Raw genomic sequence first — 72,089 nt, 5'->3', positions numbered from 1 at the left:
CATTTAAGCTGAACTCACCTCAAAGGAATAATTTGTACCAGTCTCTTAATATATACATAGGGCTAGACAATTTATTTTCTGCTTGAAGACTCAGACATGATGGAAAAGCAGGTATTCATTTTCCTGAGGTTCTAAGCTATTTAATTAATATGGTATACTGTACCCAGGTGGTCCTGGAAAGTGAGAAACTGAGGAAGACTTTTTTTGCTGAATGGGAGATACAAATATTTTTTTTATTATTATTCTCGTATTTTAGTCCCCATATTTCATTCAGCCATACTGCACTTTTCTCCACACTAAACATTCATTCATCTGGCAAAGATAGCAATAGTGAACTGCCATTAATACTAGTTCTTGGTTTAACCATTAGAGTAGGATTGAACAAGGGTCTGTCAGAATTCTTATCTCTGGAGAGAAATTATGTTGCTTCTATAGAATGATTGGTCTTTACTAAACTAGAATCAGCATTCACTTCTGAGCCCATGTGCATGAGTTATAGGGCACCATGCCAGCAGGCTGGCTTTCAATATGTCTACTACCTATAGCAGCGCTACTCAAGTTTGGAAGCCTCAAGGGCCACAATGATACCCACAGCACATGCCAAGGGTTGCAGCTTAAGTATGGTTGCATATACAGGCAGTCCCCAGGTTACGTACAAGATAGGGACTGTAGGTTTGTTCTTAAGTTGAATCTGTATGTAAGTCGGAACTGGCATCCAGATTCAGCCGCTGCTGAAAGTGACCAGTGGCTGACTACAGGAAGCCCGAGACAGAGTTGCTCTGCCCCGGGCTTCCTGGAATCAGCCGCTGATCAGTTTCAACAGGCTGAATCTGGACGCCAGTTCTTACATACAGATTCAACTTAAAAACCCCAGGCGTCCCCAAGTCAGCTGCTGCTGAAACTGATCAGCGGCTGATTCCAGGAAGCCCAGGGCAGAGCAACTCTGCCTCGGGCTTCCTGTAGTCAGCGCTGGTCAGTTTCAGCAGCGGCTGACTTGGGGACGCCGGGGCAGAGCAGCTTGGGTGCTCTGCCCCAGGCGTCCTGATTCAGCCACTGCTGAAACTGACCAGCAGTGGCTGAATCAGGACGCCTGGGGCAGAGCAGCTGGGGTGCTGCCGGGTTGGTCCAGTAGCGCCCAGAGCGGCACTACAGGACCAACCGGCAGCGCCCCAGCTGCTGTACCACAGGCGTCCGGAGCAAAGCCGCGGAGCACGGGGGCAGCGGGAAAGCCGCGGAGCACGGGGGCCGCGGCTGTCCTGCTGCCCGCATGCTCCGCGGCTTTGCTCCTCGTCTCCCTGGTCTGCTGGTCTCCAGCAGACCAGCAGACCAGGGAGACGGGGAGCAAAGCGGAGCAAAGCTGCAGAGCACTCCGGCAGCTGGACAGCCACGGCGCGTCTGGGCTTTCCGCTGCCCGCGTGCTCCCCGGCTTTGCTCCCCGTCTCCCTGGTCTGGGGAGATGTGGAGCAAAGCCACGGAGCACACGGGCAGCGAACAGCCCAGACGCGCCGCAGCTGTCCCGCTGCCGGTGTCCTCAGAGGCTTTGCTTCCCGTCTCCCTGGTCTGCTTGTCTTCTGCAGACCAGGGATACGGGCAGCAAACCCCATTCGTAACTGCCTGTACATGCAAATATATATGGAAATATATGCAAATGGTTTCTATAACACTAACGGGCATGAATACAAAGATTAAGCCTTAAGCTGTGGCGTCGGACCCAAACGTAGCCAGTGTGATCCAGTCAGCAGCTCTCAGGCTCTGCCCACAAGGCTAAACAGCCAGCCCTGGAGCTCCTGGCACCTCCTCCCTGGGGGCTAGAAACACCAACATCCTGTATGTACCCTTCTGTTCCAGCCCTCCCATTCGCTTGCGTCTTTCAATACTTACTGAGAGAGGCCTCGCCACTGAGGAGTGTGTTCAAAGACACCACCCGCGAGCCATGCGTTGAGCCCCATGTAAATGCAAACTAAACCGTGGGCCACAAACAAACAGGCCACGGGCCACGTGTTGAGTAGCCCTGACTTATAGGGCACTCCTGATTTTTTTTAAAGTGTACTTTTAGGCAGAAAGCTAGATGCATTTTTATTTGTTTCTTACTATTGTCACTGAAAGAGAAATGCTTCCTTTATCTAGAGCTATAAAATCTTGTTTCAAGAAACTTGACAAGCACAGAGTTATTGACCATGCTATTAGAATTCTAGCAGCAGAGTCATCCTGATGTCAGTCAGCACAAAAAGCATCCTTCGTCCATCAGGCGGCCTTCTGTAAAGGTTACAAGAGCCTGAGAACATAATGTAAATGTCTGCAAAGACAGAGAAGCTGAAAAATTGCCGCCCTAGTGTAGAAACAATGTCAGGAGAAATATGCTATGAGGATTATATCAACCATTGATAGATGACTTATGGACTTAGGATGCAGTGAATTCTACAGCTCAGTTCACAGGCAATGGAAGCAAATTGACACCGATAAGTTCATATGAGGTTCATATTAAAGAAATATTCAGATTGCAATGTAGGTTATGGGATCCATTTTCAGTCCTATTGAACACAAGGGATTTTGCCCTTTATTTTGCTTGCTGGAGCCAGAAAGGGCCAATACTTATATGACAGCCTAGCAATAGCACTTGGTCTTTTATAAATTTTTCTGACAAATATTGCAAGCAACTGCTTTTGCCAGTAGTTAACCTATTGACATTGAGTGAAATACAATACCAAGTAGACTTTACCCAGGAAAAGTACTTCCTCAGTGCAGCTTGTCCAGACAGATGGATGATTGCTACTAAAAATGACTGCCGGCTGGTAATGAACTCATCTCCTCACACTAAAAAGGAAGCCATGAAAGGATTTGGATAAATAAGGTGCTGAAAAGATGTGTTTAACACAGCAGCAAACCCAGCCCACTTTCATAAATCTCCCATTTAGAGCTGAGAAAATCATTGATTTTTCAATTTGGGGACCAAATGAAAAAAGAAATCTGGTTAGATTCCAACTGAAGCCAATTTTATGAATTTTGTTGTTGTTGTTGTATCAAAAAACTTGAACAAAAATTCATTTTGTATTGACTGAAACATTTCAAGTTGATTCAAAATGATTTTTGTGTTTGTTTTGAGTCATCTGAAACATTTCTTCTGCTGTGAGCTTTTTTAAGGGATTTTTGGTTTGATCTTTTGGTTGTCCATTATGATTTTGCTATTATAGAAAATTTTCATTTATTTTAAACTGGCTAAATTTGAATTTGAAGCATCACTGTAAATTAAAAAATCAAATATGTTTTGAAATAGTTAAAATGAAAAGTTTGAAAGCACTGAAAAATGCATTTTTTCACAAAAAATCTATTTTTTTTGCCTAGCTCTTCTCTCAATGACCTACCTAGTTATCTTTGCAATGAGACTGCTTCAGTGACCTTTATGCTTCCTACATCTTTCTGTCTGTGTTCTTATATATACCATATCACTGTAGTATCTCAACAACTCCCAAAAGCAAAGTAAAAGACAATAGCAATAGCTCTTCCTTTCCTGCTGGCAATGGGCACGTTAGACTATTATTATCAATTATTATTATTTATATTATACTATTATGTGTATGAAATCCTTCTGATTTCACATTCCCAGGGGGTGAGTCAGTGCCTCAAATCTGATCACCGTTCATCTTTTGAAGCAGTTTCTGACTTTCTCCCTCCCCTTCTCTCCATGACACTGCTACCTTCCTTCAGCAAGCCCAGTCATTCCCCCTCCCCCCCCACACACACTGCGGGTGCAGTGTGGTCAAGATTGTGTAACCTTGAGTAGGCTAGACTTCACTGCCCTTCTCCAGTGCCTTAAAAAAAACCCAACTCTCATTTAGGAATGTAAGCAAGTAGTTGAGTAGTCGACAACCCAATAAGCATATGCTACTCGACTGGTCATCTCCCTCCCCTCACTCCCCCTACTTGCTACCTCAATCAAAGAAAGCAAGAGGGGGAGCAGGAGCTGGTGTTGGGGGGAGCTGGCTTAAAAGCTGGGGGGGGGGGCAGGCAGAGGTACAGCAGGGGACTGGGCACGAGCCAGGAATCAGCTGCACCTCTGCCTTTTAAATGTAGTAAGAGCCTGGCAGACCCCCGCTGTGGCTCTGCAGTTGGAAATTCCATTGACTACTCGATTCGCTGATTAAATGAAATATAACATCCCTACACCCATAGAAACCTTGCTGGAGACCCACAGTTCAGTCTCTAAGGATTTTCATCAAAGATTGCACAGTGTCAGCCTCCCCATATTCAAGTCCTAAAAGGGAATAAAGAAATGAATTTAGTTAAATAACTTCATAAAATATTGTGAAAAAACAAAAAACAATCTAATTTTTGCAATGTAACACAGCTATTTTATAATCTACAGACATTATTTTCACAGTTACAACAAACATAAAGAGAAACCAAAAGTACAATTTGAACAGTTAAGTCCACACAAAACTCAGTGAATAGAAACTGGGAGATCCCCAAAAGCTTAGATTTAGTTCAGCTAAGGGTGCATCTACACAGCACCCTAAACTCAAAATAAGATAGATAATTTGATTATTTTTAAATTTGGCATGTCTACACAGCCAGGATGCCGAAATAGTTCACCTGTTCTTTAAAGAAAAATTTTGAAATAATGGGTGGCTTGTGCAGATGCGGGGTAGCTATTTCGGGATACCGGAGGGGTGAACTCTCTTAGGGTATGTCTACACTACCCCGCTAGTTCGAACTAGTGGGGTAATGTAGGCATACCGCACTTGCAAATGAAGCCCGGGATTTGAATTTCCCGGGCTTCATTTGCATAAACCGGGCGCCGCCATTTTTAAATCTCGGCTAGTTCGAGGAGTACAGCTAGTTCGGATTAGGAAGCCTAATCCGAACTAGCTACTCCGTGCCGCGTGTAGCCGCGCGGCATGGGGTTCGAACTAGCCGGGATTTAAAAATGGCGGTGCCCGGCTTATGCAAATGAAGCCCGGGAAATTCAAATCCCGGGCTTCATTTGCAAGTGCGGTATGCCTACATTACCCCGCTAGTTCGAACTAGCGGGGTAGTGTAGACATACCCTTACTTCTGCCAGGAGTGCACGACATGAGAGGAACCGCCAGCAATTTTGAACGGCTGGTGGTAGCCTCTGGTGCTGCGCATCCCAGCTGGGTGGGAGCGTGAGACTTTGCCTGCTCCCCTGCCCTCAGGACAATCAAGGCAGGGCTGGGAGAGCATGTGAAGTCTCCTACCCCCACCAGAGGCATGCGGCACCAGAGGGAACCGCAAGTCATTTTGAACAGTCTCCTGCCCATAGCCAGCTGGGGCATGCCTCTAGCAAGGGGAGGACTTTTCATGCATTCCCCTGCCCAAGCCTGGGGGCCAGAGCATCAGATGAAGTCTCATGCCCATGCCCAGTCGGGCTCATGGCTCCAGAGGGAACCGCCCAACTGGGATGTGCGATGCACAGAGGGAACCACCAGATGTATTAAACAGCTGGCGTTTCCCTCTGATGCCATGCTCTTGGCTGGGCAGGGCTCGGAGACTTCACATGCTCCTCTGCCCCCAGGCTTCACATGACAAAAAAGACAAAAGATGGCTAGAAGTGATTCCCTGTTTACAATTATATTTTGAGATCTACCAGTTATCTAGTTTTTAATCCAGAGTTTGAAGTTTGGCACTTTGCACTGGCACTAAAAGTTCATTACTGAGGATGATAAATTTGTGATGCAGGATGCTCTTTATAAATGCAGTCAGAGTGAAATACATCCGTTAGATTCTGAACAGAGGCATCAGGTATAGCCATATTTGGCAGTCCACAGGCTGATCTGAGAGAAGTAATTTAAGTAAAAACTGAGCAAGAGCTGACTAGAAAGAACTATTTGTTCTTTTGTTTTAATCAGAACTCCAGGTGTAAACCCATATGTACTGGATATGGGCATGAGACTTCGTCTGCTGCTCTGGGCCCCAGGCTTGGGGCAGAGGAACGCATGAAGAGTCTTCCCCTTGCCAGAGGCATCCGACACCAGAGGGAACCACCAGCTGTTTAAAATGACTGGTAGTTCCCTCTAGGCATTGCGTGCTCCAGGAAACTACAGACTAGTTAGTTTAACTTCTGTGCCAGGAAAGATAATGGAGCAAGTAATTAAGGAAATCATCTGTAAACACTTAGAAGGTGGCAAGGTGATAGGGAACAGGCAGCATGGATTTGTAAAGAACAAATCATGTCAAACCAATCTGATAGCTTTCTTTGATACGATAACGAGTCTTGTGGATAAAGAAGAAGCAGTGGATGTGGTATACCTAGACTTTAGTAAGGCATTGGATATGGTCTCGCGTGATATTCTTATCAGTAAACTAGGCAAATACAACTTAGATGGGGCTACTATAAGGTGGGTGCATAACTGGCTGGATAACCGTACTCAGAGAGTAGTTATTAATGGTTCACAATCCTGCTGGAAAGATATAACAAGTGGGGTTCCACAGGGGTCTGTTTTGGGACTGGCTCTCTTCAATATCTTCATCAATGATTTAGATATTGGCATAGAAAGTACGCTTCTTAACTTTACAGATGATACCAAGCTGGGAGGATTTGCAACTAATCTAGAGGATAGGGTCATCATTCAAAATGATCTGGACAAATTGGAGAAATGGTCTGAGGTAAACAGGATGAAGTTTAATAAAGACAAATGCAGAGTGCTCCACTGAGGAAGGAACAATCAATTTCACACATACAGAGTGGGAAGCGACTGTCTAGAAAGGAGTACGGCAGAAAGGGATATAGGGGTTATAGTGGACCACAAGCTGAATATGAGTCAGCAGTGTGATGCTGTTGCAAAAAAAGCAAACATGATTCTGGGATGCATTAACAGGTGAATTGTGAGCAAGACATAAGAAGTCATTCTTCCTCTCTACTCTGCGCTGGTTAGGCCTCAGTTGCAGTATTGTGTCCAGTTCTAGGCACAGCATTTCAAGAAAGTTGTGGAGAAATTGGAGAGAGTCCAGAGAAGAGCAACAAGAATGATTAAAGGTCTAGAGAACATGACCTATGAAGGAAGGCTGCAAGAATTGGGTTTGTTTAGTTTAGAAAAGAGAAGACTGAGGGGGACACGATAGCACTTTTCAGGTATCTAAAAGGGTGTTATAAAGAGGAGGGAGAAAACGTGTTCATCTTGACCTCTGAGGATAGAACAAGAAGCAATGGGCTTAAACTGCAGCAAGGGAGGTTTAGGTTGGACATTAGGAAAAAGTTCTTAACTGTTAGGGTAGTCAAACACTGGAATAAATTTCCCAGGGAAGCTGTTGAATCTCCATCTGTGGAGATATTTAAGAGTAGGTTAGATAAATGTCTATCAGGGATGATCTAGTCAGTAATTGGTCCTGCCATGAAGGCAGGGGACTGGACTCGATGACCTCTCGAGGTCCCTTCCAGTCCTAGTATTCCATGATTCTATGATTCTAATACTATAAATAATGAGATCATCAATAAATAACTAAGAAGTGGTGTAGATACTGGTGTTTGCAGGGAAATTTTATTAACCATGATTAGCTTAGGAACAAAGCTGAGCATCTTGAAAATGTGGGTATTTAGCAGCATGTTATACAGATGTGAGACATGGGTGATAACGAAAGATTTGAAGAGAAGGATATTGGCATTCGAGAGGAGTTGTTATAGAAAGATCCTGAGAATAGGATGGACGCAGAAGGTCACCAACAAGGAATTATATAGGAAGAGAATCTAGTGCAGAAGGTTATACAACGGAAGTTACAGCTATCCGGGCATATCCACAGAATGAATAATGAGCGAAAAGTTAAGACCCTGATATTCAGCATAATGGATGGTCTGAATAGGAGAGGCAGACCCCACAGACAATGGGGTAGATGATATAGTAGATTGGTGCAGAGCTAGTCTACAGAAACTAAGCCAGTCTGCACTGGGCAGGGAAAGATGGAAGGAAATAGTGAGGGAGGCATCGCACATCAACTGACGTTGAGCCCATGGTTGTTGATGATGATGATGACCTTTATGTTGTAAATATATGAGTGATAGGCAAAAAGAATCACATTATTTATTCCAAACAATAGCAATGCTGCCCAAATTAAAAGTAATCACCTTTATTAATATGATGGGACATGATCCCACAATCGCTACTCAGGAAAACGTTAGAGCACTTGATCTTCCCATCACATTCACAGATGATTCACATGGACATGGTTTCTAGGTATGTTTCATTTGCATCCTTCCCAGAACAAAAAAATATTAAATTAAAATATCTTCTAAAAAAGAAAATTAAAAATTAAAATAAAGCACAAAATGCATGCCAACATGAATAAAAATATACTTCCAGTGCACGCAAGAGGGAAAGCCACCTGATACCAGCAATTGCATGCTTATAATTTCATATACATCATTGGAATCATGTATGGAAGTCCTGATAATATTAGACCCTCTGAAGTTTTCCTGAATAGTGATTATGGCATCATGTATCAAATCCAAGATGAGGGTTGCCCAGAAGGGGTAAGAGAGAGAGAGAGGGTAAGCGTAATCATGCTACTCCTACCTGCATCTGCCATGTTTAACAACTGTCCCCTCACTTAGCCAGTATATGATAGACTCAGAGGGTATGTCTAGACTACATGCCTGTCGGCAGACGCATGTAAAATAGGCTACCCGACATAGTCAATGAAGCAGGGATTTAAATTCCCCCGCTTCATTAAAATAAAAATGGCCGCCACACTGTGCCAGATCAGCTGATTGTCGGCACAACGCAGCAGTCAACACGCGGATCGGTCAACAGGGGAAGCCTTTGTTGACTGCTCCCTGTGCCTCGTGAAACAAATTTTACAGAAATGGTCGACAAAGGCTTTCCCTGTTGACCGATCCACGTCTTGACTGCCGCGCTGTGCCAACAATCAGTTGATCCGGCACAGTGCGGCAGCCATTTTTATTTTAATCAAGCTGGGGATATTTAAATCCCCGCTTCATTGACTATGTAGGGTAGACTATTTTACATGCTTCTGCTGACAGAGGCACGTAGTCTAGACATATCCAGAGAATTCAATCTATTTATTGTAACAAAAAAGAAAATTAAGAGGTGACAATCAAAATCTGTAAGTATCTACACGGGAAACAAATATTTTATAATAGGCCCTTCAGTATGGCAGAGAAAAGTATACTATGATCCAACAGCTGGAAATTGAAGTTAGACAAATTCAGACTGGATATAAAGCATACTTTTTTTACACTGAGGGTAATTAACAATAGGAACAAATTATCAAGGCTGTATTATCCATTTAAAAAATTCTGACAATTTTTAAATGAAGACTGGAATTTTTTTGCACATATAGGCAGGTCTAAATGAGGTCTCCCCTGACATCTAGTGGTGCACTAGGGAAAAGACATCAAGAACAGGCTGGATTTGCATAGATGCACCTATTATACCTAGATAGTAACCAGAGAGAATCACTTTGCCAAAGTGATTGATTCGGGCTGGTTTGGGGCTGCAATTCAATGTAGTATTAAATGCAGGGATAATGAAATGCTCACATTCTTATTGTATGAGAAAAGGGCTGAAGAACTGTGCTTAGCATGCCCTGATTGAGAGGACCATCCTAAATTTAACTTCAAGAAGTCTTAGACTTGCTGTGGGGATAGCATTGCAATAAAAGATGATCAAGAGACAGTAGCATAGAAATTCTTTGTTACCCAGTGAAATCACTAACATCAAGGCTAAGTGGAGGAATTTCAGAATGTGGTGTTTCGGAAGTGGCAGTGAGTGGCAACTGGTATCAGTGATCACAATGGCAGTAAATAGTGAGCAGTGTCAGAGATAACCTCAGCAATGGTGTGGGATGAGAAAAGGTAAGCCAGGCAGGTACTTGGTGGAAGTTATGGAGTGGGAAAGGGAAGGGACTGAGGGAGAGTTATGCACTCCCCATCTAGAGGGGAAGTTGGCACCTCTGACAACCATGTCTGGGGTGCAGTGGATGAAAGGGGAGAGGTGTATTAAAGGGACATTCATTCATCAGACTTTCTCACAGCAAGGTGGGAAACCGAGACAAGGGATGTTGTCCAGGGTACTTTGGGGTACATGTTTGCTTTTGGTTTAAAGATCTGGAATCATGGTTGTGGTATTTTCCCAACTCAATACTGGACTCCCTTTCACTTTTAATACAAAAGGAGCACAGACTCTGTGCTTGGAGTAGGGAAGTATTGGTTCTCAGAGACATGTAGGGGTTGTGTTTAGTTTTCCCAGATGACTGGGTAGGAGCTCATTGTATCAATAAAAGAACCCCCTAGATATTGAACCAAAATGTTGTGGCCGCTGATTCCACCTGGCACAAGTATTACATACAAGATTTGTGTTAGGAACTATTTTGGGGGCGCTCTGTGGTCTGTGTGGACTATATGATCACAATGGTCACTTCTGGCCTTGCAATTTATACATCAGTTGAAACTGTAGGGTAAATTTTATGTAATCAGAACTTCAACACTCTCTTGTGAATTTGGACAGGACATTGAGGCCAATACCAGAGACAATGCAAAAACTGCTATGGGAATTTATTAGGCAACTAATGACCACTCTCTAATGGGCCCAAGTTTCCATCATTCATGAACTCTGAGCAGAAAGAAATAAAATACTAAAAGCGGACAAGCATGCAAATGCTGTGAATGAGGAGAGGCACTAGACTGAGTACAGTACTAGCCTCAGGTGATATGTGCTCTGCTGCCCTCTGCTGTTACTTATATTCAGTTACTTATGCTGCCTCGCAAATCAAAACTGATGGCCTTTGTGGAATCAGTCCAACGTTAATGTTATATTTGTTTCCATTCATAGATTCATATTAGATTATTGATGTAACAGTATGTTCCATTGTATGAGGATTTCTTTCGAATTATTACATTTCAAATTATTACATTATTGAATTATTACATTTAAAAGTGTGAGTCGTTCATAACACAGTTTGGATCCTTTAGGATAAAATGCACTGGGTGGAATCCTGTTCCTATTTAAGCCTCTGGGATTTTTGCCACTGATTCAGTGAGGACAGGATTTCATCTTCTATGTGTGTGCAAGATAGTATTTATCTTAGAAAATATGACAAAAAGGCAAATTGTATGATTGCATGTCTGATAGTGTGTAAGGCTAAATTGGTATCAGCAGCATGTGATCCACCTGATGTTACATATTTCACACATACTAAGTGCCTCTGGCCTTTAAGTCTCCCAAAGCATTTTTCAACCAATACTTACTCATGTGCATTACCTTTGGGAAGAAAATACCATACAACATTTAGTAATTATTTTCCAGGTAAAATCCCACTCTCCTACTTTGCATTCAGTCAGGACAGAGACTAGCTAACATCTCCAGAGTTGCAAAAATTGCAAAATATTTTGTTTTCAATAAGTAATAAATCTTCCTAATTTCCTGATAAATAAAATATTTCAGAAGAGAAATCACAACGAGTTACCCATGTGTGCAGTAGTCGGCCTGTTTAACTCTATGATCTTATTTGCCTTAGTCTCATCCTCTTTCCCATCTTGCTTCCTTTTTTTCCCCCATCACTTTCATTTGCTGCATCTTGTCCCAGATTAGAATGCCACCTTCTGGGGCTAAGGATTATTGCTTCCCATGTGTTCTTACAATACCTAACAAGATTGGGCCCCAAGTCTGTCTGTCTGTATTCATCTCTTGTTATATGCTTAGACGATACCCTCTTTGGCTATGTCTAGACTTTCGAAAGAGAGCGTCTAGACTGCACGCGGAACTTTCGAAAGAGCAAGCCGCTTTTTCGAAAGAAAGCACCCAGTGAGTCTGGATGCTCTCTTTCAAAGAAGCCCTATTTACATTCAAGAACACCTTCTTTCGAAAGAAGCACTTTCGAAAGAAGGCGTTCTTCCTCGTGAAATGAGGTTTACCGCCGTCGAAAGAAAAGCCGCGTTCTTTCGATTTAATTTCAAAAGAAGGCGGCTGCAGTCTAGACGCAGGTGAAGTTTTTTCGGAAAAAGGCTACTTTTCCCGAAAAAACCCCTGAGTCTGGACACAGCCTTTGTGGGCAGGAGCTTTTTGTTGTGTGTTTGTACTACATACACCTAGCACCATGGGTTCTTGGTCTATGATTGAGGCTTCAGGTAACATAATACAGCTAATAAATAATAATATTAATAATCAGCTTGATTAGAACTCAAAGACACTACCACAAACATGGAAGATGATGAAAGTACAATAAGAGAGACAAAGTGGCTAACTGACCTGCTCTAAGCTACAAAGAAAATCAGGGTTAGAACTGGATTAGAAATTGTTGCTTTGCTCATATAATGGGATCTCACCTTCTTCTCAAAGGTACATCATAGTTTTACACATTCACAATTAAACTGGGGAAACTTTTACTTTTAAGAAAAAAGCAGGACTTCTTGGAGAATTTATATTAAAAATGTTAAAATAACAAATAGCTGTATTAATGCACTGAAAACACACACTCAGAAGAATGATGGTAATTTGCAGGAAATCAGTCATTCATCCCAACTGCAGTTCCACTGAAATCAAAAGCTGTGCCAGGGATAAAATTAGTTCATTGATTTTCTTAGTGCAAGAACACATGCCGGATCTCGTATAAATACACAAGTTTAAAATCATACAGTCCTTAAGGACTGCATGTTTCAGAAAAGCATATGTGAACAATTGACATAGCAAAGATAATAGCAAAATGCCTACATTTACCACTTGATCTAGTATTGAATTATTTGTAATCCCATCAAAGGGAATTATCCAGGAAAAATTAGCATTGAAAATATGCCCATCAAATGTAGTGGTAAGATAGTGTAATGTATTATTGGGTTCAGCACTTTGTCTCTCTGAGACTGAATTATTCTAAAGATAAGAAACGCACATTTGTCTTCCTTGCCATAATTCTGTGCATCTCAGCTTTTGAGGACTAGTCTACTCTACCATATCATGCTGGCATATCAGATGCACTGATGAAGATGAGCTATGTCAATGGGAGAGTGCTCTCCCTCCAGTATAATTACTCCACTTCCATGAGAGGCAGAAGTCATATCAGCAGGAAAGTGCTTTTTAATATCCCTGAGTGACATAAATTGCATAAGCAAAGGCCAGGTCTATAATAGACATGGAAGGTTGGCTTAAGGTATGCAACTCCAGCTATGTAAATAACGTAGCTGGAATCAATATACCTTAAGCCAGGATTGATGCCATCTTCATAGAGGGAGGCCCCAGTGCTGATCAAGGGTGCCTTCAGCATCCGATTTAGCTGGTCTTTATTAGATCTGCTAAATCGAATGTCAGAACATCAGATTCTGATGGGCCAAGTGGATACATGGCCTTAAGCAGCAATGTAGACCATCCCTAAGATTCTTATTCCCCTGCCTTTGTTGACTACACAGCGCTTTCTGGTTTGCTTTGGGTTCCTAGCTTTGACAAATAAAACGTTTCTAACTTTAGCAGACTTGTTTTCCAGGACATTTTTTATCTGTTTATTATCTAATTCATAATGTCATATGCTAGTAGTATTTACAGAGAATACAGAGTGCCTCTTTTCTTTATAGAATAAAGATGTCCCAAGACAGATGAGAAGTGTATTTTTTCTCGTACTAAAAAGCTGAATGAGCTTGAAAGAACTTTCTCCTGTTTCTGTATTAAGAATCTGACTAAGCTGATATGAAAACTGTATCATTCTATTAAAGTTTTAATATATGGTTAAGAATTGCTGTGCTATGCTATTAAATGAATTAACGTATGCATTTTTGTGAAGTAAGTCAGCTTATCGCAAATATGTTATCACAGTCAGTGTGGCTGACATTTAGGAGAAAAACTAGAAAGCATTCTGGCAATGTTGAGATGTTCCGTTTTGACATTTTCAGAACAAAACACTTCAAGTTTTCATTTTTAAATTTGTTGGCATTTCAAATTATTTTTATTTCGTCCATATGTCACATTGTATGATAAAGTCTCAATCAAGCCCATGCATTTTAAAATCACTTTTGCCAGACTTTCCTTGATAGAGAACTTTGAAATTTTCAAGTTTTGTTCCAATTTAAAATCCGTTGCAACTTGGAATTTCCATCCTCCACACAGGCCTGTTTTATAACTTTTCTGAATGCAGGCAACAGTTCAGGGAGTTCTTCACCTCCCCTGCCCTCTCCCTTTTCTATATAGACTTTTATCTGGAGAGTGGTAGGTCTGGGATGTTCTACACAGGAGAGAGGCCCATTCTGTGTGGGAGGGCAAGATTTGAGAAGCATGCTCTTTGCATGATAAGGAGATCTTGCATGATCTCAAAATAAAAAAGGAGTCATATAAAAAATGGAAACTAGAACAAATAACAAAGGATGAATATAGGCAAGCAACACGGGAATGCAGGGGCAAGATTAGAAAGGCAAAGGCACAAAATGAGATCAAACTAGCTACAGGCATTAAGGGAAACAAGAAGACCTTTTATAAATACATTAAAAGCAAGAGGAAGACCAAGGACAGGGTAGGCCCACTGCTTAGTGAGGAGGGAGAAGCAGTAACAGGAAACTTGGAAATGGCAGAGATGCTCAATGACTTCTTTGTTTCGGTCTTCACCGAGAAGTCTGGAGGTGTGCCTAACGTAGTGAATACAAGCAGAGAGAGGGTAAGTTTAGAAGATAGGATACACAAAGAACAAGTTAAAAATCACTTAGGAAAGTTAGATGTCAGCAAGTCACCAGGTCCTGATGAAATGTATCCCAGGATACTCAAAGAGCTGATAGAGGAGGTATCTGAGCCTTTAGCTATGATTTTTGAAAAATCATGGCAGACAGGGGAGATTCCAGAAGACTGGAAAAGGGCAAATATTGTGCCCACCTATAAAAAGGGGAATAAGAACAACCCAGGAAACTGCAGACCGGTCAGTTTAACGTCTGTCCCAGGGAAGATAATGGAGCAGGTAATTAAGGAAATCATATGCAAACACTTGGAAGGTAATAAAGTGATAGGGAATAGCCAGCATGGGTTTGTGAAGAACAAGTCATGCCAAACTAATCTGATAGCTTTCTTTGATAGGATAACGAGCCTTGTGGATAAGGGAGAAGCGGTGGATGTCATATACCTAGACTTTAGTAAGGCATTTGATACGGTCTCGAATGATATTCTTATTGATAAACTAGGCAAATATAACTTAGATAGGGCCACGATAAGGTGGGTGCATAATTGGCTGGATAACCGTAGTCAGAGAGTTGTTGTTAACGGTGCTAAATCCTGCTGGAAAGGGATAACAAGTGGAGTTCCGCAAGGGTCTGTTTTGGGACCCGTACTGTTCAATATCTTCATCAATGACGTAGATATTGGGATAGAGAGTACGCTTATTAAGTTTGCAGATGATACTGAACTGGGTGGGGTTGCAACTTCTTTGGAGGATAGGGACATAATTCAAAATGACCTTAGCAAGTTAGAGAAATGGTCAGAGGTCAACAGGATGAGGTTTAATAAAGAGAAATGCAAAGTGCTCCACTTAGGAAGGAACAATCAGTTCCATACATACAAGATGGGAAGTGACTGTCTAGGAAGGAGCATGGCGGAAAGGGATCTAGGGGTCATAGTGGACCACAAGTTGAATATGAGTCAACAGTGTGATGCTGTTGCAAAAAAAGCAAATATGATTCTAGGTTGTATCAACAGGTGTGTTGTAAGCAAAACTCGTGAAGTCATTCTGCCGCTCTACTCTGCACTAGTTAGGCCTCAGCTGGAGTACTGTGTCCAGTTCTGGGCGCCACATTTCAAGAAAGATGTGGAGAAATTGGAAAGCATACAGAGAAGAGTGACAAGAATGATTAAAGGTTTAGAGAACATGACCTATGAAGCCAGGCTTCATGAACTGGGCTTGTTTAGTTTGGAAAAAAGAAGATTAAGGGGGGACATGATAGCGGTTTTCAAATATCTAAAAGGGTGTCACAAGGAGGAAGGAGAAAATTTGTTCCTCTTGGTTACTGAGGACAGGACAAGGAGTAATGGGCTTAAAGTGCAGCAGGGGAGGTTTAGATTGGACATTAGGAAAAAATTCCTAACTGTCAGGGTGGTCAAATATTGGAATAAATTGCCAAGGGAGGTGGTAGAATCTCCCTCTCTGGAGATATTTAAGAACAGGTTAGATAGACATCTGTCAGGAATGGTGTAGACGGAGCTTGGTCCAGCTTGAGGGCGGGGGGCTGGACTTGATGACCTCTCGAGGTCCCTTCCAGTCCTATTACTCTATGATTCTATGATTCTATGACGTGGAATCCATCTCAGAGGGTATTTCCTATTGGATTCCGTAGCATATTCATGATCCAATCCATTCCATGGGTAGTGCTAGACCTAAAGAGGTATTTGTTGTACTTCAGTAAATCCTGATCATCACTAGATTTGGAGTTATTCTGGCTTTGTTTTCTAAAATATCAAACCACCTTCAGAAAGACAGAAAGCTTGATTCCTCATGTTCTCGCCTAGCATATTTTTAATAAGGTTGAACCTTTCTAGTCCAGCACTCACTGGTCATAAGATCAACATCCATGGTCTGGTGTGATTTTAGTCAGCCAGATGTCCACTTATCATAGGTGTGATCAAATTTCCCATAGTTCCATAAAGTTTGATTATAGCTACCAGTGCTGGCTATCCATGTTCTGTGCTGTTGTTTAGCTCTAATTTACTCTTAAATGTCTTCTAAAAGCCCAACAAGCAGTGGAAGTGTTGGTAATGCTTCCAGACAATATTGACCTCCTGTGGTTGGGAAAATTCTCTGGTTTGGCACTGGTCAGGTCCCAAAGGTGCTGGACTACAGAAGTTCTACCTATGTTTACTTACAGGGAGAAATTATGCATTTGTTGAAACTGGTACATCTATTCTTTCTACACAGAACTTACTGGCTCTAGAGTCTGAATAGTTATTTGAATGAAAAAATACTGCCCACAAAGTAGAGACAGGTATCCACCTCTGGGATCTAATAGCACCAGTTGTGCTAAGGAGCAGTAGAAGAGATCAGAGGGCTGAAATGTGAGGTTCAAAACAGGCTGGAGAATTAAATTAAGAGGCTCCTTGCTCCCTCTTCAATCACCAGATCAGAAACAGCAGCTTAGCATACTTTCTCTTATCTTAATTCATTCTGAGTCCAGATGTTGCATCATTCAAAAAGGACACAAATGGATCTTATTCTTGTCAAACTTGTGCTGATATTACACTAGTGTAAATCCATTTACTTCACTAGCATTTTAATTGATTTACACCAGTGTAAGTATGGAAAGCAAAGCCAGTGAGTTGTCTATGTGTAAATTTCCTTAAAGTTGAGCTAAGAACTTCTGAAAAAAGAGAAGTAAAATCTAGATTTTGGGGCCTGAGAATCTGTTGTTTGTATGAATAACAATCAAGATTAATTCCAGTTAAGTCAGTTATGTTACACAGGTGTAAAGTAATGTGAGATAAGACTCATATTCCTTAAATTTACATGGATTCTAGGTTATAGTTCCCTAAGTAAATGGAAGATTCTCATTATCACAGAGAGACAGTTGTGGTATATGAAACTTTTCGCTCCACTAAATTAGGACTTGTCTACATGGGAAAGTTTTACCATTCACACTGGGAATGGTGTCCCTAGCTTCTATTTGCAGAGCCTGGAAATGGATAACAAGGAAGGGATCACTTGATGATTGCCTGTTCTGTTCACTCCCTGTGGGGCATCTGGCATTAGCCTCTGATGCAAGACAGGATACTGGGCTAGATGGACCTTTGGTCTTACCCAGTATGTCCATTCTTATATTCTTATACTAGTACAGTTAAGGTGACTTTTTCCAGATAAGCTTAAACTGGTTTCAAAGCAATATAATCTGAGATGAAAAAAGGTACTCCTATACCGGTATAACTCCTCATGTAAACACTCGTATTCCAGAATAAATACAATGGCTTAAATTCACATTTTACTCTGTATAACTTTCCCACGCAGACAAGCCTTGCAGTTGTAAAACAATCATTTAGAAAAACCACTAGGTGGAGATGTTTTCTTGTATTATTTCCAGGAACTGGCTCAAACTTATGCTCTGAAAATCACTTTTTAAATTATCTTCAGCTTTGATCCCTGCAAGTTAAGAAGGGAGAATGAGTTCAAGTACATTTCAAACACAACCAAATGTCAGTGTTTTCAATGTTTGTTCATCAAAATAAAAGTAAGAATGAATTAAGTCTATAGCATAAATTGTGATATTCTGAATAGTTTTATTAAACCAAGGGGCAGATGACACAAATTTGGAAGCTGTTTATGCTAACAAGAATGAGGTGAGACTGCTATTTAGTAGAGAGGAATGATAAGAAGAACAAGTGTTTTTTGTATAAAAGCATCATATAACAGGCTATTATTCATTTAGCTCACATCACACACAGAAAATCAGGATACAACAGTACTTCTAATTCACAAAGCAGCTTTGAGTCCCATGTTATGTAAATAAGCAAAGCCTCCATTTTTGCCAGTCACTATACATATACATCCCAGACATTCCTGACCGAGATTCTTTATAGCAGTAATGAGAAATAATTGTTTGTATCTAACTCCAGTTAGATAGCAGACTCTAAAAATGTGATGGCTTAGAAGAGACAGACCATGTATATGAAGATACTGTGTCAGTTTTGGTAATATAGCTACTGGCATTACAACAAAGGGTACAATTTTCAGAAGTGCTGAAGTGATACAGAAGTCTAAATCCTTTTGACTTTCAATTAAACGTAAGTTAGGCTTTTTTGAAAACATTACCCAGTGACCTTGTGTCTTCTTCACTCTAATTTTTCATACGGCACAATATTAAACTGTATAATACAAGAAACAGGATAAATCATCTCCTTTAGAAATTTTCCTTTCTATAACTTAGTAGAGGCCTCACTCAACTAAATGTTTGTCTCTTTTTAAGTTACCTTCAATGTGTTGTTCTAAATCAAATATTCCTGCTGAGTCAGAGAGAGGAGAGTTTATAAATCAGAGCCTAAAAATGGGTTAGTAAATCTACGCAATACATAAAAACATTTGGAGTTAGCACATTTGAAACAGAAGCTTTAAAAGTAAACCTTTATCAATCAACTCTCTAAATCAAAGGGAAAAGAATGATTTTTCTTGTCTTATAGACCAGAGAAAAGTTACTCCCCAAACCCCTTGTGCAGATAAAGGCTCTGTTTTTAATATAGCATGATATATTTCTGTGTGGAGAAACTACAGACCAAAGGGAAGCAAGAAGCATTAAAATCTCTAAGTACCAATCCAGAAACATTTTGACACCAAATAGTTTAACAGTCGGATAATTCAGAAGAATGTTTGAACAAATACAAGGCAAGGCATGACCGTACAGTAATTGATGATCAACAGTGTTTCATCTGCTATAAATTATGCAAATTTTAATAAAAGCCTAACATCATTAGACCTAAAGTGTACATCTCCCACTAGTTTCTATAACACATCTTTCAGCTGCTTATTAAACTGTTCACTATGTTTTAAAAAATATAGGACAATATATTCATTCCTCACTGGAAACCATTAGTAGTTTGGAACTCTTTTTAATCCCCAGGAATAAAGTGCTTATTTATGTTTTAGTTCATGAAATGAATGATATAGTAATGTGATAGTATAATAAATGTAAGTGTTCAAAGGGAATATAAATGTGAATATTTTAATTTTAAAAATTGTTTTCAGAAGCTCTCAATTGATCAAAGTAATTGCCAAGTAGTTGCTCATTAAGACTGCCAATCCTCAATTTGTTAAGAATTATTGAACCAGTGTTGAACAATCCATGAAATTAGGAGAATGTAATTTGTTTTTTTGTTTTTGTCAAAACAGCATGGCTAATGGTTGATAATGGAGTATGTCTTTTTTGTTTTAAGTAATCTAACTTAATGGAAAAAGGCTTTAATATTTTTTATAATACACAGTAGGATGTGGGACATGAATGCTAGTTTTCAATTTGCATTACATTTGCAGGCTAATTGATTCTACCATTATAAGAAATGTGGTATTTCTAACAAGGAAAGTGCATAAATAGTGTGATGCATTGGGCAATATGTAAATAGATTTTCTAATTACCTTGAAGGAGATTGTCTACAAGATTCTGGCTCGGTTCCATTTCTGTTGAATCAAAACAAGCCTATCAGTCTTATTTATCTTCCACATCAAGGTTTGTTTTCTGCAAGCATTCATACTTCTATGACATTTTCAAACTGTAACCTACATTTCTTCAAAGCTATTGAATCAGGTCCAAGGTATATATGAGGCTGCATCTCCATCTGTGAATTTCCAAGATAGTTGTACTCCACAGAGACAATGTAGATCGCAAAGCCCAGAATAAAGAAGGTGAAAGCAAAGGACAAACTATTTTCAGTTGAGGGGATCTGGCCATGGAGTCAACTTCCATGGGAGATTAGATGAATCTAGAGTCTGACCATCTTTAGGAAACATTGTGAGACTTTCTCTTGATACAGTTTTTACCATGACTATAATGACTTTCAAGATATAAATCACATCCATATTCCACACCCTCAAAAACCCACTCCAAGCAGAGATTTCTATAACTCAGTAAGGGAAAAGAGCCTGATATTCCATGAAGTCCAATAACAGCCTTTCTATTGCCAATATATTGTGGTATGTGGAAAATGCTCAGTGGATGGTAGAAGAAAATAAATAGCTACACCTAAGAGATGTGTATGTACATAGAAGATTACAGGGGCAGTCAAAGATAAGGCTGGGTGTTTGAGTGCAATGTAGAAAAATGTGGTGTGCGCACTGTGGTTGGTCATGTGTTGGAGGTGCAGTAGAGTTTGCTGCAGAAGTGAAAAGTCTCTGTGGCTTGTTAGGAGTGTGAATGAAGATTGCCTAAACTTGTTGCTTCCTTAGTTTTTAAATGGTGTTGCAGTGGGATCTGCACTTGAACAATCTTAACCCTAAACAAATGAAATGCTGGTTTGAGGCACTGAGATGAGGTATCAGATGCAGAAGTGCATGTCTCATGGAGGTGAACGAGCATAGAAATCACGACAGTCTGAAAAATCATTTTTTCTAGCTTGTTTGCACCTGGCTCACATAAAAAGTTAGTTCTAGTTCTATAGTTATTACCAACTAGCAGTTTCTCATATTTTAAGAGTTGGAAATATCTCTGAAAAATCTAATGAACCAGGGTCACAATACCAGAAGCAGCCCCTTTCCACCACTTCAGCTAGGAAAAACTCAACAGAGCACTTCCCTGCTGAAAAGGAAATGCCCTGCGTCTGTCACTGCCTTGCAGGGCATCTATGGCTCCCTCCTCTCCTGCCCTCCACCCACCAGTTACAGAGTAGGGGGCATTGTAAGGGCATGAGGATGTGGAAAAGCTTTATTACAAAAGTCTTCCACTGGCACAGTATCCAGTAAGCCCTGTTCCAGTGGTGTAACATACAGCCCTAAGTATCAGCAAAGATAGGCTCCCGGATGCCCCTGTCCTTCTCCTGTTCTGAGCTGAGCTCTGACACTGGAGAGACTATTCCCCTTTACATATGGTATGTCAGCAGCATGCCAACAACACACAGCGGTGGTAATTTGGAACCAAGAAGTTCTGCCTCTAGCTTGTCTGTGTTATTGCAGGACCTTATTACCATTATCTCTGATTCCTCATTGTTTGCTACACTTATTCATTGCATCTCGTTTCAAAGTAGACTGCAACTTCTCACATGCTTGCACAGTGCTTAGCAAGATAGACCCCGTTTCCGGCTGAGCATTTTAGGCGCTAGTTCAATGCAAATAATAATGATAAATGAATGGTGAGTGGAATAGATGATTACCAGGTTGCAAACGAGGCTTTCATCTTTGTTTCTGTTTGTGAGATTCTCCCCACTTATTGTGATCTTATAAACATTTCAGGGGCCTATAGGAAATCTCTCTTCTAGAGTTGCTCCATATAAATACAAAACCAGAGATATGTTCATTCATAAGTGAAGAAACATTGGCAACCCCTGAGAAGTAGAAGAAAAACATCCTTTCAAACGGACCTTGAACCTATGTCATTAAATGATTTATTGCAATGGGAATTCACTTCTGGAAATTCTGAACCATCTTAAAGTTTGTGAGTTTCAAATATCCCATTGGAACTAGCCTATTAATGCTTTTCCTCCACTCAGTTTCTGCTGGGCTGTTTCTGGACTGATCTAGTCACCAGCGGGAGTTGAATGAACAGTCCCAGCCCTCCAGTTAAACTGTAGTTGTAAAGAGTCTTTATCTGTCAGAGACATGGAGGGATAACAGAAGGAAAGTGGAAGGCAAATAGCAGGAGCAAAATGTTACATGGACAAGGGGCATTGATCGTGAATGTTAACTTTGGTTATGCAGCAGTGGAGTACGGAGGTAGTATAGGCATGCAGCAAAGACAAGCCATGATAAAAACCCATAGGAGGAGGCTAAGATGAAACCTCCATTGAGGGTTCCTTTTGATAGTTCCTCCCTGACTGGTGCAGAGCTCCCCTCCATGGAAAAGGGAGAGGGGCAGGCAGCCTTATAGGTGACTTTGGATCCATTTGGAAGATCAGAGTGTGTCTCAGGCTATCCACACTGATGTCCTCCAGTGCTATGCTGGTTTCCTTAACTGGTTTTCTGACAGTTCAGCTCCAATGGAAGCAGTCCCGACAACCTCCATCCCACTCAACGGGATAGTCTCCCCCTGGAAGGCCTCTGCATAACAAGTAACACAGGCTAATCCTTGCCAACTGTCCTGCATTGATCCTGAGCCCACAAAGGGCTCAAGTCCCTAGACTTGGGATGTGGCTGCTGAGATGATTGATTCCTGTTCTGCCTGGGAGCAATGAAGTCTGAGTGGAAGGAAGTAGATTACATGTAGGAGATTGGAGGGTGGGGTTGATTTTGGCTTGAACATCAGAAGGTTTGGTGTTGGACCTCCCCGCTTCCAACAAAAAAAAAAATACCGGATGCACAGAAGGCCTAAATCAAAGACTGAGGCTGAGGAGGAATGTGAAGAGATGGACAGAGAGGAGAGCTAGCATTGGTGTATGCTAGAAATCTCGTTTAAATCATGTCCACATGAGATTTCCAGCCCAATTAGTTAAGAGACGGAAGGAGACTGAGCAGACAGTTACTATGAGTATCCAAAACTCTGTGCATTTATTTGAAGTGAACCTCCAAACTTTTTCAGATCCTTCCTTCATCATCTATGATTCAAGGGCCTCAGGATGCTATTTCAATCATATGAACAATATATTATACAACTGCACACTCCTGCAAAACACCACATTAGATCCAGACTTTACATTTCTGCTCAGGCCATTTACTTTGTAGAGTACAATCTATCTTACTGAAAAACAGTGTCAGAGGGAACATATCACACGGACTAGGAATACAAATATTATCCTTCAGAATCAACGTTAGAAGCTGAAGCATTTACAGTGCCCTACTGTAGAATAAGATGCAAAAACATACTTGATATGTTAAATTTTCCTGTCTCTTCAGCATGGAGAAAAGCTGCCAAAAATAAGCAGGACAACATAAGACAGCCAGGCTCCTCACTGAGCCTATTTGTCAAAGAAGGCTGATAATAGCTGAGTGGAAAAGAGCCAACAGAGATCACAGCAGTGGGCTGGCACAGTGATGATGGCACATGGATCTGCAGACCAGTTTTGAAAAATCTTTTCCTGAAGCAGTTGATCTTGTTCAGTTTTATCTTTTACAGACTACTTTTCCCTCCAGGAACCTACTTGATAAGACAAGTCTCTTAAGTGCCTGACTGTCTGATATTTCTAGAGTGCCAATCACTATAGCGCTAATGCAATGACATAGTAAGAAGGCTCAGCAGTCAGAGAGTGAGTTGCTTGTGTGTAGAAGTGGGAGTGGGAGGACATAATTTAATCAACTTCATAGCTTCTGTAATTGTGGGTTAGATTTTGCGGAAAGCTGAGTTTTTCAGTGAGCTCTGAAGGAACAAGATTACTTTCTGAGGGTATGTCTACACTACAAAGTTAATTCGAACTAACAGACGTTAGTTCGAATTAACTTTAATAGGCGCTATACATACAAACTGCTAGTTCGAACTTAATTCGAACTAACGGAGCGCTTAATTCGAACTAGGTAAACCTCATTCCACGAGGACTAACGCCTAGTTTGAATTAAGTAGTTCGAATTAAGGGCTGTGTAGCCACTTAATTCGAACTAGTGGGAGGCTAGCCCTCCCCAGCTTGCCCTGGTGGCCACTCTGGGCCAAACCAGGAAAATTTGTCTGCCCCCCTCCTGGCCCCGGACCCCTTAAAGGGGCATGGTCTGGCTACGGTGCCCGTGCCAGGTGCAAGCCTGCCAGTACCCAGCCAGCAGACCCTGCACCTGGCATGGCACAAGCCAGCCACCCGCTGCCACCCAGCCCTCCGCCTCTTTCCGGAACCAGGCTGGTGGCTCCCAAGAGCCATCCCGGGGCCGCAAGATGCAGGCGCCCGCCTGGTCTAGTGTGAACATCATGGACCTCATCCACGACCTCTGCACTAGGCACAGGAAAGTGGCCATCTAGGGCAGGATAGCTGCCAGCCTGGCCACCCAGGAGCAGGTTTGCATGAAAATCAACGTGGTCCAGTGAGACCCCCAAACCTGAGCCCTGAGCTTACAACATAAAAACATAAGAACGGCCGTACTGGGTCAGACCAAAGGTCCATCTAGCCCAGTAGCGTGTCTGCCAACAGTGGCCAACACTAGGTACCCTGGAGGGGATGGACCGAAGACAATGACGAAGCCATTTGTCTTGTGCCATCCATCTTCAGCCTTCCACAAACAGAGGCCAGGGACACCATTTCTACTCCCTGGCTAATAGCACTCCATGGACCCAGCCTCCATGACTTTATCTAACTTCTCTTTAAACTCTGTTATAGTTCTAGCCTTCACAGCCTCCTGCAGCAAGGAGTTCCACAGGCTGACTATTTGCTTTGTGAAGAAGAACTTTCTGTTATTAGTTTGAAGCCTGCTACCCATTCATTTCATTTGGTGTCCTCTAGTCTTTCTATTATGGGAACTAATGAAGAACTTTTCTTTATGCACCCTCTCCACACCACTCATGATTTTATAGACCTCATATTCCCCTCAGTCTCGTCTTTTCTAAGCTGAAAAGTCCCAGTCTCTTTAGCCTCTCTTCATATGGGACCTGTTCCAAACCCCTGATCATTTTAGTTGCCCTTTTCTGATCCTTTTCCAAGGCCAAAACATCTTTTTTGAGGTGAGGAGACCACATCTGTACACAGTACTGAAGATATGGCGTACCATAGTTTTATACTTCCCCTCTTCCTTCTTCCCCTGGCTTCCCCCTTCCATCTCCCTCCTCCCAGGTTTCCCCTTCCCCTCTCCCACCTTCTCTCTTCCCCTCTCCCATCTCCTTTTCCCAGTCTCCCCAGAGGTTAATCCCCCCCCCCCTAGTTTTGTTAAATAAAGAGAGTTCCTGTTTTTGAACACACATGTCCTTTATTTTGTACATCAGGAAGGGGGGCTAGGAAGGGGTAAGTGGAAGGAGATGAGGGAGGAATGGTGTACGAGCCCCCGATGGAGAGGACTGGGGTGGCTCTGCGGGCTCCTCCAGGTAGAAGCTGTTCTGCAGCCCCCCAATTGACCCCGCTGGATGGCAGCCTGCGGCAAGTGCAGCCGGGCTGATGGCCGAGTGCTGTGATGTGCCGAGTGTGGGCTTCGGGGCACTCCAAGCCAGGACTGCTTTGCTGTCCCTCATCGAGTTAGACAAGCGAGCGGGGAACCCTAAGAACTGTTTGTCCGCGGTGGGGGTCGGGTCCCTTTAAGCACAGCCCTCGGCTAGCCTGAGACAGCAGCTCCACACTCTAAGTCCTACCCTGGGGTGTGTCTAGACTACATGCCTCCGTCGACGGAGGCATGTAGATTAGCCAGATCGGCAAAGGGAAATGAAGCCGCGATTATTTTAATCACAGCTTCATTTAAATTTAAATGGCTGCCCCGCTCTGCCGATCAGCTGTTTGTCGGCAGATCATGGCAGTCTGGACGCGCCGTGCCGACAAAGAAGCCTTTCTTGAGCGGCACAGGTAAACCTGGTTTCACGAGGCATACCTGTGCCGATCAAGAAAGTCTTCTTTGTCGGCGCGGCGCGTCCAGACTGCCCCAATCTGCCGACAAACAGCTGATCGGCAGAGCGGGGCAGCCATTTAAATTTAAATGAAGCCGCGATTATTTTAATCGCGGCTTCATTTCCCTCTGCCGATCTGGCTAATCTACATGCCTCTGTCGACGGAGGCATGTAGTTTAAACGTACCCCTGATGCCCTGCCGGCACTGTTTCCGGCCAGCCTTAACCTCGGTTCAGGGTCCACTCAATGTAGACATGCTAGTTCGAATTAGCAAAGTGCTAATTCAAACTAGTTTTTAAGTCTAGATGCACTAGTTCGAATTAGCTTAGTTCGAATTAACTAATTCGAATTAAGTTAGTTCGAATTAGTACTGTAGTGTAGACATACCCTTAGTTCCTCCAGGAAGGCTGTTATACAGCCTAGGAGCTTCCAGCTACAGCACGAAAACACCCTGTCTCCAACTCTCCATAGTCTGGACAGATTCAGTTTGTATATCTCTTTGGAAAATATGAAGGTCTTGGGAGTTATCAGCAGTGGGTTATCTTGATCTCATCTCATTAAAGACTTTGGAGACTAAGAGCATGGCCTCGAACTGAAGGCAGCATATGATGAGTATCCAGTGGAGGATGCAGAGCACTGGGGTTATGCATGTACTCCATGAGGTATATGTTTCCAATGGTGATGAGTGAACCTCAAAAGACTGACTAAAGATCACTGAAAAGTTTGGACACTTATCTTAGCTGATTCTCAGAACTCAGCAATGTGGGGCTGGAAATCTCACAAGAATGGACTTTCTCACAGTATTTCAGGAACTTCTAGACAGACCATAAATACTGTGGGTATTTCTACAAATCTAGTTCCAACTCTGGCTGCAACCTGGTAGTGTGGAGATACACAATATGAAAATCGAGGGGGAGAAAAGATGCTCACTGAGGTACTAAACCTAAACACATATAGCTCAGGGATTCTGTGACTAAGCAGGAGATATGGTGCATTCCAAGAGCAAACGTGTCTACATGAGAGGAAATTTTAAGAGAAACATTTGGGAAAAAGAAAAGAAATTTTGTGACAGTGAGAACTGTTTGATTGAATGGTCATCTCGAAAGAGAAGTGGCAAAAGCTTTATAGATTTAAGACATGTAGGATTTAATCCTTGAGCAGTGGTCTCAAGTTACAGTGGGGGAGGTCTAGGTTGGATATTAGGAAAAACTATTTCACTAGGAAGGTGGTGAAATACTGGAATGGGTTACCTAGGGAGGTGGTGGAGTCTCCATCCTTAGAGGTTTTTAAGTCTCAGCTTGACAAAGCCCTAGCTGGGATGATTTAGTTGGGGTTGGTCCTGCCTTGGGCAGGGGGCTGGACTAAATGACCTACTGAGGTATCTTCCAACCCTATGATTTTATGATTCTAAGTCCTTTGAAGTCACTGGCAACCCATTATAAAGATATTACATATAGATAGTAAACATTCTGGCTGTTAGAGTAATCAGTCAAGGTTAGCACTAGCAGAATTAGATAAAACGTTAGGCTACTTCCCTTAAGATGGACAAAGCCATTTAGGTTGTGTATCTGTTCTGTGCATTATAGCAACAGTAGTTATGGCTGAATAATGCTTTCCATTCTAACCCTTCATTTTCAGCCACTAGCAGTTCTCATCTTGGAGGCTGAAATTTCCCATATTAGATCTCTGCTGGACAATGTATGTATTTAATTTGTTTGGAAAGTCTGGGCAGAAACTGATGAGCTGATGGGGAAAATACTTTTGTCCTGTAGGAAGCTCTGTTCCTACCTGGCTCAAAAGCCCTGCAGGATGAGAGCTCTTTTGAGGGTTTCAGTTTGAGAACCCTGCAAAACTGCAGTTCTGTCCTTTGCACTGATGAGAGCTCTGTGAGCCCATTGTCCTGCAGAATTAATGATCCCCACAAGATTTACACTATGAGCATGAAGAGCTCACACCAAGTTAGAACAGCATTGGCCAACAGGGACAAATACCACAGTGATGATTAAAACTGGGATTGAACTAAGCCCTACCACCGATCCATGTTTTCCATCAACCGTAGAAAAGCTGATTTTTTATCTAAACATGTCTCAGTTTCCATAGTTTGACTCTTTAAGTCAATAGTGCCACAGATTGTTTTCCCATCTCTAGATCGATAGATCTTTAGAAAAGGCACAGCTGAATAACAGCAGTTTTAGTGCACTCGTTTCTCTTAGATCATTCCATCTCACTGTAAGTCAGTCGAACAATTGGCCTCGGGTATGTTCAGCAGATGAATCAGCAATGGTGCACACGCAGCTGGTTCACATTTGACATACAGGTACAGTATGTTTGCTTGTAATTGCTAGTTAGCCAGCCAACAATGTACTTTTGGCAGAATCCTCAACCAGATGTTCTACAGTGAGAGAGTGGTCTTCATAAATTTAGCTGTCCACAATGCCTCACAAGCCACCCTCATCTGCTATGTCTGACTAAGGCAAGCAGAAATACAATTTGGTTTATTTTAAATGGTTGAAGCCTTTTAAAATAAGAAGATGGCTGTACTTGTAAAGTTTCTTTGGCTTCTACCCATGCTGCCAACAGAACACTTGTGCTTGGAATATAGTCTGAATGGTGACACTATTCTTAGAAAACAACATTTTCCCCACAGGTGGCGATCACTGGTTCTCAGTAAAAGATGCACCTAAGGCTATGTCTAGACTGCAAGCCTCTTTCGAAAGAGCCTGTTTCGAAAGAGAGCGCCTAGACTGCACGCCGAACTTTCGAAAAAGCAAGCCGCTTTTTCGAAAGAAAGCACCCAGTGAGTCTGGATGCTCTCTTTCTAAAAAGCCTGTTTGCTTCCAAGAACGCCTTCTTTTGAAAGAGCACTTTCGAAAGAAGGCGTTCTTCCTCGTGGAATTAGGTTTACCACCGTCGAAAGAAAAGCCGCATTCTTTCGATTTAATTTCGAAAGAACACGGCTGCAGTCTAGACGCAGGTGAAGTTTTTTCGAAAAAAGGCTACTTTTTTCGAAAAAACCCCTGAGTCTGGACACAGCCTAAGGAACTCAGGAATCAAAGATATCCTTAGCCAATGATAGAAAATCAGATGAGAACTCTCTCTTCATATGCTATGGGGAAGACAAAAAGTCCAACAACAAAATATTTGTGTGGGATAAGTGGGATAAGATATACTAGGCTTGATTTTCTTTTATATGGCCTCAAAGTGGGTACAAAAGAAATTTCCACCCGTATTTAAGCCCCTTAACCTTGCCACATTTATGTAAAAATGGTTTCAGTGTAAATGAGAATCTGCTAATATCTTTATATGTGAACTGGTTTCTGGTGATCTCAATATAGCTATTATTGTTACAGTAGTATTTTATCATGTCCTTTTAGATCTAAAAGCTGGTTCCCAAGAGGTAGTTCTTAACCCAGGAGCTGAGGAGAATGAAGACATGACAGAGTCCCACAGTAGAAGACAGAGGTTATCAGGTCTGATTCACTGTTGTGTGACTCCCATTTTTCACTGGTTTGATTCTACTGAGTTTAGCATAAAACGGGAGTCACACAATGGTAAATCATGTCCCTGATTTCAGATTTCTGCATTTAAGAGATATAGACCATTGATGCCAATTACATATTCTTCACTTTCATACAAGCCTTTGGTTCTGGAGTTTTGCAGACAATTCACAAACAAAATTACTACCTGTATGATTGCAGGAAACACAGAGATAACATGGAGTTGTAACATATTGAATTTCCTGCCTAGCTTAATTTCCTCCCTGCTTTTGAATCAGGAATTTCCTGGGGAAAGTGTCAACAGATCTTAACATATTTCCGATGTTTTTTTATGAAAGAACTAATTGAGCATATCAGTTCAGTGCAGTAAGTGCGTGCAGCCACTGTCTGATACTGAACAAAAGACTGCAGATCACCACAAACATGGAGAGAACATGAATCCTGTGGGCATACTTAAAAGTAAGTCAGCCACTTAACTGTACTACAAACCCTGCAACAGGTCATCTAAACTCCCTTTTGCAAAACCTTTCAGCCATGGGTTCAGTGTGTTTTGCACTGCTACTATTTAGTTTGGCAAAGCTGGCAGAAGTCTGGAAGGCTTCCAAAAGTACTGTGATGGACATGTAATCAGCCCTGAAACCACTGCTCCACATATCTGTGGTAATGTGAACATGACCCTGCTCTTGTCAACCTGTTTTAGATCATGCATCACTCTGTTTTGTACAGTTTCAGAACGATAATGAACCATGTTTTCCAGTAGTGGTCAATAGTGGTTGTGAATCAGAGGAGACATTTTTTTTCAAACAGCAACCAACAGATAAGATCTGAAATATCCTTACTCCATGCTGGGGAGATATTCACTGCAATGTTGCTTTTATTTTGCACTAACCACTCTCACCAAGGTTCAAACAAACCACAGATATTTTAAGTGGTTGATATGGCAGATGTCTGCACAAGTAGTTGCCTATAGAGTTCATTGGTCACACTTGATATGCTTCAACCAGTTTGAAAGTGTACAGGTTTGAGAAATATTTCCCAGACATGTTGTGGGGAGCACTAATAGAAACAGTACAAATGTTCAAAGGAATAGAAAGCCATTGTATGTGCATATACCTCTGAAATCTTGTATTTTATCTGCAGCGTTGTTGTAGCCATGTGGGGCTCAGGATATAAGTGAGAAAGTTGGCAATGAAATATTTTTATTGAAGCTACACATTTTGCAAGGGACCATTCAAAATGAAATGGACCATTAACTGAATGGTCCCTTGCAACCTGTCCACTCCGATGCACAAACATCTGTTTCACCTCATATTCAGCTGTGATACTCAGATTAACTTTTCCAGACCTGAAAAAATGTCTATGTAGCTCAAAAGCTTTTCTCTGGCCTCACTTACACTTAAAACTCTGCAATGGCAAAGCTGTGCGACTGCAGCATTTCACGGTAGACACCATCTGGACTGACTGGAAGGACTCTCCCAATGGCATAGGCAACATACCTCTTCCAGAAGCAGTAGCTAGGTCAGAAGAATTCCATCTACCTTATGCTGTTTTCATGGGGGCATAGGTCATCTTAAGTATGCTGCTCAGGGTAGTGAATTTTTCACACTCCCGAGGGATGTAGTTACGCTGACCTAATTTTCATGTTTGGGTCAGGCTTCTGTCATTCCCAGAAGTCTTATTTTTTATATTACAAATTCTAGGCAGGTATGAAGGTAGGAGTCCTGTATTATAACTGGGAGACTTTTTCTGTATGTGAAAAAATAATGAAATTTCTTACAAATAATTCAAACGCACTTGGCTATCAAAGAAACAGATAGAAAAGCAGACTCTATAATACCGATAGCTAGTGCATAGTATTTAATAGGGAGGGTGACGCTGTTGTTAATACAATGGACCGGGTGTATTTCCAGGCTCTGGTTCCTATATGGCCCTGGGAAGATTGCTTAATCTCTCCTGCGCCTCTGTCCTCACTTGTAAAATGCAGATAATGCTTCTTTTTTCACATCCTTTGTCTGTCTTGCCAATTAGTTTGTAAATTCTTTGGGGGCAGGGCTGTCTCTTTCTATGTACAGGCAGTCCCTGACTTATGCGGATCCGACTTATGTCGGATCCGCACTTACGAACAGGGCTTTTCACGCCCCGGAGCTCACGGGCGGCGGGTTGCCACCCGTGTCCTCTGGGGTGAGAAAAGCTTCTCCTGGTCTCCCTGGTCTGCTGGGGGGGTCCAGCAAAACCGCTGGACCCCCCCAGCAGACCAGGGACACCCAAGCAAAGCCACCGCCTGGGCGGCTTTGCTTGGGTGTCCCTGGTCTGCTGGGGGGGTCCAGCGGCTTTGCTGGACCCCCCCAGCAAACCAGGGGGACAGGAGCAAAGCCGCCCAGGCAGCGGGGTCTGGCTGCCTGGGCAGCTTTGCTTGGGTCTCCCTGGTCTGCTGGGGGGGGAGGGAGCGCAGCTAGTGCGCCCCCCCCCCAGCAGACCAGGCTTTTGTTGCGGGACGCCTCGGGTAGAGCAGCTGGGGTGCTGCCGGGTTGGTCCTGTGGGAACCTACTGGGCAGCGCCCCAGCTGTTCTGTCCCAGGCTCCAGATTCAGCAGCTGTTGAAACTGATCAGGCTGATTCCAGGAAGCTGGGGGCAGAGCAACTCTGCCTCCGGCTTCCTGTAGTCAGCCCCTGGTCAGTTTCAGTGGCAGCAGCTGAATCTGGAGCCAGTTCCGACTTACATACAAATTCAACTTAAGAACAAACCTATAGTCCCTATCTTGTACGTAACCCGGGGACTGCCTGGATTGCATAATACCTAGTGCAGTGAGGGCTCCATCTTAGTTGAGGCCTACAGAGCAGTGGTCCTCAAACTGCGGTCCGTGGACAACTAGTGGTCTGTGGTTGTTTTCCAGGTGGTCCATGGCTCAAGTTCAGCCCCCTCCTTTCTTCCCTCCCTCTCCCTGCATCAGGAAGCCCATGCTGGCACTCCACCCTTGCCCTCCTCCATCCCTGTGAGTTTGGAGTGCCAGTGCTTGCTTCTAGTGGGGGGGGGGAGGAAGCTCTGAGCCTCCCCATTGGATCAGGCTTGTGGGGAAGAAGCGGAGTCAGATCCGGCACTGGTGGAACAGCATCATATGGATGTGCTGCCTGGAGGCTTTTCCCACTGCTCCCATTGGCCAGAATCCAGCTAATGGGAGCAGCAGGAGGCCATGCCTCAATTGAGGTCCCTAGGAGTGGCATGGGGCGTGAAGGCAGGTAAGTTCCCCCTTTCTCCTCATGCCCAGAACTTGCACTCCCCCACACTCCCTCCCTGCACTGAGATCCCACACCCCCAACCTGCTCCTGCAACCTCCCCCCGCCCCAGCCGGAGACTACTCCCATCCCACTTCTGCACCCTCCCTTGCTCCTGCACCCTACCCCTACCCCTGGTCAGACACCCTTCTCCCAGCCTGCTCCTGCACCCTCGCTCCTGTCCAGACACCGAACCCCAGCCTGCTTCTGCACTCACTCTTGATCCTGCACCCTCCCTCCTGGCCACAAACTGTATCTTCCCTTGCTTTTGACCCCTCCCCCCTGGCCAGGCACCCTACTCCCAAGACTCCCAGTGTTCTTCCTTTGACTTCCTGCTGTGTAGACAGCGACAAAAGCCAAATTAAGCTATTTCAGCTTCAGCTATGTAACTGGCATAGCTGAAGTTGTGTGGCTTAATTCGACTGCAGGCTTTCTGTGTAGATGTACCCTTGGAGATGATACCAGTATATTGCATTGAGACATGTTGATGGGGAACATAGGAACTTGAATATTTGCTACCAAAGTTATATATATGCCTTGTGTTTAGAAGTTCAATCCAGGACTGGTAAGAATTATTAAACCAAATGTAGTAAAAAAGCAATGTAGTAAAAACAATGATTTTAATTTGATTGTCCTTTTCATCAGTGAAAAGATCTGGCTGAAAAAGTTATGTGAAAAATGTTGAAGTTGTTTTCATGTGATACTTCAATCAAGGCACATTTTATTATTTGATAATTTTCTTAAACTGTTAATCAAAGCTATTATGAAAACACTCTTGCTGCAGTGGCATTTTTATTTTCCTCAAACCCGGCTTTAATCATATTAAAAATGATACAATTGTCAATGATTTCACAAAATTAAATAAAATTTAGCCTTAAACTAAAAAATTCAGCAACATCAGCAATTTTCCACAGAATTTCTTTTTTTTTTAAAAGGTCTCTGACAAAGAAACTTTTTATTCAAAACATTTTAATGAGCTGTAATCGAAAGCTAAATTATATATATTATGTGTCTGTGCCTATTCAATCATTTATTATGTTGACTGCAAATGTTTTCATACAACTATATCAGGGAGAATCCACAAAGGTAGTCTACTTTGATTGGATTACAGTGTTGAAGACAATGGCCAAGCACTTTAGATCTTCTAAATGAAGAAAATTATAAACATGATGCTCAGTGTTCCCCATAAACTGAGTGCTTGGGCAACCACCCAAGAGAGATTAAAATGCTTCCCAGATGATTAGCAGAGCATCCACAGTTGGCAGCATGTGTTTGTATTTGTGGTGCACATCTGCCCAGGCCATAGTGCACATAACAAAATTTATTGCACACACAGATAGAAAAATTAGAGGGAACATTCATGATGAAATTTCTCTTTAGTAGGCAAGCCAGTGGTGCATGAAGAACATGTGAAGTCACTGCTTTGTTGGTGGCTTCGTCTTCCCTGCTTGAAACAAAAGGTGTATATTTTGCCTCAGAATAACTGACATTCATGAACTATCCTGAATGGTAGGGTAGTCTAGTTTTACCACAAGGTAAATGCAGTGAGATCATCCCCAGGTGAGGCTGTAGTGCTGATCTTGTCTGGTTTACAGTGTAATAAAATTAAAGTGACTTTTCTTCACTGTGTTTTACCTCAAGATTGTTCTAAGATGTTATTTATTGAGATACAAAAAATTCACTACACTTCCGTAGCAAAAACAAGCTCTGAATTACTGTTTTTGAACAATCATAAGTGGTCAATAATCATCTACATTTCTTAGCATTGTCTGGTTTGCCTAAGAGAGAACCTCAGTGAAACAGGATGGGGGACGAAACATATTAAGGTTTTGACTTCATAATGTGACTACTGTTACAGTAGTTTAAATGCTCATTCCATTAGGATGCAGTTTCTTCCAGCATCAATGTGGGTTTTTTCATGCTATAATTTCAGCAATATACCTTGTGAAGCATTTTTAAACTACCCTTATGGACCCATTCATCTGCAATTTGCTATACTGTAAATGTTTAAAAGCCCCCACATGTCTAAACTGCAAGAAAAGACTTCTGGACATGTCAATGAAGAAGTAAAGTAATTCAAAACAGCTGCATGTAAGATACCATTACCTAAAATGTTACCATATTTTGCTCCCATTTTTGTGTGATTATTTTAATCTTAAATTCAAAGTGTAAACTTTATTACATTAACAGCAAATGTAAAAAATACAGTCAATTAGAAAGCTACCGCTAATTATATTAAAATAGCACAACATTGCAATTTAAATATGTCTTAGGACTAGGCATGTTTAATCACAAAATGAGTTTTGTTTTCTTGAATAAATGAATCTGAGCTACTGGCCTGAAATTTGCTTTCTCAAACATTTATATAAATAAAGCTTTCTCTATGCAAATATACATGAACAGTGAATAATACAAGAATATTAACAGGCTGAATTGAAGCCCAGTTTCTAATTAAGCAAACTCACGGAAGAAATTATTTGAATTATTCCTCTAGTTATGTCTTAAATCGACAGATGAGTTTTCTGTTAAATGTTCTTTATACCTAATACACTTATAGTAATAGAGATGTAGCCATGTTAGTCTGATCTTGGTAAAAGTCTTACACTTATAATAGTACTTCTAGACAAGGTTTATATTGTTGCCTTCTGCAAGTGATAGCAGATTACAGAGCCTTACAGATCAGCTTCCCAGGTGATGAGAAATCAGTAATGGAGTCTGGGTATTTACAAAGTGTAACTTGTTCACTTTACAAGTGTGCACCAGTCCTGAAGCAGAGGTGGTCACTCAGCATGTGGGCAAGCCTTTCTTTTAGGAATCTTAGCCGGACAAAAGTGCCCAGTTCCTATGGAGCAAATCTGTCTCAAGAATGGGTAAAAATCATAGACCAACAGAGAGGACAAATTTTCACTGCTTACACAGTTCCTTCTTCAGAACATGCCTTTATGCAGAACATTGTGTAACCTGAAACTAAGAATCCGAAATGTCTTCCTAACTCTGAACATTTGCTCATACTCAAGCAGAAAGAACTTGGGGGACTGTGTGTAATAGCACAACCCATCAGCCCCTGCCATAACTCTATAAAACAAAATAATGTAGCATAATTTTAATAATCTATGTATTTGCCTCTAAAAGATGTATTTGAATGGGGTGATGCATAAAGAGAACTCAAGCCAAGATACAGCACTGCATCATGATATAGACAATAGCGCATTAAGGTTTAACATCTCACACTGGCATTCAGACTTATCCCTTAATTCCCCACTGCTCTCAGTTTGACGTTTTGACTGCTGCATGTAGCCGCGGGCAGTTAGTTCGGACTAAGGGGATTTAAAAATGGTGCCTGGATGGAAAGATGAGAATAAAGCCCGGGATATTTAAATCCTGGGCTTCATTTGCAACTTCGAATGCCTACATTAGCCTCCCTAGTTCGAACTAGGGGGTTAGTGTAGACATACCCTCATACTCCCACAAGCAGAGCTTTGTGTCAATTTTATTCATTAAAATATTACAGCAATTCACCCTTTTTCCACTGAAGCATAAAATGCATAAGAGAGTAGTGTATTTCAATGCATCAGCTGCTTCAGGCATCCATTATCCTTTCCTTTTTCAAATGTATCCTTCCCCTGATTTTCTTTCGCTTTAGGCATCGCAGGGAAAAAAATTAAGGAGAAAGAAAGGATTGCATACCGCTACTGTCATTATGTTTCATATGCAGTGAAATCTGCTTTTGCAGAGGAGTGGTTAAGTACAAACTATGTTCAAACCATATTTATCATATATCGAAATACATATCACATGTATGTCGGTCTCAACTTTTTCCCTGTCACAAGCTCATATTATGATAGAAAATAGTTCTGATTTAACCCACCAGTGACTGTATATTACCGCCTAGGCAATGTGCCAATAAGCAGAGGGTGAGTTCTTATAACATTTACTCTGTTTCTAGAGGACCCTGGGCAGCTGTCACACCGAGACACTTCTATCCAATTGTAAAACAAAACAAAACCAAACAAAAAAGCAGCCACCCTTTTTCTGTCTCTGGAACTCCCACTCTACTTCTAGAAGGATTACACTGATCCCCAGCCTTTCATAGCTTGCTCCCTGGAATTTTTGGCTCTCAGATACTTGTACTTCATCATCTGACATAACTTGACAGGCACGCTCTATTATGGAAACCCCCTTACCATCTTTAAACTCATTGACCACGCTATCTAGAAACATTACATAAAGTTGCTCTCCTCCTTACTAAACCCATCCCCAATCCCGCTTCCACCCCTTTCACTCCACTGAGACAGATCTCAGACTCACTAATGACCTCTTCCTGTCTAAAATTCAGGACCATGCCCATTCTCCTTAATCTGCCTTCAACACCATCAACCAGGCTCTTCTTCCTATTTTCTCCTACACTGACATCTGTGATTCAATCCTCTCTTGGTTCGCCTTCCTGTATATAATTGTTCTTTCAGCTTGTTATTTGGAAAATTCAACTCCTCTGCCTAGTCACATTTTTATGTGTGGTGGGATTTATGGGATTCTATCTTTGCTCCTTCTTCTCTCTCTCTATACCTTAACTCTGGGTAATTTAACTGCAAAGACAAATTCTAGTATCATTGGTATGCTGAGAGATCCCAGATCTATGTCTCTATTCTGAACCTAATTGAAATCTGGCTGCCTTTCTGACTTCTCCTCATGATTGTCTAGCTGTCAGACTAAACTCCTAAACCAAACAAAAAATTCCTAATCTTTCTCGCCAGAGCTTTCCCCTCTCCCTTCTTTCTCAGGCTATGGCTACAGTACAGGGTTTTTCTGGGATACCAAAGGTATCCCAGAAAAACTCTGCCATGTCCAGGGAACACGTCTGCTCTTCCGCCTTTTTTTTTTTTTTTTGCAGAAGAGCAGATACGTTCTTTTAGAAGCCCTGTCTTCCTCCTTCCACGAGGAAGAAGGGCTCTTCCGAAAGAGGAGGTTTTTCCAAAATTTGGGAAAAGCCTCTTCCGTATTTCGGAAAAGCCTCTTCTGAAAAAAACTATCAGAAAAAGGTACGCAAATTGCAGAGTGCATTTTGTGTACCTTTTACTGATAGATCACTGTAGTCTAGACATAGCCTCAGTCACTGCAGATACACCACCATCTTCCTTGTCACTTAAACTTGTAACCCAGGTGTCATCTTCAACTTGACATCTTCTCTCTGTGGGCTGCACTTAATCTTGCTGGTTATATAATGTCTCAAAATCAAGGCCTTTCCTATTCATCCACACAACTTCTCCAGACTCTTCTCCAGGCTATTTTCCTCTGAAATCTCAATTTCTGCCGCATACTCTTTTTTGCCCTTCACAAATGCAATCTAGACCTGCTCCAATACAGTGTTCCCTGTAAGCTGTGCCTTTGTGCAGCTGCTCAGAGATTCACATGCCACCATCCAATTAGCAGTGCACCCACAACTCGGATTTTTTTTGTTTCTCTTTGTGGTACACATGCCTTAGTGCACCTAAAATATTTATTCTGTACATGGAAAGAAAAAATCCACACATGGATGGAAAAGATTAGAGGGAACATTGATTATATCTATTCATAATGTTGCAAATATAATTTCCTTAGCTTGTTACTTTCTAAGGGCTTTTCTGTATGTGCTATAGCTTGCACCAGCTGGGGTGCAAATGTTCATATGTACCAGCATGTTGCATTATACCTAGCCCATGTGGACCCTACAAATGAACACTTAAATTTCCTTAGTGCATGTTGACATAGTCACATTTCAAAGTGTACAGCACTTGTGCCGACTAGAGGACTTTTTAATGTATGGCAGCAGGGTTCACATGGGCTGATTAGAGCATAACACTCGGGTGCTCATTACCATTGGCAGCCCAGTCAGTATGGACTAAGGCACCATGTAGACGATCCCTAAGATACATGTATGGTCACCATCATGGAAGTACCTGAGCGCCTCACAGTCTCTAATGTATATATTCTCACAATATCCCTATGAGATAGGGCAGTGCTATTATCCCCATTTTACAGGTGAGGAACTGAGGCACAGAGAAGCTAAGTGACTTGTCTGATGTCAGATAGGTATTCTGTGGTGCAGCAGAGAATTGAACAAGGTCCTAGGTACTGTCCCAACTATAGGACTATCCTTCCTCTTTCTCTTTGACCATATGTCCTCTCACTGAGTCCCTTCTCTCTGAAATATGAGAGACTTGTTTTCAAAGCCTTACTCAGCCTGCCCCCACACGCCCTGTCATGATGTCAACTCCCACCTCAGACCAATGATGCTAGCTTTTAATTACATACTCATTAGATTTTCAAACAAGCACCCTCAGGCTCTCTCACTTGCTGCCTCTCATGCTTGGGGTGAAGGTCCTCACAATAACCCACAAGGCCACCTTTTAATTGTCTTTTAAATTCTTCCTGAAACTTTCCTTTGCTGTGATACCTACACAAAACTTGACAATAATTAGACAGCTAGTGTGCAGAGACCCCTGGCTGCCATGACAAACAGTGCTGGCTTATTGTTGTCCTGTGCTCCCCTCTCCATCTATATACACCTGTTGCCTCTAGCCTTATGCTCAGACTGTACGTTTTTTTAGGCAGACACAGTATTTGTTCTATTTGTACAGTTCTCACTACAATGGGGATCTGTTCTACGTCTGGGGATTCTCAGGATGACTGAAATACAAATAATAAATAATTTAACTGGCCAATTTTAAAGTGTATATACTAGTCCTTATTTCAAAATCCTCTTGATGAAACACAGTAATTGGAGAGAACAATTAAAACAAAAAAATAGTGAAAAACATATTCAAACCGAAAACTGCTAACAAAGACAAAAAGACCACAACGGAAATTCTCTTTACATATTCTCTTTGCTCCATGTTTTGATGAATTCTTTTTGGTTTTGACCCCAAAAAGTCATGGAAAGAATTCATTAATGAGTTTCTACATATTCTCCTCTGTATTGTTCATTGGTATTTCTTCATGTCTCTCCAAGACAGATATTTTTTTGAATCTATAATTGAAAAAATATATATTTTACTCCCTCAGAGGTTACTGGGAGTTTAGCATGGTATAGTTAAGAAACATCAGGTATAATGCTTACTCTTTCAGGGAAAAAAATCCTGGATTCAGTGAGTTTAGTCTGATGTCTCAGCAGGTTTGTTATTGCCTTGGCTACATATGAAAAAATACTGAAATCACAGACTTCAATAAAATAAAATCTTCTCTTTCTTTGCCAGATATAATCAGAGCAGAATGAAAGGGTCAGTTCCACTTGGTCTCTTTCATAATTATTTTATAAACTCAGCTAAATCTTAACTTACATGACCAACAATATGAAGATTCACATTGGAGAGGGCTTGAAAACAGCTGGGACATCATAGATTCATGTAAAGGTACAGTAAAATATATTCTTAATCTGCTACATCTGGCTGAATAAGTTGTACTAATTTTCAGTTGTACTCTTTGTTGGTCAGACTAGAGAAATTTAAAGTTACATTGTCTTCTTCTAAAATCAAATTGGTTGTTAGCAGGAGAGAAAGAGAGTGGTATTGATAAGAAGGTATATATTTATATTATTTTTGTTCTTCTGGAGAAATCCAGTAAAACAAGACTGTAGCAAGAAAGAAAAATAAGGGCAATTAAAAGATTCAGGGATCATCGTGTAGGTTCTTTCATTAAATCTGGGGACTTTGAGGCAGGAGAAAATAATTGTTCCAAGACAAGCAACTTTATTTTTAGATTCCAGAGTTTCAAGAGGCAACAAGGTGTGTGGGTGAAGTCTTAAAACATCAGCATTCTCACCTTAACAATGACAGCAGAACGTTTAACTCCTATATCCCTCCTAGGTGTTGTATTGATGAAGTTGTTACAAGAGTGTTTACAGTGGCAATCCCCTCTAGGGCCACATATATTGGGCCTGATTCTAGAGTCACTTAGGGCAGTCACAAACTTTTGGGGCTCTGGAGCCCTTTACATGCATAAAAATGTATGCGGAGCCCCAGTGGTCCACTGATTGTATGTGTTGTACCTATCGATGTTTCCAGTTTGTCAACCTCGCGGAGCCCCTGGAGATGTCTCGCGGAGCCCCAGGGACTCCGCGGAGCACAGTTTAAGAAACACTGACTTAGGGTATATCTATACTGGGGAAACCCATGACAAAACAAGATCAGCCCTTGAATACTTTCCTGCTTTGTACATCAAAGTACTTCCCCTACACTGGGGAGTTATTTTGAAATAACAAGGTGAGCATGCACACTACTAAGCCTGTTATTTTTAAATAATAACTCCTGCTTGTGAAGAGAAATAATCTTATTTCAAAATAACCTAATAGTGAACACATAGCTTTAAGGACATTTTGCATGGCATAAGCAGCACAAAGTAGGCCATAACTGCTTGGAGAATTCTGCCTGCAAAAACTCTGTGCTGGCAGTAAGTTGTTGAAGAGAGATTCTTCATCAGCTGCTTCCCTACCCCCAGTGGAAGAAGAAGGTAGGGGTGTGTCTAGACTACAGGGTTTTGTTGACAAAAGTGGACTTTTGTCGACAAAACTATACCTGCGTCCACACTGCCTTTGAGTTATGTCGACATATGTAAACCTAATTTTACGAGGAATAATGCCTTTTGTTGACAGAGTTCTGTCGATAGAAGACATTATTGCATCTACATTGTCCTTTGCATCCACACTGTTATGTCGACAAAGCAGCTTGCTTTGTTGACAGAACTGGATGTAGTCTAGACACTCTTTGTCGACAGAAGTTTTGTCGACAGTATCTGTCAACAAAACTTCTGTCGACAAAACCCTGTAGTCTAGACATACCCTAGGAGTGTAGCATTGGTAAAAAAAAAAAAAAAAAAACAAACAGGGAAGGAAGGTGCACAATAGAGCAGAGCTCCACTACCTCCAGTCCTCTATTATGTAAGTGAAAGATCTTACACCAGTGACATAAGGGCTGCCCCTGTGAAACTCTGTTGGCAGTAAGGCTGGGAAGCCACAACAGATTCCACATGGGTCAGGGGAGAGCAACCAATAACTTTAGAATTTGTAACTTGGGTAATTGTATTGTGAGGTAAGGGGGAGAGTGTTGTCCCTTTTCAGGAATACTCCCCAACATTTTCTACTTGGAAGCAGCTCCTGTAGGCAGCCCTCATCTCTGGTACTAATCCAATAATACTTATAAAAGAGATTTTAAAAATATTGCCCATGCAGCAGAAAGCTTTACTGATAACATCATCTTTGGTATTTGGTCATGAAAAAGTCTGAAAGATAAATCGTAAACACTGTCAACATCTAATACAGCCTGTTGAGAGCAAGAAGAGATAAAAGCTTTCATAACAGGTCATGATAAATGCTTTATTATTTATAAACATGGTTGGCATCATTAGTTCTTTAATTAATGATTTAGTGCTTTTAGCCCTATCTGTCTTGCCCTTATCTCTTCAGATGCAGAAACTCGAAAACCCACAAGTAGTGAAATGTTGCTGCATGGTTTTTTAATTTAACTTAGCGGGATAATTGGGTTATTGATCGCTGTCACACAGAAGTGTGCATATACATTTTCAGTAATTGCACTTGCAAGTTCATAGCAAGGTGGAGGAAATTCCTCAAATTGCAGAGAAATAATGCACCTTGGAAAGGTGGACAAATAAGGAATAAGTTAGTGAAACTGCTCACTAGGGAAACCGTACCTCCTGGGTATTCCCTCCCAGCAGTCAACCCAGCTCTGCTCTTCTGAGAGTTCTTCTTTCTGGACTGTCTTGCCTGAGCTATCTCTTGCCTTTGTGCCCTCTCATATTTACAACTTCCAGGGGACAGGTCTGTGGTGATCAATCAAATAGCCATAGAAATCAATGGCAAAAGGTACAGTATTAATTGTAAACATTTAAAGCCACTACTCAGTGTGGCTGGTATGAGACATAGAGCAAAGAGGTAAGAAACTGTGTAAATAGGAAATAAAGATAGTCTTGCATTCATCCTGATCATAGGGTCCCGAGGCTTTGCAATCTGAAGAAAAAGCAACAATCCAAGGCTGTCGCGGGACATAGGTCATATGAGGTGGCTACAGACACAGGGTAGCAATGGAGATTATAATGAATGCAAATGAGTATGGACCCACTGATGGGGGTGAGGGGTTGTCAAATGGGACAGTTGCCCCGGGGGCTGGTGCATCAAAGGGCCCCAGTGCTCTAGTCCGCCATCACTGCTAAATCAACACCAGAGGCCTCACTATGCACACTGGGCAGGACTAAAGGCTGGAGTCGTGCTGGAGACAGCATTGCTGAGAGCTGGCTGTTCCTGGTCCTATCCCTTCTGTCTAAGCCTCCATTCCTTCTGGGGCCCTTTCTTCTCCACCCCAAATTTGTCTGGGGGCCCACAGAAGCCGTTGGTTCCCCTGACTGAGAATTAGTGGCAGACATAGTGGGCTGAGTCTACGTAGCCACAAACCACAAAGCCATGACACACTGCTGAAGACTGAAAAATGAGTAAACTTCCTGGGAGTCTTTGGATATGTCTACACTACAGCATTATTTTGAAATATCTTATTTCAAAATAGTTAATTCGAAATAAGGTATTCTGAAATAATGTGTCTACACACAAAAGGCATTTTGAAATATAGTTTTGTTATTTTGAAATAGTGCATCCACACTGACTGGACACTGAATCGCATTTAAGGGCAGCTAAAACTGGTTCCAGCAGGGCATCAGGTCAGGAGTTACTTTGTGAGGCTTGTGCTTAAGGGGACCCCGCTAGACAGCCAGTTCTCAGCTTTCCCTGCTTGCTTGCCTACCTCGCTGAGGGACAGTAAAGCATTTTTGTCTCTTGTCTGCTTGGTTGCCCTGACTCAGGACACCACAGCACTCGGCACCATAGAGGCAAAGCTGCCCCTGGGCACTCTGGTGCTCATTTTGGATGTCTTGCTACAAGCCTGGCAGCAATTGCTTGAGTCGGCCTCGCAGCATCTGCTGCAGCCTGACCCCTAGGCCCTCTTCCAGACCCTCCTGGGGGATGAGGAGGAGCAGCTGCAGCACCTGGCTGCCAGCGTGCCCTGCTGCATCTGGCGTCTGGACACCAGCAGCGACTGGTGGGACCGTATCATCCTGGAGCACTGGGGAGACCAACAGTGGACCCAGAACTTCAGGATGAAGAAGGACACCTTCCTGGAGCTCTGCGAGTGGCTCGCCCCTGCTCTGCGGCAACGGGACATGCACATGAGGCCCACCATTCCCTTCTAGAAGCGTGTGGCCATCACCCTCTGGAAGCTCTCCACGCCGGACAGCTACCGATCCGTGGGGAACCAGTTCGGCGTGGGGAAATCCACTGTTGGAGCAGTGCTCATGCAGGAATGGCAGTCTCCGGCCATTGTGCCTGGGTGGAAGGGCAAAGAGGGGATGGGCTGCTTCAGGGAAAAGGGGGGGAGGTGGTGCAAGTCCACTCCCCGGAAGGGTTTGTTCTGTCCCAGCTGCTCTATGGACTGCTCGCGTTGGCCAGGATTGCAGGAAGTGTTGCTCCTGGAGAGGGGGTGTGGGGCAGTGGCGGGGATGGAGCACTGTCAGCCACCCTGGCATCCCAGTGACTCTCGCTTTTATGTGTTCCTCTGCAGGTGGTCAAGGCCATCAACAGAGTGCTGCTCTGCAGAGTCGTCTTCCTCACTGATTTGGATGTGGTCATCGAGGGCTTTGGTGCCCTGGGCTTCCCCAATTGCGGGGGGGGGGGGGCAATTGATGGGACGCACATCCCCATCAATGTCCCAGACCACCAAGGCACCCTGTACATAAAACAGAAGGGAAACTTCTTGGTCATCCTGCTGGCTATGTCTGACCACCGGGGCCAGTTCCTGGACATGAACGTGGGCTGGTCTGACAAAGCACACGACACACGGGTGTACTGCAACTCCTCCGTGTGCCAAAAGCTGCATGCCGGGACTTTCTTTCCTGACAGCCACATCAGGGTTGGGGACGTGGACATGCCTGTCTGCCTGGTGGGCCTACCCACTTCAGCCCTGGCTCATGAAGCCCTACACGGGACATCTCAATCCCTCCCAGCAGGCCTTTAATGCCAAGCTCAGCAGGGCCCACATCGTGCTGGAGGGTGTCTTCGGCCAGCTGAAGGCCCAATTCAGATGCCTTCTCATCCTCCTGGACCTCTCCAAGAGGAATATTCTGCACATGGTGGCGGCGTGCTGTGTGCTGCACAATTTGTGTGAAAGGAGAGGGGAGGCTTTCCTGCCAGCCTGGATGGCAGAGGCCGACCACTTGGCTGGCCTGTATGCACAGTCCCACATGGCTGCCAGCCGGGAGGCCCATTGGGGGGCTGTCGGTATCCAGGAGGCCCTGAGGGAGAGCTTCCAGACGGAGGAGGAGTGAAGTCTCCCTGGTGTGCCCCACTGGGGCCTTGTGCCTTATTCCACCCTCATGTCCTTCCACTTTCCCCTCCCTAATCCCACTTCCTGATGTCAAATAAAACCACGTGTGTTGCCAAAAACAAACTCTCTTTATTGACCATAACTGGGGTTGGGGGTTGGAATGAGGGAGGAGAGGAAAGGTGAGAGGGTGGGAGGAGGGAGCTGGAAGGGTGAGGCAAGGGGAGGAAATGGGAGGAGAAGCTCAGGGTTGGCGGTCTTGCTGGTCCACCTGTCTCCCAGCACTGTGGGTGCGGAGGCCTTGGCATCCCTGGGGGTGGGGGGGAGCAGGTATGGAGTGTGAGGCAGGTGCGGAGCGGGGGGAGGAAGAGGTGGGAGGGGGAGCAGGAGTGGGAGGAGTAACGATAGACAGGGCGGCAGCAGGGGCTGGAGTGGCAGGAGGCACCAATCTCTGCACCAGGGTCTGCAGGTGGTCGTAGATGGCATGGCACTGGACGAGCAACTCCCGCCAGCTCTCCCGCCACTACTGCAGGTTTTAATGCACCCAGTGCTCCAGGATGCACAGCGGTCTTCGCAGGAGCCCCAGGTGCTGCCGCTGGTACTCCTCCTGGTTCCAGGTCAGCCTGCTGGCCCCGGTCCGGGAGGATGTCCTGGGCATGGTGGTGGCTATTATTTCGAAATAACTTTGCTGTGTAGACATACCCTTTGTGTGTTGAACTTCATTGATAAAAGCCCTATGACCTGGCTTGACCATATTGCATTAGTCAAATACATAGTGTTAAACAGCTGGCACATCTGGACAGACAGAGCCAAGGACAGGACAAGGAAAACATAGAAAGATCCTCAGCCACCATTTGCCCTGACGTGTTAGAGTAAGAAGAAACAAAGTATGTGGGTAGTGCAGAGGACTAAGAGCATGGCTGCCCAACCAAATGAAGAGAACAAGTGAATGGAAGCAAGTTCCCCACACCAGGGGTAGCACAAACTGGAAGTGGGACATTGGTTTGAAGATCAGCATGTCTGAAGGAATATGAGGCTTGCATCAAGCTGGTGGTAGATGCATGTCCATAGACTAAGCTATGTACACTAGTAACCTGTGGTCACAACAAGTCAGCAAAGAGTAGCACAAAAGCCACAGTGTAAAAAGAAAAATGTAACAACTTGTATCATTTTTAAAGTGAAATGTTTTGAGCTTCTTAGTTTGAAACAACTTTTTGTTTTGAAATTGCCTATAATTTTTAAAAAGAAAAAAAGCTTAAGCAAATGAAATGTTTCATTTCATGTCAAAGCATGTTTCATTAGACAGAGTTGTTTAGGCTTTTTTTTTTAATGTTTTGGTTTGCTCTAATTCCAAAATGGATTTTTTTATATGCCTGGGAACTGAAAAATCTGTTATTTGTCCAGCCCAGCCCTACATGAAGCACCTGCCTCCCAGCAATAGTCTGAGCTCAGGCTTAACTTTAAGTAAAAGTGTAAATGCTTTGCTGAATAGGAATGCACTTAAACATATGCATACATAAGGGCTATGCTGAACTGGAAATTTGGAGTTCACAGCAGAAGCTAGCACTGAAAGACTTACGTACAGATTGCCTACTGTGCAAAATGAACCCATAAATGTACCAAAGTCTTGCAAAACATCTATCTATTGGCATATTTAAAAACTCCTCTTAGTCAAATAGCTCTGATTCACCCTACACCCAGAAATGGATTGATTTTTGGCTCTAAGGAGACCGGAAGACCATGGGACAAACAAACAAACAAACAAACAAACAAACAAACAAACCCTCTAACCACATTTTGTGAACAATCAGAACATTTCACAGTTGACTGAAAGCATTTCTGGGTTGCTTTTTTCTGACCTAGTTCTCCCATCCCTGGTTAGTTAGCTAAACAATTAGAACTTCTAATTCCTCTCACAAAATCACTATACAAATATCTATTTATAGTTGTTCTCATAAGACTATTACTTAATCTAGAAAATGAAATAGAAACAGTCTCAGATCCATAACTCCTTCAAGTGGGTCTCTTGGGATTGATTGTGTTAAAAATGTTGCATAGACTTATAAGTGTTTCAAGTTCTCCTCTTTTTTGCTTCATTTTCCTTTATTCTCTTGTAAAGTTTTATTGCTCACATTCTCTTTGTGTTTAAAATGTGTAGACTATCCTTCCCCAACATACTGCATGTATGTGATCTTCCCCTCTAGCAGATTGCCTACAGCAAAGGTAAAGAACCTACCAACACTAAGGCTACGTCTACACTACAGAGTTTTTGTGGAAAAATAGCCATTTTTCCGCAAAAACTCATGGAGCGTCCACACCTCAAGAAGCAAAATGCAGGACAATGTAGCACTTTAAAGACTAACAAGATGGTTTATTAGATGATGAGCTTTCGTGGGCCAGACCCACTTCCTCAGATCAAATAGTGGAAGAAAGTAGTCACAACCATATATACCAAAGGATACAATTTAAAAAAATGAACAAATATGAAAAGGACAAATCACATTGCAGAACAGAAGGAGGATGCGGGGGGGTAGGAAGGGGGAGGAAGGAAGGTAAGTGTCTGTGAATTGCTGATATTAAAGGTAGGGAGAGTGGGATGTTTGTGAGTTAATGGTATTACAGGTGATAATTGGGGAAACTGTCTTGATAATGGGTGAGAAAGTTCAAAGACTTGTTAAGTCCCTGGTGGTAAGTGTCGAATTTTAACATGAATGACAGTTCAGAGGATTCCCTTTCAAGTGCAGATGTAAAAGGTCTTTGTAGCAGAATGCAGGTGGCTAAGTCATTTAGAGAGTGTCCTTTCTGGTTAAAGTGGCAAGAAACTGTTTTCTCTTTGTGATCTTGTCTAATATCTGTTTTGTGGGCATTAATCCTTTGGCGAAGTGTCTGAGATGTTTGTCCAATGTACATAGCAGACGGACACTTTCGGCACATGATAGCGTAGATTATATTTCTGGATGCGCAGGAATATGTGTTCTTGATCTTATAACTCACTTGGTTAGGTCCAATAATGGTATCAGCAGAATGAATATGTGGACAAAGCTGGCAACGGGGTTTGTTGCAAGGGAAGGTACCAGGGTTGGTATTAGTGTGGTATGTCCTGTGGTGGTTGGTAAGAATCATCTTGAGGTTAGGTGGTTGTCTATAGGAGACTATGGGTCTGTCTCCCAGAGCCTCTTTGAGTATGGTATCCTGTTCCAATATAGGCTGTAGTTTCTTGATAATGTGTTGGACAGGTTTAAGTTGGGGGTTGTAGGTGATGACAAGTGGTGTTCTATTGTTGGTTTTCTTGGGTCTGTCTTGAAGTAGATGGTTTCTAGGTATTCGTCTGGCTCTTTCAAAAATCAAAAGAGCAGAGGGTTTTTTGTGCAATAAGTATTCTTTCTATGAGGAATAACTCCTTTTTGCACAAGAATTTTTGTGCAAAAAGGTGTGTGTGGACGGGGAACAAGGGTTTTTTGCTCAAAAAGAGGCAATCAAAAAAAAGCACAAGTGCCCTGGTGGCCATTCAGTAAATAGCAATCAGAGTTTCCTTTCAAGAGAGCATCCAAGCAATCTGAATGTCCTCTTGCACAAAAGTGCATTGTTTTTCGATGTTCTTTTGCAGTGTGGATGCTCTCTTGCGCAAGAAGATTTTGCGGAAGATCTCTTCTGCAAAAAGCTTCTTGCGCAAGAAGCCTGTAGTGTAGACATAGCCTAACAGGTTAAAGGAGATTTTGAACATGCAGGACCTGACTTCTAGTACTAGTATCCAGTTGAGTGTGATTTATACAGTAATAATGTCTGTTTTCTTCAGCACATGGATTCAATGAAAAAAGTGTGAGATGCGCTTCCTAAAAAATGTAAGAGTGACAACATACAATGCATTTCTCCATTTGTTAGTGTTGTCCGACAGGCAACCAGGCATCTACGCAGGAAACATGCAATAGCCTCTGTCGACTTATGTGCAAATGAGATCTTTCTTAGTGACTCCTGGAAAGTTATAAAACTTTATTTATCCAGACATACTGACCACTTCCCTGAGGATACCTTTCTGAATGAAGCCAGTTGTAGGTAGCCTTTCTACAACAAATGATCATGTTTTTGCTGCCATAAGCATTTTGAGACTCCAAAAATTAATTACAACATTTTTCATTGTGGCGAAAGTTTGATCTAAACCTTTTTTCTGTCAAGTAATAATAATCCTTTAAAATTCAGTTAACATATTTTGCATTCACAGAACTACTTGCTTTGTCATAAGACAGACATATTTAAACTTTTGTGTATAAACAGAGGAAATTAATTGCTTCTGGCAACATCAAAGTATTGTTTTATTATACATTTAATCATTAGCTCTAAATGCTCCCAAATTGAAGTTCTGAGACACTGTTGATAGGTAATAAGTTCAAAGCCACATGAAACATAAAACAGGACTCTGGAGTCAGTTGAAAGGATTTTCTTTAAATGCAGAAGAGCTTTCAAACCCATTGTACAAAACTGCATAGGCATTTTGGCCAGAACTAAAAGAAGAATTTTACTCACATATTTGAAAGAATTACCAGATCTGCTAGATACTATATGTCCCGCTAAACCGGAATAATCTGTGTCGAAGGGCATGTCTATATTAGGAAATTATTTCCAAATGAGTAATAATAATACTAGATTTAACAAAATTGAAATAGTGTGTCCCCACTATGGGGGAGCATAGAAATTAGTCAGAATTATTTCTAAATAGAGCATCCACACTGATTCCAGCCTGCCTCGGAGTTAGAGCTCCCAGAAACCCTCTGGGGAGAGCACCAGGAGGGTAGATACTTCCTGTGACTGCTTGGTCAGGCAAGCTGCAATGCGTGCTTTTAGGGGTTCCTCTCTACGGCTGTATCTCATGCGTCACTCCCCTGCCTTCCCCTCATAGGACACAAAATGGACACAGTGTGCACTGGTTCTCCTTGCAGATGCCATAGCACTCAAAGCATGTGCCAGAACTGCTGCAAAGCAGTGCCAGGTTCATGGGCCTCGAGCAGCACCTCATGGCACAGCACTTCCAAGATGCCTGCATACTGTTCTAGCAGGAGGAGAACGAGCCCGGACCGCAGGACCTGATAAACCAGGTCTTGGCACTCCTGCTGCTGCACATGCCCCTCAATCCCCTGGTCACCGTGGAATGCTGCTTCTGGTGGCAGGAAACCCATTCAGATAGGTGGGACTGCATTCTCCTGCAGCTATCAGACAACCCGCAGTGGCTGCAGAATTTCCACATGCAGAAGGCCACCTTCCTCGAACTCTGCGAGTGGCTCGCCCCTGCCCTCAGGTGACAGGACACCCAACTGAGACCTGCGATCTCCAGGCAGAAGTGTGTTGTCATAGCCCTGTGGAAGGTCACCACGTCAGACAGCTACCTCTTGGTTGGGAACCAGTTCAGTGTGGGGGAAATCCACAGCTGGGTCTGTACTCCTGCAGGTAGCCAAGGCCATCAACCACGTACAGCTATGGAGGGTCATCACTCTGGGCAATGTGGACACCATGTGGATGGCTTTGACACCATGGGCTTCCCCAGCTGTGGGGTTGGGGCAGTGAGCAGCAGAGGCTGCTTGCCAGAGACAGTGCTACTGGGGTCCCCTACTCTTCCTCCCCCAGCAGGTTCCCATGCAGGAGATCAGTCTCCTCAGCATCACCACACTCAACCGGGAGCAGATGCTGCCTGAATGCAGACATGACCCTGTGCCATGTGCAGGCGCTGCTGTGTGGTTCCATGCTCCCAGACTCCTTAGTGGTGGCTTGTTGTGGGAAGGTGTCACACCTCCGAGGCTACAGTAAGGCAGGCCTGTGCAGAAACCATGTGAGAAGGACTGAGGGATCCCTGTGTAAGAGCATCATGGAGCTGAGCGCTCCGGACTAGTGGTCCACGTGCAGCCACATGCACAGGTTGTTGTGTGGCCCCCAGGTTGAGTAGGCAAAGCAAGGAGCATGTAGCCTCTCATGGCCTGCCACCTGCCTCCGCATGTATATAGGGAAAGTTATGGAACTCACCTGAAGTGCTTTCCCTGGGATTGTCCGAAGCCTGGGAGACATCCTGCGGTGGGGGGGGGGGGGGCGGGGATTGCTCCAGGGTGTGAAGCAGCTCCTGGCTGGTGGGTATGGTCACTTGGCTGGCCACCTCCGTCTCCTCCACTTCACCTGCCCCCCTGCCCCTGTGGAGGCTGATGCTGGGTGTGCCCTCGCCAGATACCACACGGCGGAGATGAAGGAGGTGACCAACCTGCCTCTTGGCATGGCATCAACTACTTGAAGTAGAAGTACATGTGCAGTGCTACCCTGGAGCATCCACTCTGCTCCTTGACCTTGTGGTAGGTCTGCTGGAGCTCTTTCACCTTCAAGCGAACCTGGTCAAGGGTCCAGTTGTGGTCTTTGTCAGCCAGGCTGTCAGCAATCTGGCCATCCACATCCACATTCCGCTTTCTGGTGCAGAGATCTTGGAGGTTGGTCTCCTCCTCCCAGATCTCAATGAAGTCCAGGATCTCCGCACCAGTCCAGGCTGGAGCCATCCTGTGTTCTTGGCCAGTGGCAGCCGAAGGAATAGCATGAGTGCTAGCAGCCATGGAATTGGCAGGCTTGCAGCAGCAAGTCCAAAAACTGGAGCAGCATGCCTAGGGCGAGCTCTGGCTCCATGGTGACAACTGCGGTGGAGTCCCCAATGGGAACCACCGACACAGGCAGGCAGAGAGGAAAATGCTTTGCTTTCCCTCGGCGAGGTAGACAAGCAAGCGAAAAAGCTGAGAACTGGCTATCCAAGGGGGTCCCTTTAAGCACGAGCCTCAGATAGCCTCAGACAGCAGCCACACAAAGCAACTACTGACCTGATGCCCTGCCGGAACCAGTTTCAGTTGCACTTAAATGCGACCCAGCATCCAATCAGTGTGGACGCACTATTTCAAATTAGCAAAACACTAATTCAAATTAGTTTTTGGGTCTAGATGTGTTATTTCGAATTAGCTTAGTTCGAATTAACTAATTCAAAATAAGTTAGTTCGAATTAGCGCTGTAGTGTAGACATACCCAAATAGTCTGATGTGCTTTACATAGAAAAATAATGCCTGCTCCAGTGCCCAATATAATCAGTGGGAATTTTTTTACCTACTGCAATATGCATGAATCAGGGCCTGAGTGCCATATATGCACAGTATTCAATTCATACCGATAGCTGGTCATGTGAGACAGAGAGGCCAAGACTCAAATTTTTAAAAGTTCACAAGCAAAACTATAAAATCATGAGTTTCATGCCAAAAATATTTAAGGATGATGCATAGGTCAGGGCTTTGTGAGTAAATATTGGCTTTGCACATGCCAACCTCAAGTTGAACATGTGTGCACATTATAGTTCTGCATGTGCAACTTTCAAAGTTGCAAAAGAGAGCTGCGTAGAGGGCATTGCAATTTATTGAACCAGGCATTGAACTTGGAGCTCAGTGATCTGGCTCTAAACTTCATTTTAACATGGACTAGTTGTATGATCTTGGGAAAGTCACTTTACTTTTTAGTTTCTGCAGCTGGAAGAGGGTGTGAATGATGTTTATCAGCCTGACAGGGCATTATGTGTGCTGTGAATTCAAGGATCGTTGTAAAGTGTGAGATATTAAGGCTTGCAGCTCTGACTATTCAAAGTCCATATGCAAGCATGTGAGGCCACTTTCAATTGCAGTTGCTGAATTGTGCTTGCTAATCCACAAGACAAGCTGAGGCCATTTTCAGAATATATGTGTTGATTTCTAATGTATTCTTCAGCATGTAATCTAGCCTCCAGTTTGACTAAAAGCCTAGAGTCACTGTCCTGCCGGGTGTATAAACAGAATCCACCTGCTCACAGCCCTTTCCCAACTACACCTGAGCACTGCTATTAAATAAGTCCCCAGGAAGGTGCTACCTCACACAGAAGATATGTTCCTTTTGTGCTACCATCCCCAACCTGTGCATCTTTGCACAGCTAAACTACACCTATCGTAGAGTGAATGAACTCTTTGATCTCTTCAGAGAAACAGTCAATAATTAATTAAATACCTCTCAGGAGCTGAAAGGAAGTTCTCTTTCCCTTGGCTCCACCAAACCAGTTTACGTTGTTTTAAATTAAGAAATAAATCTAAAGGCAAAATGTTCTCCATATAAATCTGCAGAAGATCATCTGAGATAGACGGAATAGCATATGTTTGTAGTTGAGAATCTGGCAGCCAGGAGATGTAGCAACCGATAGTCACGATGTTCTGGTTCAGAGCTGGAAAGTAAATAATTCCTAAGAGGAAGGATTCTACAGTTCTGGGCAGCTGATCCGGTAATAAAATAAATAAGCAATAAAATCCACTTCCTGTTTTGAGAGTTCACATTTCATACTGGCAAAATTCACCTATTAAATTCAATTTCATGCTTCCATAAATAAACCTGGCACCTTTTTAAACACTTTTCCATCTGTTTTACAACTAGAAGTGTATTATTTAATGTACTCTTGGGATTCACACCAATGGGAAAAAGGACTACTTGTGAAGAACTCAAACATTTTAGTTGGAGAGAGCACAGAAAAATAATCACAAGCTTCCCTAAATTCTCAAACAATTCTATCAGGACCCTAATCTAATCATTTTTACCAGGAAGGAAAAGAGCGAGCGAGAGAGAGAGAGAGAGAGAGAGAGAGAGAGAGAATTCTTTTTTATTTTTTGTGTGTGTAAGTGTTATTTTTTTCACCATAACATGCATTCTGAACCAAAGAGGAGGCACCTCTATTTTTATGTATGTGAACTAAGATAACATTCTCCTTTTCTTAAAATGGCCTATACTTATCAGAGAGGTGCCAAATCAAATGATTTATCCCCCAACAACTCAGTTCTCAGAAACTGTCTTTGTTTACAGAGAACAACAATGGCAATAATTATAATATTTAGCTCTTTACAGTACCTCTCTCATTCATAGATCTCAAAGTGTTTTTTTTCCAATGAATTAGCTCATAAGAACATGATAATGGCCATTCTGGGACAGATCAATGGACATGTCTAGTCCAGTATCCTGTCTTCCAACAGTGGCCAAAGCCATATGTTTCAAGGGGAATGTACAGAAGTGGGCAATTATCCAGCAATCCATCCCTTGCCATCAACAGGGCCAACAGCCTCGCTGGGCCTGGAAGGGGTGAAGCCTCTGATGTAAGGGGTGGGGGCTGGAGCTAGGTCCTCAGTGCTGCCCAAAGCAAGCCATGTGGTATTCCAGCAGCAACTTTAAGTACCCGGAAAATGGGTCCTTTTGTATTGCCAGGACCCAGGGAGAAGCCCCCTTTACCTCTTCCCCACCCCATTGGTGGGCCTGCTTGTCATCCTAGAATCTGGCAATCAGAAGCTTAGGGACATCCTGAGGACGGGGTTGCATCCTGGCCAAATTGGCTAATAGCTGTTGATGGACCTTTCTCCATCAACTCATCTAGTTTTTTAACCCAGTTATAGTTTTGGCCTTCACAACATCCCCCAGGCAATGAGTTCCACAGGTTGACTGTGTTGTATGAAGAAACACTTCCATTTTACACATGGGGTGATCAGAAACAGAAAAGTAAAATATGTCCAACATCACCTGGCAAGCCAGTGGTAGAGCTCAAAGTAAAATTCAGGTTTCCTGAGCCCCAGTCCAATGCCCATCAGTGGGTGATATAAGGCTCTGAATATACAATCCACAAGGCTGAAGTTTTCTAATTGGTGCATGGGTAGAGGTAATTACTTAAATATTCACAGGACCTCTCCCAATTTCCCTCAACTCTGAGCTGAAATATTGTCTTTGAGATGAGAGGGAATTGTCCATTCATCTCCATGTCCATTTAGTCTTTCGCCATTCTGCTGTGATTCCTAGTGAATATTGTGAAGTATTATTTATTTGGGTCGTAAGTGAGGATAGCAATGGGTAGCATTATACCAATTGGTGTGAATGGAGACCTTGTTCTTTTTCCCAATACTGTTCAGAGACCTCACTCTTTCTGAATACAGGTCAAACATTTAATGAGTCCATCTCTAAACCTGCAGGCTGCAAAATTGCAATGCATATCCACATCACCTCAGAATAGTGCCCTCCCCTTGATACAGGAAGGAAGAGTGGGTGTCCTTTGTGTGCCATAATACACTGAGGCTGCGTCTAGACTGGCATGATTTTGCGCAAATACTTTTAACGGAAAAGTTTTTCCGTTAAAAGTATTTGCGCAAGAGAGCGTCTATACTGGCATGTGCCTTTGCACAAAAGATTTGCTTTTACACAAAAGCATCCGTGCCCAGTGTAGACGCTCACTTGCGCAAGAAAGCTCCGATGGCCATTTTAGCCATCAGCTTTCTTGCGCAAGAAATTAACCTGTCTGTCTACACTAGCCCTCTTGCGCAAGAATACTTGCACAAGAGGGCTTATCCCTGAACGGGAGCGTCGGAGTATTTGCGCGAGAACCACTGATTTTGTACAGTACAAAGTCAGTGTTCTTGTGCAAATACTCGCGGCCAGTCTAGACAGGCAGCAAGATTTTGCACAAAAGCAGCCGCTTCTGCGCAAAATCTTGCCAGTCTAGACGCAGCCTGATAGAACATGGTGCTGTATTTCATAGATATGCAACAGAACAAGGTGGACAGAGGGGAAGCAGGAGAGCTGAGACTGTGGTAGAAACCTCAACTGGAAAATGTCCTCATTGTACAAACACAAGCAGCTCCCTTGGAAAAGCAGGTGCACTGAATAACAAAGGAGGCATGATCTAATTAAATGGATATATGTTGCATGTTCTTGAACGTGGACAGTAGAGAAGGTTATCATATACCTTGGACATGCATCAAGGGCCACTTTCAGTGTTGACAGCAATGCACAGAGATTAATTTTGTTATACCAGATAACGAAGATTGTATGGTACCAGGCAAAGGATCCTTCTGCTCCAATTGTGAAGACATAGACCTGTGCGGAAATGCCATATGCCTAAATGGACAATCAGGAAACCCATACAGGTGCTCAGGTGGTTCTAGACACAGCCTGTATCCAACTAGCATCATAAAATGTAAGCAGACGTTGGGTCAGGCAGCAATGAGGTTTGTTCTACCTCATACCTGCTTGGAAGAGACTTATGCAACTGACACAGTGATCAAATGCTTGATAGCAAAAAATGTTAGTCTTGAGGTCAACTAAAACATGTCAGAGCAGCATTAGATATCTATGTTCTCCATCTGATCCCAGGCCACTGGTGCACAAGTACTTAGGAAACGTTGGTATATAGCAAATACACTACAGAACAGAAGAATGCATAGGTAAAGTCCTAAACACATACGAAGTTTGTATCCACTTCTGTATCTGTATCCACAAAAATAAGCCTGTACTGTCACATTGACATTTGCGGATGAAGATACTCATGGATATAAAGTGGATATCTACAAATTTGCAGAGTTCTAGATACAAAAATGTATATCCACATCTACCTCCATATCTGCAAAAATGAGCTGTGGATAGCCTCAGCCACTGTGGATTTAAAGCAGACATTTGCAGATTTGCAGGGCTTTACTCATAGGCAAGGAGCACAGACTGCAGCAGCATGACAGTGACACTTAGGAGCAACCAACGGGACCTATCTTCCTGGGGACTACTTATCACAGCGTGGCCAGCTCAGTACTGCTTACAACTGCAATAACCCGCTGCTGTGTGTGCACGGCTTGGCAGGTTTAGCGAGACACCTAACACCTGTAGTCTGCAAAGTCTTGTTTTATATGTTGTTTGGAGTTCTCTGTCTTCTTTTACTTAACAGTGTGTGTTTGAGTGTGTGCATGTGTGGCTGCATAGGTAAAATATTGAAATAGCCAGGAACACATCAGAGTGGATAATGTAAGGATACAGGCATGGATAGTCATATTTAACATATGTTGTAAATGTCCTAATCAGTCAGGAGCCCTAATCCATGTGTTATAAACTTTGAATAAGTTTGACTCATTTTGGTCAGACATCTGTAGTGATGCCTCTTGAAGTTTCAAATAAGACACATTTCCTTAGCATGCTGGGTCCAGATGATTTTTTTGTTACACTAGATACATTCTAAATTATGTTTTCCTTTAGCAATGGCCAAGAGAACTATTTACTATTACACTTATTTGGCATCATAATACTCTATGTAGAATACCTCTTAGCCTTTTCCAAAATTCATTCCTCAGTTATAAGAAAAATGGATGGTCCTTAGTTTTGTATAATTTCATACTCACTCCCCTCCATGCTTTTTTAACCTTCTCTAGTGCTAACAAGCAGCCAAAGAGGGCATCTTAGTAAGTAATGTGAGTTCGGTTTGGTTCTGAGAAGTATCTAAAAGCTTGATTACTTATCTGAAATTATTTCAAATTTTGAATGTATTCATCTTCTCCAATTCTTCTTCTGAATTTTCCTGGATTCCAAATTCCTATTCCCCTTGTGCTGTTCAAATAACCAGGAACACATCCTTCAGATCACAGGCTATGTCTACACTACAGAGTTTTTTGGGAAAAACAGCCGTTTTTCTGAAAAAACTTCAATTGCATTGTCATGGCTCCTTCCACTCTGGCACAATAAATGCAGAAGTGGGGGCCAGTAAAAGTACCCCAAAACCTTATTTACAAGGCTTTGGTATAAAACTTCCTCCCAGAATCTTAAAACCCTAGATTTTGGGATTAAAAATCTCTGCTGCCACCACCCGAGTATTGATGTGAAAAATCAGGGGAAATCTCAGCCCTAAAGTACATGCAGGACACAACCATTAACCAATACCAGGTTAATAAAAGAAAAGAGAAAACTTTTATTATCACCACAATATTCCTGTGGCAAGTATAATGACCAGATGAAAAAGTAACAAAGTAATACTCCAAGGCTACGTCTACACTGGCATGATTTTCCGGAAATGCTTTTAACAGAAAAGTTTTCTGTTAAAAGAGTTTTCGGAACAGATCGTCTAGATTGGCACAGACGCTTTTCCGCAAAAGAACTTTTTGCACACAAAAAAAAGCCCCGATCGCCATTTTCGCAATCGGGGCTTTTCTGCGGAAAACAAATCTCAGCTGTCTACACTGGCCCTTTTGCACAAAAGTTTTGTGCAAAAGGACTTTTGCCCGAACGGGAGCAGCATAGTATTTCCGCAAAAACACTGACAATCTTACATGAGATCATCAGTGCTTTTGCGGAAATTCAAGCGGCCAGTGTACACAGCTGGCAAGTTTTTCCAGAAAAGCGGCTGATTTTCTGGAAAAACTGGCCAGTCTAGACACAGACTTGGAGAAGTATACCATGGGCCTAAAACTTGGTTACAAAGGAAAGCCAAGACATTTCTTAAAAAGTGCATAGACATCAAATCCCATACCCAAACCATGAAACAATAAAACCTAAAGGATTTATCTAAATGTTACCCTTCTTACAGAAAGGGTACGTCTAGACTACATGCCTCTGTCACCAGAGGCATGTAGATTAGGCTACCAGGCATAGGAAAATGAAGCGGCGATTTAAATAATCTCCGCTTCATTTAAATTTACATGGCTGCCGCGCTGAGCCGATCAGCTGTTTGTCGGCTCAGCACGGTAGTCTGGACGCGCGGGTGTTGACATCAAAGGCATTTGTCGACCACCCAGGTAAACCTCATCCCAGGAGGTATGTAGTCTAGATGTACCCAAAGTGAAGAATTGTTTCTTGGAGACAGAAACATGTCTGTCTCCCTGGGTATGTCTACACTACAAGTTAATTCGAACTAACAGCTGTTAGTTTGAATTAACTTTCATAGGCGCTACACATGCAAACCGCTAGTTCCAACTTAATTCAAACTAGCGGAGCGCTTAATTTGAACTAGGTAAACCTCATTCTACAAGGACTAACGCCTAGTTCGAATTAAGTAGTTCGAATTAAGGGCTGTGTAGCCACTTAATTCGAACTAGTGGGAGGCTAGCCCTTCCCAGCTTGCCCTGGTGGCCATTCTGGGCACAACCAGGGAAACTCTTCTGCCCCCCTCTCGGCCCCGGAGCCCTTAAAGGGGCACGGTCTGGCTATGGTGTTGTGCCAGGTGCAAGCCTGCCAGCACCCAGCCAGCAGACTCTGCACCTGGCACGGCATGAGCCAGCCACCCGGTACCACCCAACCCTCCACCTCTTCCCGGGACCAGGCTGGCAGCTCCCAGGAGCCTGCCCGGTGCTGCAAGAGACGGGCACCCACCTGGTCTAGTGCATAGATCGTGGACCTCATCCAGGTTTGGGGGGAGGCCTCCAACGTCCACAATCTCTGCACTAGGCACAGGAAAGCAGCTGTCTACGGCAGCATAGCTGCCAGCCTGGCCACCAAAGGCCACATGCGAACCCAGGAGCAGGTTTGCATGAAAATCAAGGTGAGACCCCCAACCCTGAGCCCTGAGCTTAGAACATAAGAACGGCCGTACTGGGTCAGACCTAAGGTCCATCTAGCCCAGTAGCCTGTCTGCCGACAGCGGCCAACACCAGCTACCGTGGAGGGGATGGACAAAAGACAATGACCAAGCCATTTGTCTTGTGCCATCCATCTCCAGCCTTCCACAAACTTTGGCCAGGGACACCATTTCTACCCCCTGGCTAATAGCACTCTATGGACCCAACCTCCATGATTTTATCTAGCTTCTCTTTAAACTCTGTTATAGTTCTAGCCTTCACAGCCTCCTGTGGCAAGGAGTTCCACAGGTTGACTATTTGCTTTGTGAAGAAGAACTTTCTTTTATTAGTTTGAAGCCTGCTACCCATTCATTTCATTTGGTGTCCTCTAGTCCTTCTATTATGGGAACTAATGAGGAACTCTTCTTTATTCACCCTCTCCACACCACTCATGATTTTATATAGCTCTATCATATCCACCCTCAGTCTCCTCTTTTCTAAGCTGAAAAGTCGCAGTCTCTTTAGCCTCTCTTCATATGGGACTTGTTCCTAACCCCTAATCATGTTAGTTGCCCTTTTCTGAACCCTTTCCAAGGCCAAAACATCTTTTTTTGAGGAGAGGAGACCACATCTGTACACAGTACTGAAGATATGGCATACCATAGTTTTATACTTCCCCTCCTTCTTCTTCTCCTGGCTTCCCTCTTCCAGCTCCCTCCTCCCAGGATTCCTCCTCCCCTCTCCAACCCTCTCTCTTCCCCTCTCCCACCTCCTTTTCCCAGTCTCCCCAGAGGTTCATTCCCTCCCAACCCCAGTTTTGTTAAATAAAGAGAGTTTCTATTTTTACCATGTGTCCTTTATTTTTTACATCAGGAAGGGGGACTAGGGAGGGATAAGTGGAAGGAGGTGAGGGAGGAATGGGGCACGAGCCCCCGATGGGGAGGACTGGGGTGGCTCTGCGGGCTCCTCGGGGTGGAAGCTCTCCTGCAGGGTCTCCTGGATCCTGACAGCCCCCCAATTGACCTCCCTGGATGGCAACCTGCGGCAAGTGCAGCCTGGTTGATGGCCAAGTGCTGTGATGTGCCGAGTGTGGGCATTCAGTGCACTCCAAGACAGGACTGCTTTGCTGTCCCTCATCGAGTTAGACAAGCAAGTGGGGAACCCTGAGAACTGTCTGTCCGGGGTGTGGGATGAGAACCTTTAACCACAGCCCTTGGCTAGCCTGAGGCAGCAGCTCCACACTCTAAGTCCTAACCTGATGCCCTGCCGGCACTGGTTCTGGCCAGCCTTAACTTCGGTTCAGGGTCCACTCAATGTGCACATGCTATTTCGAATTAGCAAAACGCTAATTCGAATTAGTTTTTAGGTCTAGATGCACTAATTCAAATTAGCTTATTTCGAATTAACTAATTTGAATTAAGTTAGTTCGAATTAGTGCCGTAGTGTAGACATACCCCCTCAGAAGCTGGAAGGAACTCTCAGGACAAAGGAGGGAAAACTAAACATTCCTTTGTCCTAGTTTTAAATTCCTACCTACTTTCCTATTGGCTGAATGTACCTGGTTAGGTAAGTTTAACCCGTTAGTCCCCAGGCTGCTGGCCAGCCCTCATAATCATGACATACATCCACACTGCAATCGCATTCTTTCGAGAAAAAAAATCAAAAGAATAGAGGGGTTTTTCCAACAGTGGTAATCCTCTTTCTCGGAGGAGGAACACCTTTTCCAAAAGAGCTCTTTCAGAAAAAGGCATGAGTGGATTTGGAAAAGGGGTTTTTTTTCCCAAAAGAAGAAGCCTCCAGGAAATAACACAGGTGCCCTGGTGGCCACTCCATCCATACTAATCACAACTCTATAGTTCCTGTCTCCTGAACCCTTTTAAAGCTGCAGGCTCCCTGGACAAGCGTTGTGGCAGGAAGCTGGACCTGGAGCAGCACCCTGACCTCGCAGCTCTCCCTGCCTCAGGCCTGCTGACCCATGGCACAGCCACAAGTCCTCCTCCCTCTGAAACCCTCGTGGCCCATACAGGGAGCCTGACCATGACTCCTAGGACTCACCAAGCGGGACCAAGCAGCGAGCACCCTCATGGTCTGGCGCAGAGATTCTGTCCCTTCCCGAGCTGTGGGGCAAGGAGGAGACACTACAGGATCTCCGCTCTAAGTGCCATAATGCAGACATTTATGGCTGGATGGCCGAATCTCTGGTGGAGCGCAGACGCCCACCCCGGACCTTAGAACAGGTCTGGAGAAAGGTAAAGGAGCTCCGCCAGGGCTACGTGAGGGCAAGAGAGCACAGCTTGCGCTCCAGAGCCAGACCCTGCACCTGCACCTGCACCTGCACCTGCCCCTACTATGCAGAGCTCCACCAGATCCTGGGAAGTGGGGAAGCTGTTTCCCCACCCGTCGTGGTGGACGCCAGCTTGGAGATGCCTGTTGTCACCTGGTAAGAGGTCGCAGAGGAGGAGGAGAATAAGGGACAGAAGGAGAAGGAGAACAACACGGCCACCGTCACGCTGTCCCTGGAGCCGGTAGCTGTGATCCAGGATGTCTCCCAGGCATCGTCTGATGCCAAGGAGGGATCTTCAGGTGTGCGCTCTCAGTTTGTGTCACATGCAGGGTGGGAGAGGCGAGTACACAGGGGGTGGGGTGCGAGCATCACTCAGTCTTCTCGGGCTGGACATCATGCTGCAGTCTGTGCACGTGCAACCACGTGCAGCATTATTGTGTGCCACATAGACTCAGCAGGCAGCCCTGATCCCACCCAGGCTCCTGCTCCCAGGCTCAGGAGAGGCCACACACCTGCCTAGCCCTGGGGGGCGGAGCGGGGGACACACCCTTCCACCACCTACCATGGCTGGAAGCAGGCTAGCCACAAGGGCGCAGGCATGGCCACAGACATACCAAGGAGTGCCACACACAGCATACAGGCATGCCTGCATGTGCAAGGCCCCACCTGCTCCCGTGGACAGTGATGCGAGGTGCAGGTGTCTGTGCACGCCCCAGGGAAGGCCAGGTTACACCCAGCTCCTCTGCTGCCCATGGGATCCCAGTGTGGCTGGACACATTCCTTGCCTGCTTGTCCATGGAGGGGGGAGCAGGCAGCATGGTTCCCTGGGCACCTCGGGGCCCCTGTGAGGCACATGGTCTTGCTCCCAGAGCAAAATCACTGTAGTGTAGACATACCCTCACTGTCTCTGAACACCACTGTATTTCCAGCTGCAGTTTCAGTGGCAGACACAGAGTCACTACCAAAAATTACTAGTAATGACAATAGAAGGAGAGGAAATCACTTTTCACAGCAGTTGCCAGTGAAAACATGGTACTAGTAATTTTGATCTTGATGATGATATGAAGAGAATGCAGTGTCATCTGTGATTTTCTGTTCACACTTTGGATCTTACAGCATTCTTTACTTCCATTTGGAACATAGCATAAATTATTATGCACACAAACTGTGTTCAGAAAACGGAAAGGCTGCAAAGCTAAGCATTCAAAAGTTAGGTAATGCCAGAATTAAAATTGACGGTGCAGTCTTTGTTCAACTCCTTTGTGCTTATGCATTATGATAGTCTTTAATTATATGATCACATGCTTTTTCCCCAAAGGGCCACTGTCTCATTCAGATAGACATCTTTCTGGACCAGCAGCCAACAATGTTGAAAACCAGAGGGAATGGGTGTAAAGAGCTAGTTTGATATATGGCAGCAAATACTACTCACGAAAAAAACATTTTAATCAGGTAATAGGATTTAAAGGAAGGAAATTGTCATTCTAAATCTTTAGCCATTTACTGGTGGGATTTGGAACATAAAATAGGAGAATCTCAAGATAATGCTTTATAAAATATCTAATGCATACATAAAGTCTGATAGGCAGAGTATTGTCCAGCCTACAGGGGCCTTAAAATCATAGTTCTTTATGATCAACAAGTTTAGCAGGAGGCTATATAATTATAGGATAGTGAACTTGAAAATGAGATATAGAATCCCTTATCAAAAGGTGTTTATTATTATTTTGTTTGCTGTGTAAACATAAATCCCACTGGGCTAGATTGTGATGCTTTTGCATTGTGTGGTATCTTACTTGATCAGTAGTTTCATTAAAGTCAGTGGAGTTTCTTGTGCAGAAATGCATGTTTTAATATGAACAAGATTATTATTCAAGGTTATCCCTTTGAAACATGCAGGGTACACTTATATGAACCAGATATTTGATATTTGAAAACTTCCAAATGATTTTGGGCAAATTTACTGGTTTCATCTAAGCCAGGTGGAACTCTGACCAGATGATTTTTGCCTTGGTTGATAACCCAAAACTCCAAGGTGAAGCACAGCAGTAGATACAGTAATAATATGCCTTCTTCTGATTGACCAGAGTTGATTTATTTACTGTGCATAATCAGTGTATCAAAATTTAAGTTATTTGGTTATTTGAGCTTTGTCTGACAGCTTTACAGAAACACAATATTTGACATACATCATCAAACCATGAGTCAAAACATGTGATATGGTCTAGATCAGTGGTGGGCAGCCTGTGGCCCATGGGATGCATGTGACCAATCAGGATAATTTGATTGCGGGCCATGAGACATTCTGCTGACATTGAACTTCTGCAGGTGCTGCCCTCTGCAGCTCCCAGTGGCTGTGGTTTGCTGTTCCCAACCAATGGGATTTGCGGGAGGCAGCACAACCCTGTCTCTTTCTCCTTCAGCTGCTGCCCCCCTACGATCCCATTAACCAGGAACAGAAAACATACCGAGAGCTAAGGAGTGGAGGGAGGTGTCTTCAGGCAGTCAGCGTCAACAAAACATCTCATGACCCGCAATAAGATTATCCTGATTGGCTGCATGTGGCTTGTGGGCTGCAGGTTGTCCACCACTGGACTAGATGATCCATGATACATCATGAAAAGTGAATGGTTAATTGTCAAAGTGAACAATTCATGAACAACTCATAGGATTGAAGTTTATTGATGTAAACTATTGCATGAATACTTGTGAAAAACAAAGAAGTTTGCAGGACTCAGGATCGCTACCTGAAGCATACAGATACTCACAAACATACACAATATTATTAGTAACAAATAACCTCAAATTTATCCATCAGAGAGAAACTATTTTCCTTAAAAAGAATGGGAGTTTTACAAGCATATATGGACTTTGCACATGGATGTTACGCGAAAATAATGGGTGGCATACTTGGAACTCCGTCAACCTAGACAAAGTATCTTAGTAACTTTGCTTGTAGAAGCTACATGCAAAGTTAGTTTTTCCTTTGTGATTTTGTATGAGAGGGGAGTGGAACTCAGTGAATCATCATGATTTGATGATCCCAGAGAAAGAGACAGTTGAAGGGAAAAGAAACTCCGAGTAATAGGCAGGACAAAATGTTGAGGTTGCTAGAAAAATTTGGACAGGATGTTGTGCTTATATTGGTCCCATGAGCAAGTATAAAATCAGAAGTCTGGCATCTGAATATTGTCCATATATTACAGCTTTCATACACCGGATATATTGAGTAGAGAAAATGGTTGAGGTAGAATTATAGTAATCAATACAACAAGAAGTGACCCCTTGTACTGACATTTTATTACCTTTCTGAGACAATCAGGAGCACACATGAACAATAATTCTTATAGTTCTTTTATGAAAATAATTACTTAACCATATTATCAACATGGGAATTTAAAATCACATTAGAATTAGACATAACCCTAATGAGACTTATTCCAATTTTACTATGCTTTAACCACTTCAGTCAGGATATACCTGATAATCCAATGGTATAACTGAGCACACAAAAAGTATAATATTTTTTAAGTTGGATTTCACAAGACTTGGTCATTTTAGTGAGAAACAGAATGTATTATTTGGTGCAGTTGTGCTGTAGCCCTTTTTAATGTGCCATTAGATTAAAATAGATAAACATTGTTCACTCAATATACCATCATACTGTGATCTCTGCAGTAGTCTATATTATGGTTCATTTATTTCTTTACTGAGCTCTAAAGAAAGAACTAACTTAGGCTGTCAATAAAAATGTGGAATACCTGAAAAAGCGAAGGTATAAAATACTAAAGATTATCTGTTCTTATCGACCATGAGCAAGCCACACCTTACCCTCCTTGTTCATAAGCTCCTTGACTGTTTTACTATATAACATAATTTCTAATCCTTTAATCGTTCTTCTCCGAATACTCTCCAAATTTTCTATTATGCTTCTTGAATTCTGGTCACCAGAGACAATATTCCAATAATGGTCACAATAGTGACAAATACAAAGGTAGCAGAACTTCTGTATTCCTACTAAATATTTCCCTCTTTAAGTATTTAAGGATTGCATTCACCATAACTCCCAGGTCTTTTCGTAACCATTGGCTTCTCAAGGTAGAGCTTTCCTGTAAATAAGGCTTGGCCTATAGTCTCTGTTTCTTGATGTATTAACTGATATTTGACTGTACTGAAACTGCATATTTGTTAGATTGTGCCTGCGATTACCAAGAAATCCAGATCACTCTGTGTCAATGTTAATTATTATTTCTCCAATCTTTGTGTCAACTGCAAATGTAATCAACTTCTTCCAGGTGACTGATAAAATAGTGTAGGGCCAACATCTGATCCCTACAAGATCTCTCCAGTACCAGTTTATTTTGAGACCTGGGTTGGTGAGGGAATATCTTTTATTGGGTCAACTTCTGTTGGCCAGAGAGACAAGCTTTTAAATTTACATAGTGCTCTTCTTCAGGTCTGGAAAACCTCAGAGTGTCACAAGTGGAACAGATTGCTTAACATAAGAAGTTAACACATGTTTCAGGGGATCCCTCCATGTGGTGGGGAGAGGTCATAGAAAGAGGGTTGTCCCTGGGTAATAATCTATAAATTCAGTGGCTCTAGCACCCTCCACCCCCGACTGAATCCCCCTAGTTGTCACCTACCACCCTGCACTGAAATCTATATAGGATATCATTAAACAATTACAAGTCATACTCATAGTGATGGGGACATCATAAAAAAAAAAAACACCCTTTCTCGAGTTCCTTTTTCTGGCCTTAAAACAACCCCACAGCCTCTCCAAGCTCATCATCAGAAACAAGCTCCCCACAGATCAGGACTCACCAACTCAAAGCAGCAGCAGATCCTGCCAAAATAACAGATTAAATACCGAAAGACATATCTCCATTGAAAGAATGATCAATACTCTCCACAATGCACAATGTTGGACCCTACACATATCTATAACAGCTTGTGGTGTACCTCCTCAAGTGCATTAAATGTCCCAAAATGAAACCAGACAGTCACTACACTAACAAAGCAATCACTCTGTACCTGAAAAGAAGTCTAAACACTTTCAAAAAGTGAAACTGGGAACTTAAAATTATAACTCAGGATGAGGGATAGTTCAGTGGCTCGAACATTGGCCTGCTAAACCCAGAGTTGTTAGTTCAATCCCTGAGGAGGCCATTTGGGGCAAAAATCTGTCAAGGATAGTACTTGGTCCTGCTGTAAAGGCAGCAGACTGGACTCAATGACCTTTCAAGGTCCCTTCCAGTTCTAGGAGATAGGCAAAACTTAGCTAGTCACTAAAAATCATACACTGAACAGAGACATTGGATTTGTGGCTTATTAGAATCATCCCCTTCCCCCACATCACCAAAGCTGCTCCTTCTCCCTTAAGACTGAAGGAGTGAAAATGGGTAACTTCACCTCAAATGGTCCTACAAATATGTGTTAACTACTTATGCTAAACATTCTGTTCAACCTTCCTTTTAACAGTCACACCCTGAGAGAGTTTCTCAGACTGGAAGAATAGTTCCATGTAACATCTTCTGTGGAGATGGACGGCAGGAGAGAGATCGCTTGAAGCCTCCCAGGTAAACCTCATCCCAGGAGGCATACCTGGGAGGTCGACAAATGCCTTTTATGTTGACCGCGGAGAGTCCAGACTACCGTGCTGAGCCGACAAACAGCTGATCGGCTCAGCGCGGCAGCCACTTAAATTTAAATGAAGTGGCGATTATTTAAATCGCGGCTTCATTTTCCTATGCTGGGTAGCCTCATCTACATGCCTCTGTCGCCAGAGGCATGTAGTCTAGACGTACCCTTGATCATTACCTGTTCGGTTCATTCCCTCTGGGGCACCTGGCATTGGCCACTGTTGGCGGACAGGATACTAGGCTGGATGGATCATTGGTCTGACCCACTATGGCCATTTTTATATTCTTATGTTCTTACATAAACTTGAATGCTTGTCTCTCTCCCCAACATCAGTTGGACCAATAACATATATTACTCCACCTATCTTGTGTCTCATACAGAAGTGGATAAACACTAGCATCACTATACCGGGCCAAGGGGAACTGCAGGGAAAGGTGCCCCGGTCCACCCCGTTTCTCATAGCTCCCATTAGCCAGAAATGGTGATTTGTGGCCAACAGGGGCTGCAAGCACCCATGCCTGCAGAGGAACAGGTGAATACAGCGGTGGCAGCCCTGGTCAACCCTGGTGAATCCCTGCTCTAATGAGAGCAACATGGCAACAACACTGAGGCCTGTCAGCTAATTTGTAATCCATTTAATGTTGCCATTATTGATTTTGTATCGTTCTAGATTCTAAAGTGTCATGTGGTACCAAGTCAAACGCCTTATAGAAGTATATTTCATGAACACAATTATCTTTATCAAACATGTAATTTCACAACACATGTCAAGTTAATTTGACAATCTATTTGTTATAAGCCCATGCTGTTTGGCATTAGTTATAGAGCCCGTATTAGCTGTTCCATTATTGTGCTCAAGACTGATGCCACACTGACCGGCCTGTGATTACACTGGGCTTTCCATTTATCATTTTAAAATATTGGCACTTTCTTTTTAGTCCTCTGGAACTTCTCTAGGTATCACCAGTCCAGACAGAATCCTGGCCGACTCTTTTCAAATTTTTATATGCAAGTTATCTGGATCTGCTGGTTTTAAAAGTATCTAACTTGAGATGCTACTGTTTAACATCTCCTTTGTAGCAATTGAAATGGAAGTTATTTCATCATCAGAATGTGTTTTCTGGATTTCTCTCCAAATACAGACCAGAAATATTTTTGATCATTTTTCTGAATTACTATTGGCAATTCTATTATTTTCATCTACTGTAATGGACTAAAGCTATTGTGAAGGGTTCCTTTTGCATCCTCCCGCCTCTCTAGTTTCTGAATCTCTTCTTTGTGTCTATAGATCTAACCAGTTTTCTGACTTGGTTCACCATGCCTCCGCCACTCTCCACCTTGGAGTTCCTCTTTAAAATACATGTCTTTCAAAGAGCCTATAAACCCCCGCCATTCTCTCACTGATGAATATGAAGCATTAACAACAAAATAAAAAACGCTTTAATAAGAATGGTGAACTGAAGATACAAACTAACAAGGTACACATTCAATCTCATGGAGTCTGCTGAAACTGTATTCCAACCCTCTTCCTCTAGGTCGGTTATTTCTGGAATCCAATCCTGCATCAGGGTAGGCCCACTGCTCAGTGAGGAGGGAGAAGCAGTAACAGGAAACTTGGAAATGGCGGAGATGCTCAATGACTTCTTTGTTTCGGTCTTCACTGAGAAGTCTGGAGGTGTGCCTAACGTAGTGAATACAAGCAGAGAGAGGGTAAGTTTAGAAGATAGGATACACAAAGAACAAGTTAAAAATCACTTAGGAAAGTTAGATGTCAGCAAGTCACCAGGGTCCTGATGAAATGCATCCCAGGAAACTCAAGGAGCTGATAGAGGAGGTATCTGAGCCTTTAGCTATGATCTTTGAAAAAACATGGAAGACAGGGGAGATTCCAGAAGACTGGAAAAGGGCAAATATTGTGCCCATCTATAAAAAGGGGAATAAGAACAACCCAGGAAACTACAGACCGGTCAGTTTAACGTCTGTCCCAGGGAAGATAATGGAGCAGGTAATTAAGGAAATCATATGCAAACACTTGGAAGGTAATAAAGTGATAGGGAATAGCCAGCATGGGTTTGTGAAGAACAAGTCATGCCAAACTAATCTGATAGCTTTCTTTGATAGGATAACGAGCCTTGTGGATAAGGGAGAAGCGGTGGATGTCATATACCTAGACTTTAGTAAGGCATTTGATATGGTCTCGCATGATATTCTTATTGATAAACTAGGCAAATATAACTTAGATAGGGCCACGATAAGGTGGGTGCATAATTGGCTGGCTAACCGTAGTCAGAGAGTTGTTGTTAACGGTGCTAAATCCTGCTGGAAAGGGATAACAAGTGGAGTTCCGCAAGGGTCTGTTTTGGGACCCATACTGTTCAATATCTTCATCAATGATGTAGATATTGGGATAGAGAGTACGCTTATTAAGTTTGCAGATGATACCAAACTGGGTGGGGTTGCAACTTCTTTGGAGGATAGGGACATAATTCAAAATGACCTTAGCAAGTTAGAGAAATGGTCAGAGGTAAACAGGATGAAGTTTAATAAAGAGAAATGCAAAGTGCTCCACTTAGGAGGGAACAATCAGTTCCATACATACAAGATGGGAAGCGACTGTCTAGGAAGGAGCATGGCGGAAAGGGATCTAGGGGTCATAGTGGACCACAAGATGAATATGAGTCAACAGTGTGATGCTGCTGCAAAAAAAGCAAATATGATTCTAGGTTGTATCAACAGGTGTGTTGTAAGCAAAACTCGTGAAGTCATTCTGCCGCTCTACTCTGCACTAGTTAGGCCTCAGCTGGAGTACTGTGTCCAGTTCTGGGCACCACATTTCAAGAAAGATGTGGAGAAATTGGAAAGGGTACAGAGAAGAGCGACAAGAATGATTAAAGGTCTAGAGAACATGACCTAGGAAGCCAGGCTTCATGAACTGGGCTTGTTTAGTTTGGAAAAAAGAAGATTAAGGGGGGACATGATAGCGGTTTTCAAATATCTAAAAGGGTGTCACAAGGAGGAAGGAGAAAATTTGTTCCTCTTGGTTTCTCAGGACAGGACAAGGAGAAATGGGCTTAAAGTGCAGCAAGGGAGGTTTAGATTGGACATTAGGAAAAAATTCCTAACTGTCAGGGTGGTCAAATATTGGAATAAATTGCCAAGGGAGGTGGTGGAATCTCCCTCTCTGGAGATATTTAAGAACAGGTTAGATAGACATCTGTCAGGAATGGTGTAGACGGAGCTTGGTCCTGCCTGGACTTGATGACCTCTCGAGGTCCCTTCTAGTCCTATGATTCTATGATTTACATCATTAGAGTAGACCTCTGACAATTTCACACCCACAAGGTGGCCAAATTGGTTACACAAGTGTGAATCTTGAGTAACTCAGCTGCAATTGCTCAAGGTTTACATGTGTTACTAAGAGCAGAGTTTGGCCTTCAGTTTTAATGTTTTGAAATCACTAAATATGAATAAAAAGCACAAAAATAACCAGTTACCAACTGCCGTGACTCATTCTGAAGAGAAGCATTAGAAAGACAATAATGTTGGTACAGTTGGGTTTGCTCCATCATGCAAAAAGCAACTTCAGAGCTTCATTCCGCTCAGCACAGATCTTAGGCCAGGTTTATGGAGCTTTCTTTTATTTTACTTTATTTTAATATAAGACAACAACACATGCACATAAACAGGCTCTAAACATCCTGCTAGTTATTTAAAAGTATAATAAACCCAATGAACAATTTAAAACCAGCTCACCCTTTGGACTGAGTAGTGCCTCTTAATCCAAAGGTAACACACCATGCTGTTGCTTTATGTCAGGCCACCATAAGTTGGTGGGCAGGGGAGGTGGAGAAAAGGGTGGAGTGGGAAGTTAGAGTGATTGTGGATAATGGAAAGAAAATTCAAGTCTTTAAACAAGTCTCTGTTATGAAAAAACACATTGACCTGCACATGAATCCCTCTATGGGTATGCCTACACTACAAAGTTAGTTCGAACTAATGTCCGTTAGTTCGAACTAACTTTCATAGGCACTACAGTAGCGCTCTGTTAGTTCGAATTAAATTCGAACTAACGGAGCGCTTAGTTCGAACTAGGTAATCCTCATTCCACGAGGATTAAGCCTAGTTCGAACTTACTAGTTCGAATTAAGGGCTGTGTAGACCCTTAATTCGAAATAGTGGGAGGCTAGCCCTTCCCAGCTTGCCCTGGTGGCCACTCTGGCCAACACCAGGGAAACTCTACTGCCCCCCCCCCGGCCCCGGAGCCCTTAAAGGGCCACGGGCTGGCTACACAGTTTGTGCCAGTTGCAAGGCTGCCAGCACCCATGCCAGCACACCCAGCAGCTGACACCCCATGAGCCAGCCACCCGATGACACCCAGCCCACCCCCTCTTCCCGGGACCAGCCTGTCGGCTACCAGGACCCTGCCCGGGGCCGCAAGAGGCCCGGGTGGTCTAGTGCGGAGATCTTGGACCTCATCAAGGTTTGGGGGGATGCCTCCAATGTCCACGATCTCCACACTAGCCACAGGAATGCGGCAGTCTACGGCCACGTGGCTGCCAGCCTGGCCGCCAGGGGCCACCAGTGCAGCCGGGAGCAGGTGTGCTGGAAAATCAAGGACCAGCGGCAGTCCTACTCCCGG

Source organism: Pelodiscus sinensis, chromosome 3, assembly GCF_052426305.1.
Source record: "Pelodiscus sinensis isolate ZL-2025 chromosome 3, ASM5242630v1, whole genome shotgun sequence".
Classification (NCBI taxonomy): Eukaryota; Metazoa; Chordata; order Testudines; family Trionychidae; genus Pelodiscus; species Pelodiscus sinensis.
Note: the sequence above shows the minus strand (reverse complement) of the source record.